Source organism: Labeo rohita, chromosome 12 (assembly GCF_022985175.1).
Source record: "Labeo rohita strain BAU-BD-2019 chromosome 12, IGBB_LRoh.1.0, whole genome shotgun sequence".
Lineage (NCBI taxonomy): Eukaryota > Metazoa > Chordata > Actinopteri > Cypriniformes > Cyprinidae > Labeo > Labeo rohita.
Window position 1 is genome coordinate 892,982 of NC_066880.1, and position 72,089 is coordinate 965,070.

General features: G+C 32.4%; 6 protein-coding genes across 9 annotated transcripts in view; 3 read left to right on the forward strand and 3 right to left on the reverse strand.

Annotated features, from left to right (window-relative positions):
• The window catches only part of sec31b (SEC31 homolog B, COPII coat complex component), a 27,867-nt gene extending 14,200 nt beyond the window's left edge, over positions 1–13,667 (forward strand). The window contains exons 18-27 of the mRNA XM_051124935.1: positions 1–110; positions 1,612–1,743; positions 2,429–2,606; positions 5,801–6,160; positions 6,247–6,285; positions 7,483–7,538; positions 8,550–8,675; positions 8,751–8,870; positions 10,398–10,469; positions 10,549–13,667. The exon at positions 1–110 is cut by the window's left edge and continues 64 nt beyond it. Of these exons, the coding sequence (XP_050980892.1) occupies positions 1–110; positions 1,612–1,743; positions 2,429–2,606; positions 5,801–6,160; positions 6,247–6,285; positions 7,483–7,538; positions 8,550–8,675; positions 8,751–8,870; positions 10,398–10,469; positions 10,549–10,728 (1,373 nt within the window). The 3' untranslated portion in view covers positions 10,729–13,667. The remainder of the gene's footprint in view (positions 111–1,611; positions 1,744–2,428; positions 2,607–5,800; positions 6,161–6,246; positions 6,286–7,482; positions 7,539–8,549; positions 8,676–8,750; positions 8,871–10,397; positions 10,470–10,548) is intronic.
• Positions 13,668–20,681: 7,014 nt separating this feature from the next.
• Positions 20,682–28,098, reverse strand: scd (stearoyl-CoA desaturase (delta-9-desaturase)). Its single transcript, XM_051124937.1, has 6 exons — positions 27,825–28,098; positions 27,451–27,682; positions 25,333–25,463; positions 24,009–24,214; positions 23,695–23,927; positions 20,682–22,216 (listed from the first exon to the last, which is right to left on the reverse strand). The coding sequence occupies exons 2-6, from the start codon at positions 27,659–27,661 to the stop codon at positions 22,017–22,019; spliced, it is 981 nt and encodes a 326-aa protein (XP_050980894.1). The 5' UTR covers positions 27,662–27,682; positions 27,825–28,098; the 3' UTR covers positions 20,682–22,016.
• Positions 28,099–32,250: 4,152 nt separating this feature from the next.
• On the forward strand, positions 32,251–47,374 carry dnajb12b (DnaJ heat shock protein family (Hsp40) member B12b). The gene is made up of 9 exons (XM_051124936.1): positions 32,251–32,487; positions 35,219–35,390; positions 36,920–37,065; positions 37,238–37,417; positions 38,115–38,188; positions 39,366–39,475; positions 42,184–42,356; positions 44,164–44,308; positions 45,764–47,374. Exons 1-8 carry the CDS (start codon positions 32,355–32,357, stop codon positions 44,283–44,285), a joined length of 1,110 nt encoding a protein of 369 aa, XP_050980893.1. The 5' UTR covers positions 32,251–32,354; the 3' UTR covers positions 44,286–44,308; positions 45,764–47,374.
• A 364-nt stretch (positions 47,375–47,738) lies between these two features.
• On the reverse strand, positions 47,739–50,052 carry ddit4 (DNA-damage-inducible transcript 4). Its single transcript, XM_051124938.1, has 3 exons — positions 49,884–50,052; positions 48,871–49,069; positions 47,739–48,780 (listed from the first exon to the last, which is right to left on the reverse strand). The coding sequence occupies exons 2-3, from the start codon at positions 49,049–49,051 to the stop codon at positions 48,293–48,295; spliced, it is 669 nt and encodes a 222-aa protein (XP_050980895.1). The 5' UTR covers positions 49,052–49,069; positions 49,884–50,052; the 3' UTR covers positions 47,739–48,292.
• A 9,680-nt stretch (positions 50,053–59,732) lies between these two features.
• On the reverse strand, positions 59,733–64,409 carry anapc16 (anaphase promoting complex subunit 16). The gene is made up of 4 exons (XM_051124654.1): positions 64,300–64,409; positions 62,497–62,645; positions 62,024–62,098; positions 59,733–60,124 (listed from the first exon to the last, which is right to left on the reverse strand). Exons 2-4 carry the CDS (start codon positions 62,636–62,638, stop codon positions 60,015–60,017), a joined length of 327 nt encoding a protein of 108 aa, XP_050980611.1. The 5' UTR covers positions 62,639–62,645; positions 64,300–64,409; the 3' UTR covers positions 59,733–60,014.
• Positions 64,410–64,730: 321 nt separating this feature from the next.
• Positions 64,731–72,089, forward strand: part of ascc1 (activating signal cointegrator 1 complex subunit 1) — a 13,391-nt gene continuing 6,032 nt past the window's right edge. The window contains exons 1-7 of one of the 4 annotated variants that reach the window (XM_051124651.1): positions 64,731–64,805; positions 66,004–66,131; positions 66,234–66,330; positions 68,241–68,338; positions 68,828–69,006; positions 70,516–70,649; positions 70,739–70,858. In XM_051124651.1, the coding sequence (XP_050980608.1) occupies positions 64,774–64,805; positions 66,004–66,131; positions 66,234–66,330; positions 68,241–68,338; positions 68,828–69,006; positions 70,516–70,649; positions 70,739–70,858 (788 nt within the window). In that variant the 5' untranslated portion in view covers positions 64,731–64,773. Of the gene's footprint in view, positions 64,806–66,003; positions 66,132–66,230; positions 66,331–68,240; positions 68,339–68,827; positions 69,007–70,515; positions 70,650–70,738; positions 70,859–72,089 lie in introns of all 4 variants that reach the window. The other 3 variants (XM_051124653.1, XM_051124652.1, XM_051124649.1) reach the window with 3 other exon arrangements.

Consider the following 72,089-nt stretch of genomic DNA (forward strand, 5'->3'; position numbering starts at 1 on the left):
GCGTTCAGAGCTCAGCGCTGACCGAGAGGCTCATCCAGTACTCCAGCATACTGGCGTCACAGGGCAGCTTGAGTTCAGCGCTCAACTACCTGCCCGACACCTCCGACCAGGTACACACACTAATACACACACACATGTGTACTTCACACGTGAACAACTCATGATTTCCAGCAGTCCAGCTTTCGTTTTTTTTTTGTTTTTTTTTTTGTTTGTTTTTTTGTTTTCAACAAAGTAAAATAAATAAAAAAAAATTAATTAAGACATAAATAAATAAATATATGTGTATATATGTATATATATGTATATGTGTGTATATATAGTATATTTTATAGTATACTTTTTTTTTTTTAATTATGTTTTATTGTTCTGTAAAATTATTATTATTATTAATTTTATTTTAAAATACAGTGCTGTTATTTTTATTTGAATTTTTGCTTTGAATTATAATAGAATGCTTATAATAAAATAAAAGTTAAATAATTAAATAAAATAACTATGAGTAAATACTAATTTTAATTGCAGTGTGCAATACTATTGTTATAGTAATATATTTCTTTACTTTTTTTATTGTTAGTAAAATAATTCAATAATAATAAAAAATAATAAGAATATTATTATTATTAAATACTATTTTTTTATTTTACAAATCAGTACTATTATTGCTACTTTAAAATAGAAATAATTAAAAAATATTTTAATTATTATTTAATACTATTTTATTGTATGGTGTAATACTTTTATTGCTATAGTAATACATTACTTTGAGTACATTTTAAAAAGCATAATATTTAAAACAGCGATAGTGATTATTATTATTATTATTAATTATTAATAAATACTCAATTTTTAATTTACAGAACAGTAGTATTATTGCTTTTATAATTTATTAATTATTATTTAATACTATTAAATTGTACGGTGTAATATTGTTTAGTGCATTTTAGTAAATGTTATAGTTTAATAAATTAAATGATAATTTAAAATGTGTAATATTTAAAACAGTAATAACGACTATTATTATTAAATACTCTTTTTTTTTTTTTTTTTTTTTTTTTTATTACAGAACAGTAATAGTATTGCCATTTTTTTTTTATTTCATAAAATAGAAATAATTACAAAATAATATTAGTTATTATTTAATATTGATTTATTGTACGGTGTAATTTTTTATTTCTATAGTATTAATTACTCTATTTTATAGTTATAAATTTGTATATAAATTTTATAGTTTAATGAATTAAATAATTTTAAAACATATTTAAAGCAGTAATAGTGATTATTATTATTAAATACTCAATTTTTATTTTACAGAACAGAAGTAGTATTGCTATTTAAATTTTTTAATTTCATAAAATAGAAATAATTACAAAATAATATGAATTATTATTTAATACTAATTTATTGTACGGTGTATTTTTTTTTTTATTGCTATAGTAATATATTTGAGTATGAGTAAATGTTATAGTTTAATAAATAAAATAATAACTTAAAAAGCATAATATAAAAATATAACTTAAAACAGTAATAGTTATTATTATTATTATTATTATTCAGAAATATAAACATTGGTAGTAAGCATGTTCTGTACGTGTGTGTTTGTGTGAATTTTAGGCTGGTGTTCGGATGTTGAGAGAGCGACTGTCACATGCCAAGGGTGACATCCTGCAGAGACCGCAGCCGTCTGCGCCAGCAGGAGGCGCTAAAGCACCGGCAAGCACACACACTCCCGCAGCACACACACAGGTGATCTGCTTTTATGATGATGATGTGCATGCTGTATGCTGATGATCAGCAGAGATTATTTGCGTTCTGATGGCCTTGATAAAACTGCACCTCTTTTTATTGGATGTTGTGAAAGTCGAGGCGGCATACAGTGTGCGTCTGCTGTTTGCACAGGAATAGGAGTGTGTGTGGTCTTTAGGGAGTTTTGTTGGAGCAGAACAAGATTATAGTTTGATTGTGAATGATTAATCAATGATGGTATTCCAAAGATACAAATTTGTCTTTGTAATTTCTTAACTAGTGTTACTTTAGTATAATTTACATTCTATTATAGTATTAATTCATATTTTGGATTAGCTTTTTGTTTTTATATCTTCAGTTTTTGTGCTTGTTATTTTATGACAAAAAAAGACTAATAGAAATCCTTTTTAAAAATTAAATTAAAATATCAAATAATGATTCAATAAAAATATAAAATATTTAAAATAATAAAAAAAAAACCTATTTAGCTTTATTTTTAATTTAGTTTATTTTTTATTTGTAAATCAAAGTTTTTTTTTTTTTTTTGGTTTCTTTTTTAAGTTTTAGTTATTTTAGCACATCTGAAACTTATTTTTCCAGTTACATCATGACATATTGGATGAGGTTAACCAGTAATCCAGTAGTTATTTTAGGCATGTGTTGATGTGTTGTAATGTGTGTTCAGGGGCCGTGCGCGTCCACGGCTCATCCTCAGATGCCCCAGCCCGTGCAGCAGCCGATGCCCCGTCTCTTCACTCCTCAACCGCGGCCGGAGTCTGCTGCTCCTCTTCCTCCTCCTGTTTCCGGAGCATCGCGTCCAGGCCTGAGACCCGCCTACCCACAACACCCCGCCACAGCTTCCGGTACCTGTCAATCAAAATACACACCAATCATTTCAATACTGATCAACACACTACTGTATAGAGCTCAAAGACGTTGTCCACATCAAAAGAAATTTATGTCCATAGAAAGCACATTAAATGTAAGTGAAGTGTCTACTTTTAAGGTTTGAAATAAGCTTTTGGAGAATCAAATTTGGTTGAAACTGTCATTCAGTGTAACAATATTTATGTAAAAAGTCAAACAACGTGCTTATTCTGACTTGTACATATTAAAATGTATAAAAGAATAAGAGAGCATATTTTCAATTTTATTGTTTTAAATGAGTAAAAAGTTCTTACTGGCAAATGGGTAAAAAATATAGAATTACAACTATTACAGTATGTCAGAAATGGATTTTTGTAGTAAATATGCCTGACAAGATTGTTACACTGAATGACATTAAATTAGTAAATTAGGGAAAAAATGTATGAGATTTATTTTTTTGCTTAGAAAAACGAAAACAAACATGCAAATAAATGAAACCGAAGATTTTAATTCTTTTTCGGAAAAACAACAGTAATTTAAAGCAGCATTACACTTATTGTTTTCATGCTTAAACCCTTCTTCGTCTTTGACCTGTAAACATTTGGGGTCGGTAAGATTCTTAAAAGAAGTCTTTTCTGCTCACCAAAGCTGTGTTTATTTGATCAAAAATGCAGTACAAAATTCTGATATATTTGTACAATTTCAAACAGCTGTTTTCGATGTGAATATAGGTTAAAATTAAATTTATTGCCATGACCAAAGATGTATTTTTGCCACGCTACTCCAGATTTTTACAGGCCCAGGAGAATGAATGAACAAACACACAGTTGATGCTCTACCAAAGCATTCTCATCTTTATTCATTTTAAGATATAGTGATATTTATACAAACGGCATCATCCCGGATGTCTCACACATCCAATCAGAGTATTCAAGAAATATATCAGGGTGCTTAAAGTACTGCTCCGCTCCGATTGATTCAGAATCGTGACTCGATTGTTCATTTTAAGCGATTCACTAGCAAAAGCCAGATTCAATTAAAAGAGCCATTCATTTAGAATTTCAATATTGCTTGTAATGATTTTAAAAAGCACATATAGTGAAATGGAGCTTTGCGTCGCAAAATGATTCACTGATTCACACTCGGATTGTGTATCACAAATCATTTGTTCCAGATCGGGACTTCAAATCGTTAATTATTTGATTTAGAGCAGAACAGGATGAATCATTTGATTCATTTCGCGAATTGAATAATTCAAATAAAATGATTCACCCATACGCAAAATGTTGACGTAAACCAAATGATTAGCAATCCAGTGCTACGAGTCCTGATCTGAAATGAATCATTATTCACGAATCATTATTCAGATCGGGACTTCAAAATGTGTATCGCAAATCATTTGATTTAGAGCGAAATGGGTTTGTGGATCATTTCTTGATTGAATAATTCAAATCAAATGATTCACAATAGGCGAAGTTCCGATCTAAGTCAAATGATTCGCGATCCTGCACTCCAAGTCCTGATTTGAAATGACGATTCACGAATCATTATTCAGATCAGGACTTTGGAGCGTGAATCACGAATCGTTTGATTTAGATCAGAACCTCGGAGCAGTTTTGTGAATCTTTTGTTTTAGTTAGGAGCACGAATCACGAATCATTTAATTGAGATCAGGGCTTCAGTGTGCGTGTGGTGAATCTTTTGTTTCAGGTCAGGATTTCGGAGCCGTTTTGTGAATCTTTTTCAGATTTTTTTTCTTAAACAGTAGAAAACATTATCTCATATGGATAGGAAAGAAATATAATTGTTTATCATAAGGTGTAAGATGTATTTTGCAGTTTGTCTAGCTGTCTAGATGTGTTGGGGCCAGGTTTAAGAGCTAGTTTCCAGCTTTCAAAGTAAAATTTTTTGGATTCATCAGCACAGTGAATTTTTAGCTTTAAAGAAAAAAATTGCTGGCTTACTTTTAAGAAGTCTTAACCTTTTATGCAAAGAACAGTGAAGTTCAGTTCATCTGTTTGAGAGAGAAAAGGCCCGAGAGTGAAGCCTTGAAATAATATTAACACACAAAATATAATTAAAAAATATATATATATATATATATATATATATATATATATATATATATATATATATATATATATATATATATATATATATATATATATATTTATATATATATATAAATTTTAAGTTGCAATATACACTGCCGCTCAAAAGTTTGGGATCAGTAAGACTTATAATGTTTTTTTAAATGCTCATCAAGGCTGCATTTATTTGATCAAACATACAGAAAAAACAGTAATATTGCAAAATGTTATTACAATATAAAATAATGGTTTTTATTTTAATGTACTTTAAAGTATAATTTATTCCTGTGATGCAAAGCTGAATTTTCCTCAGCTCTTACTCCAGTCTTAAGTGTCACATGATCCTTCAGAAATCATTCTAATATACTGATTTATTATTAGAATGATCAATGTTGTTTTTTTTCAGGATTCTTTGATCAATAAAAGTTAAAAAGAACAGCATTTATTTAAAATAGAAAGGTTTTCTAACAATAAACACTGCTGTTTAAAAGTTTGGGGTTAGTAAATTTTCTCCTTTTTTTTTTTTTTTTTTTAAAGTAATTAATACTTTTATACACCAAAGATGTGTTACATTAATAAAAAGTGATAGCATAGATTTACTTAGTTAGAAAATATTTATATTTTGAATAAATGCTGTTCTTTTTAACTTGTTATTCATCAAAGAATCCTGAAAAAAGTATCACATGTTCCAAAAAAAAAATTTGGCAGCACAACTGTTGATAATTCTAATAATAAATCAGCATATTAGAATGATTTCTGAAGGATCATGTGACACTTAAGACTGGAGTAACAGCTGAGGAAAATTCAGCTTTTCATCACAGGAATAAATTACATTTTAAAGTACATTAAAATAAAAAAATATTATTTTATATTGTAATAACATTTTGCAATATTACTGTTTTTTCTGTATTTTTGATCAAATAAATGCAGCCTTGATGAGCATAAGAGACGACTTTAAAAAACATTACAAGTCTTACTGATCCCAAACTTTTGAGTGGCAGTGTATATATATATATAAATATAATAATAATAATGCCTGTAATCAACCGTATTTAATGTACACATTTCAACCGTCTGCCTGTGATGTTTTGCTCCTGCAGGTTTTCCTCCATCTCAGCCGTTTGCTCAGTCCGGTCCCCTTGGAGGTCCGGTGGGTTTCATGTCTGGCCCATCGATGCCCTCCTCCAGCCTGGCGGGTCCCTCAGTGCCACCCTGCTCTCCACCGGGTCCCATGATGCCTGGCGGCGTCCCCATGATGCCTGCTCCTCCCACCCCGGGATTCTTGTCTCCCACGTCTCTGCCGGGCGGCCCGTTGCCCTTGTTTCCAGGCGCTCCTCACGCACAAGTGCCTCCTCCCGGCGGGGCGTATCCTCCTCTCGGAGCCGGGTATCCTCAGGGCGGCCCTGGAGCGCCAGCGGCAATGAGTTTCAGTGGCACCAATGTCCCGCCTCCACCGACAGGTACATACAGAGACGTCTGGAGGAAGCGCTGAAGACAGCCGTGTCTCATATGTGTATTTCTATTGATCCTGCTGTTTGATTTCCAGGATATTTCCCATGGCTGATGTGCCTCACAGAAGAGGAAGGTGACAGGGAGAGAGATGTGTGTGTGTGTGTGTGTGTGTGTGTTTATACTGTTAAATGCAGAGATATTGTGTGTGTGTGTGTGTGTGTGTGTTTAAGAGGGACAGCAGCAGTCCAAACTCGGCTCTTCTAATATTTAATGCTGACTGATTATAAATAATTTGCATATTCGCACACTGATCATGTGCTTCCTGTGTGATCTCTCTGAGCTTCATGCACACTAGTGTTTGTTTGACTTCTCAGTGCTGACTTTAAGTTTGCTGTGTGAGTCTTACGTTATATGATGATATAAACAGACTAAGAAATGTCTACAACTATGTTCAAAAGTTTGGGGTTGGTAAGATTTTTTTAAAGACAACTCTTCTGCTCATAGAAGCTGCATTTATTTGATCAAAAATACAATAAAATAAAAATTATGTGGCAGTTTTATAAAATAAATATTTTTAAAACAAATATTTTAATATAAAACAATTCTAAATCTAAAAAAAAAAGTATTTTTATTTTTAAAAATAAAAAATAAAATGTTATTACTATTTCAAACAGCTGTTTTCCATGTAAATATGTTAAAATGTAGTTGATTGCTGAATTTTCAGCATCAATACTCCAGTCTTAAATTTAAAAATATATATAAATAAATGTTTTTATAAAATACAAATTGTTAAATATTATTCTTATTTAAAATAGCTCGTTTCTGTGTGCATCTATGTGAAAATGTAATTTATTTCTGTGATGCACAGCTGAATTTTCAGCATCATTACTCCAGTCTTTAGTGTCACATGATCTTCAGAAATCATTGTAATATACTGATTTGCTGCTCAACAAACATCTGATTATTATAAGTGTTGAAAACAGTTGTGCCGCACAATATTTTTCATCATACGTTTTTTTTTCAGGATTCACAGTTGAATAGAAAATTCAAAAGAACAGCATTTATTTGCAATGTAAGCGTTGCTGGATCTTACTGACCCCTAAACCTTTGAATGCTAGTGTAAGCCAGACAGAAAGAGAAGCTACAGAGACACTTCAGTCGCTCTCAAAAAAGTCTGTAAAGATGCAATGGCATTCAGACATTTATAAGTGTGTCCTGAGCGTCTAGATATGTTTTAGTGCTGCTTTATTGATGCATGCATTTATATTTAAATGTAAATGTATGTTTTGTTGACTGATCCGCTGTAATTGTGTGAATATTCTCTCTTTAGTTCAGGACGGGTGGAACGACCCTCCGGCTGTACGTGCAGGACAACGCAAAAAAAAGGTATTTATAGTTTGCATAATGATGTTAGTAATAATAATGCCTTTAACAGCAAACAATATGACCTGTTTTCCACTGCCATGATGCTGCTTCTCTATCTGGCTCCATTCTGCACTTTAATTCAAAGCATTTAAAATATACAGTTAATGCATTCCCTGGGAATCAAACTCATGATTTTGGTGTTGCAAGCACCGTGATCTACTGTCTGAGTTTCAGTAAGAAATAAGATGAGTACAAATTTCTCAATATATTGCACACAGTTGCATAAATCATGTCAAATGTCATAACACAATTCAATGATTGCATAAAATCCCTGAATTAAAGCACTTTGAATGTTGCAGTATGTTCCCTAAAGTATAAAACAATAATGTTTCCAGTAAAATGATTTACAAATATCGCATGCATTTGCATGAAATATTATGAATTTTCATTATATTAAAATACTGCTGATTCTGTGATTGCATAAAATCCCTCAAATAAATGACTTTCATTATTAACATTTATGAAATATATATTTTTTCTTGTTGTTTTAAAATAAACAACTGCTGTTTATTGTATGAAATTTTGTGATTGCATGAAATCCTTGAATTTTATTTTTTATATAATGTGCATGCATTTGCATGTTGTTGTTTTTATTTTTATTTTTTTTGGTGATGTGATGTGTTAAAATAACTGCTGTTTGTCTTATTTTAATTCAAGGTTTTTAGACAATCAAAGGATTTTTAATGTTATGTTCGCAAAAACGTAAAACAATAAATGTTTCCATTAAAATTATTTACACATATTGCATGCATGACTTCTCCATGTTATATTTTTGCTGCTGTTTGTAATATCAATTCCTGTGATTGCAAATAAATAAATAAATATTATAAATAAAAACTAAAAAACGGACAGGTTATGCGTTACATCATTATTGGGCTCTCAGGTGGAAACATGGTCTGAGTAAATGGTCAACAAAACTGCTTGGAGTGTCATTGAACCGAATGATGTTTGTGTGTGTTTGTGTGTGTTCAGCTGCCAGAGAACTACACTCCCCCTGCTCCGATCACGGCGCCAGTGATGGGTTTCCCGGCGGAGGCTCCCGTTCCTCAGGATCGGGTCCAGGTGCCGCCCGGCGCCCCTCAGGAGCCCAGCGTACAGGTCAGAGGTCATCATGGCAGAGCCCATCAGATGTGCTTGTGTTTGCATGATAATAACAGTGTAAGTGTGTTGTAGTCCTTACAGCAGCTTCCTGCCGAGCGCGTGGAGCAGAAGGAAATCCCAGCCGAACACATGATCCTCAAGACCACCTTCGGCAGCCTGGTGCAGCGCTGTCAGCTGGCCGCCGCGGACCCGGTAACACACACACACACGAGACATATTGCATGCAAACTTGCCGAGAGCTTTCTCAATCTGGCAAACTTTAATCTGACTGGTTGGCTTTGTGTAACCGTCTGGAATTGTTGCACAAATTCAAATTCATGTCTGTCCAGAGAGACGGGGCGTTTACAAAGTACAGTCTAGCGCTCTAGTCAGTTAGGTTAATTGGATCATAGGCTGCATCGTGCTTTTGCCAGCGTCGGAGTTGCCAGGTCCAAGAAAAATGTCCAGCACAAAGCCCTCGCAAAACCTGCACAAAAGCAATGAAAACTTCCCATCCAATCACAAAGAGAGATTTGCATAACGCGTATCAAAATGAACAGTTTAAGCTGTTTTCAAATCTTATTTGGGTGATTTTTATTTTAACTTGTTGTTTAATTAGTATGTGCATATATAATTATCTAATCTGCAGTTTCACAACCTTTTCTTTGGTACCTTTAATTGTTCTTTTATTCTTTGATTTTAATTTTCAGCACTTTGCATGATAAATGTTTGTTTTGTGAGCTATAGATATGAATAACATTGTCACAGGTGTTTCTTTAATTCGTTTTTTAAAAAAAAAAAGTTTTTTAGTAGATAGATCTAGAATTCTGAATTGAAATAAATTGCAACAATTATATTTACTTAGATGAATTTGGTGGAATCAGGTTGTTTTAGTTTCGTATTTATTATTCAGTTTTTAAAAAATGATTTCAATATTAAATAAAAAAAAAACATTAATACCTATTTATTACTGTTATTTGAAAAAAATAATAGTTATCACCTTACCCAGTTGATTGATTGCATTGATACCTACAAACATTTTTGTATTCTAGTACAAAAATTTAAACACTGGATAAAGTCAGTTTTTGACATATTAGAGTCCTTTTTTTTTTTTTTTTTTTTTTGCAGAGGGAAGTTTGGGTATCTCATTTTTGTCACTTCATGATTCAGAAAATACAGAAAACTATATATTTTCATAATTTTTGGAGAAATAAAATGTATATAATCAAGTAAATTCTATGCAATCCCTCTGTAAAAACATTCAGGATATAGACAGGAACCAAAAAAAAATGGAAAGTTTATGACTCAGTGTATGAGAAAAAAACTCATTTTTAAAAACGCCTTTAAAAATATGTATTGTAATTGAAATCTATTGACACAGATAGAAAAAGTGCTATAAAAGAAACACCTAACAGTGCCTTTTGGATGTTTTCTTTCCACTAGTCCCAAAATCTCACACTTGACAGGTGCATGAAAACGTGCCTGCGGTGTCTCCCCTTAAAACAAAATGAAGGATATGTATGAAACCACGTTTGGGAGAGTTTCATAACTGTTGCAAAAAAATCAGGACTTTGGTTTTACACGTGTGCAACCAATCTGCGTCTGAAAAAGTTGAATACTCTGTGCCAGTGTAAATAAAGCCGCAAGCTGTCTCTTCCTGTGAAAGTTTGCAGATTTCTGACCAGAATAAGTTGTGAATTAAACAGGACTTTTTAATTTCATGTATAAACTTTCTTGCAGCAAACGAAGCGCAAACTGGACGATGCCTCCAAACGTCTGGAGAGTCTGTACGACAAACTGCGAGACCAAGCGGTGAGTTGAAGACGTTTATTCCCGTCTCTTTAGTCTCTAAGATGCCAGATTAACCTTTCGTGTGCTTCCCGCCCCTCAGCTCTCTCCCAGCATCCTCGGCGGCCTCCACGAGATCAGCCGCTGCGTGGGAGCCCGTAACTATCAGCAGGGTCTGGAGGTTCACACGCAGGTGGTGACCAGCAGCAACTTCAGCGAGATCTCTGCCTTCATGCCCGTCCTCAAAGTGCTCATGACCATCGCCAACAAACTGGCCGTGTGACTCCAAACGCGCCCGCGGCAGATCCGCTTCACGGTTGTGTTTTGATCTGTCGCTGAACTGTGCTTTAAGAATGAACGCAGCGTTAATATCCCACCTCTTTCCACTGCTGGTGTTCTCCTCGTGTGTTTGGGAATTTCCTTCCATGCAGTAGGCCTTATTCATCCTAAAAACAAGCTGAACGAATTTTTGTATGGGATTATTCATAAAAACATTATTGCATAAACTGTGTTAAATCGAATGCAACGGTTTACCCAGAAATAGGCCTTAAAACAAGCAGAACCGAGTTGTGCAATGCATTTGTAAAATCATTTTTACATTGTTACATTCAATTCAGTGTGATCTGCATAACTGTTTAAAAGAATTAATGCATAAATAGCATTGAATTGAATGCAACATGTTTGCCTAAAAATACAAAAACAAGCAGAACTAATTTGTGTAAATTACTGCATTCAGTTCAGTTATGCACTTTTTGTGTAATCGTTTGCAAAGTTGTGTAAGTTGCATTGCGTTTCATTGAATGCACTGAAAAAAGGCCTTAAAACAAGCAGAATGAATTTGTGTAAATTGTTGCATTCAAGAATCTAACAACAGGCATTTGTCATTAAACAAAATTGTTTGTAAAAAAACAAACATTGTTTTGTAAATTGCATTGAATTGAATGCAACGGTTTACCAAGAAATAGGCCTTAAAACAAACAGAACCGTTTTGTGCAATGCATTTGTAAAATTGTTACATAAATTGTTGCATTCAGTTCAGTGCGAGAATGACTTTGTGCATAATTGTTTGTAAAAGAATAAATGCATAAATTGCATTGAATTGAATGCATGTGTTTACCTAAAAATACAAAAGCAAGTAGAAACAATTTGTGTAAATTATTGCATTCAGTTCAGTTATGCACTTGTGCATAATTGTTTGCAAACTTGTTTAAATTGCTTTGTGTTGCATTGAATGCACAGGTTTGCCTGAAAAGGCCTTAAAACAAGCAGAATGAATTTGTGTAAATTGTTGCATTCAATTCTGTGTGAAAATTTAAGAACAAGCCTTTAGTTAAACACAAATGCTAAATTGTTAATAAAAAAAAAGCATTCTTTTGTAAATTGCATTGAATTGAATGCAACATTTTACCCAGAAATGGACCTTAAAACAAGCAGATCCAGTTTGTGCAATGCATTTGTAAAATCATTGTTACATAAATTGTTGCATTCAGTTCAATGTGAGAATCTGCGTAAGCAGAATAACTTTGTGCATATTTGTTTGTAAAAGAATTAATGCATAAATTGCCTTGAATTGACTGCATCTGTATACCTAAAATTACAAAAATTATTGCATTTAGTTCAGTTATTGTTTGCAAAGTTGTGTAAATTGCATTGCATTGAATGCACAAGTTTGCCTGAAAAGGCCTTAAAACAAGCAGAATGAATTTGTGTAAATTGTTGCATTTAATTCATTGTGAAAATGTAAGAACAAGCCTTTGTCATCAAACACAAAATTGTTTGTAAACAAAAAGCATTCTTTTGTAAATTGCATAGAATTGAATGCAACGGTTTACCCAGAAACAGGCCTTAAAACAAGCAGAACTGATTTGTGCAATGCATTTGTAAAATCATTGTTACATAAGTTGTTGCATTCAATTCAATGTGAAAATCTGCGTAAGCAGAAGGACTCTGTGCATAATTGTTCATAAAAGAATTAATGCATAAATTGCATTGAATTGAATGCATCTGTTTGCCTGAAAATACAAAAACAAGCAGAACGAATTTGTGTAAACTGTTGCATTTAATTCAGTTTGGGAATGTAAGAACAGGCCTTTGTCATTAAACACAAAAAAACATTATTTTCTAAATTGCACTGAACTGAATGCAACAGTTTGCTTTAAAACAAATTCATGTAAATTATCACGTTTTTTTTTTTGGTGAAACAAGCAGAATGATTTTCTGTGCATAGTTGTTTGTAAAACCATTTTTGCATAAACTGCATTGAATTGAATGCAAACGTTTGTCTTAAAACAAGCAGAATCAATTTGTGTAAATAATCTGTAAAATCATTTTTGCATAAATTGTTGCATTTAATTCAAAGTGAGAATGTAAGAACGGGATTTGCACAGATTTGTGTTTCCTGAATGAGGTTTTTTTTTTTATATATATATATATATTGCGAGAGCAGAAAACTGTAGTTTATTGGTCGTGTTGATTGTTAGTGGACAAGGTTCATTATTGACTGACTGTTGAATTCCATGTTTTTGAGTGGATTTGGTGAAGGCTTGTTTTCTATTGCACTTGCTCATAGAGAGGTTGATGCTTGAACTGCGTTGCGGTTTCTCCTCCAAACACTCCTGTAGAAAAACCAGAGCTTCATTAGATGTTAATCAAACCATTGCAACAAAGATGAATGGCACTGAATTCTGTAAGACTTTGGACTGAAGAGAGTGTGAATCTCATAAAACCTGACAAGAAAGTGTCCAGGGTCTTATTTCACCCAAAAATCAAAGAATAAAAAGAAAAACAAGCCTGTTTTTGTTTTGCATGATGATATTTTGACAACTAAGCATAATGAAACAACAAATTCTCATTGTGCATCAGTGTTTTTGTAATTGCCTTTACTCTTAATTGATGATCAGTAAAACTTTTTTTAAAAAATGAGACTTCTAAAAAATAATCTTATTTATTTAAAATGAAATTTTTGAGGTGAAATACAACCTAAACATGTTTTTGAGTTTTTGTGAGATTCTTCTTTCTTCAGTGCTTTAACAGCAAAGAAACTGAATGTAACTGAACAGTTAAGCTGATAAAAGTTCCCACCTTTTTATGAATATGTCCTCGTCACGGTTGTGCCGTTGTTTGTCCGTGTTCATCATGAAACCCATTCATACTGAGAGTCGTGAGTGAAAACTTCCATGCTTGAAAACACTTGAAGAAAAATACACACACCTTTCATAAATGCTCAATGTGTCACAGCCTTTTCTTTTAATGTGCAACTTTCTGACTTTATTAAGGGCATATTAAGGAACATATCAAGCTTTTAAAGAATTACAAGAACATAATTCTTCAGAATAATACTTGGTTATTTAACAGATGAAGTTCTAAACTTCCAACACACCTGTTTTTAATTTTAATGAGCCTCAAAACCTTGATCTGACGCAGGTGTGAAGGAACATTGAAGATTTTGAAGGTAAAAATTCACATTTTTCACACATAAATCAACAAAACATGAAAGTTAAATTCAGTTTTGATTTTCCTGTTTGATTATCCTGTAGAGGGCGAGAAAGCAACATTTTATAATTCATAACATCCCTCGTTTATTTTTCCTCTTTATCCTTACTGAAATTGCAATTTTATCATGTGAGCTGTAAACCAAACCATCTTATTATTCAAAAAAATAATAAAATACTATTGTTATTAATATTGATATATTTTTTAAATATTGAATGTTTATATATTCATGTAATATTTATTACCAAAAATACTAATGCATGAAATTCAGTAGTAGAATTTTATGGATAAACTGCATTTTAATTTATAACTCTATAAATCAAATCGATATCTATTTTTGCGGATTTCCCCGCTGGGATTTATCACGGGTGACACACCGGATGAGTTTCCACATGAAATGAGTGTGAATGAATGTGACTGTGTGTGAAACCGCAGCCGTTCCGTGTCTCATTTCAGCACTGCTGTATAATTTCATCAGTGTATTTGAGGCGCTCCCTGATTGGCCCGGAGGGGTCATACGGCGCTGCTGATTGGCTCACGCTGATCTGCTGTTGAAATTCCCGGGATGTTGTGAACTCTTGTAACCTTCGCCGTGATGACGTAACATAGCGATGACCGAGAATAACACGGTGCTGCGGTTCTGGGTTTGTGTGTCACACTGTATTGACACGAGGCCAAACGGCACTGAAATGCCTCTTGATTAGTAATTGCATTAATTGCTGTAGCCTTTATCATCATCATAACGTTTTTGTTGTTTATTGTCCCCACTTACATATTTGAAATATCTGTGAAATATTTGAATACATTTATTCGTCTGTATAAAACGAAGCCGTTTTATTGCTTTTATTGCTTCTGCAGTGACTGCTGATTCAGCACAGATGCATCACAAACCCAACCTGCTGTAGAAAGAATGACAGACAAGCACAGACATGAACTTCATCATAATGACCTGTTGAAAATGAAGCACTGTAATCTGCAGTCATTTAATAGCAGGAATCGCATATAAAGGCTTTGAACTCGTAGATTTAGGAGAGAGAACTCTACCTTTAAAAGGAAATTTAAAATCACATGATAACACAAACAGTTCCGTAACTAGATGAGCAAAGTCTGAGAACAAACTTTAAGGCTACGTTCACACTTGGCGTCTTTTTTCAAACTGCCAGCGTCTGTTTTACATTATAATTCTATGGAGTAAACCGTCTTTTCAAAAAAGTCATGAGCGCTTTTTTTAAACACCACCGCCGGCGTCTTCTTCTGCAGCTCAGAGCGTCTTTTCAAGTTGAAAAAAGTTTAACTTTTCTGAAAAGAACGCCCTACGTCAAGCGCCTTTTCGACAGCTGACCAATGACAAGCGAGTAGCGAGACCTGTCGTTTCCATAACAACAAGAACAGCAAGAAAAATGGAAATGATAGACTTTTATTTTATTGTTGTTTTTCCAGTCTCGGCTCGCAGATCCTTCCCGATCCCGATCCCGATCCCGTCCCCCTCCCCCCGGTGTTTTATAGTAATAATAATAATAAAACACCAGCGCAAGAGCGAGCTTCCCCTTTTCTCGAGATTCATATGATTGCAGCTGTTGTTATAGCAACAAAAGACGCCCTCGGCTGCAACGCTGCCAGCTTCTTTTTTTTTACTAAAAAAGCGCCGTTGTCAACTGTGAACAAGTGTGAACATAGCCTAAGTTGGCTTGAGAAAGCCTAGCCTGAAAGTTTGAAGCAGTTTTAAAAGTATGAAAGCAGCTAGCATGATTTAACACATTGCTTACATGATTTAACATGTTGTTAACATGTTTTAGCATGGTTAACTTGTTGCTTGTAATTTTGTAGGCTGATTACAATATTGTTAGCATGATTAGCATGTTGTTAGCATAATTTGCAAGTTTCCAGAATGTTGCTAGCATGATTAACAAGTTACTAGCATGTTTCTAGCCTGATTAGCATGTTTCGCGCATTATTAGCATGCTACTAGCATGTTGTTAGCATGTTTCTAGTATGATTAGCATGTTGCTAGCATTTTTCTATCATGATTAGCATGTTACTAGCATGTTGCTAGTATGTTGCCAGCATGATTAACAAGTTACTAGCATGCTGTTAACATGTTTCTAACATGATTAGCTAGCTGCTAGCATGATTAACAAGTTACTAGCATTTTGTTAGCATGATTAGCATGTAACTAGCACGTTGTAACATGATTACCAAGTTACTAGCTTGTTAGCATGATTAGCATCTTACTAGCATGTTGCTAGCATGATTAGCATTTTTTACAAGCATGTTGTTAACATGATTAACAAGTTACTAGCATGTTGTTAGCATGATTAGCATGTTACTAGCATGTTGCTAGCATGATTAGCATGTTGTTAGCATGTTTCTAACATGATTAGCTAGCTGCTAGCATGATTAGCAAGTTACTAGCATTTTGTTAGCATGATTAGCATGTTACTAGCATGTTGTTACCATGCTTCAAGTATGAGTAGCATGTAACTAGCACGTTGTAACATGATTACCAAGTTACTAGCATGTTGTTAGCATGATTAACATCTTACTAGCATGTTGCTAGCATGATTAGCAAGTTACTAGCATGTTGCTAGCATGATTAGCATTTTTTACAAGCATGTTGTTAGCATGATTAACAAGTTACTAGCATGTTTCTAACATGATTAGCATGTTACTAACATGTTGTTAGCATGTTTCTAGTATGATTAGCATGTAACTAGCATGTTGCTAGCATGATTACTAAGTTACTAGCATGTTGTTAGCATGATTAGCATGTTAGTAGCATGTTTCTAACATGATTAGCATGTTGTTAACATGATTAGGATGTTGCTAGCATGATTTAGATAGCTAGATAGATTAGAAATATTAGAGTGGAAGCTTAAATGAGTCTAAATGGATTAGAAATAGTACACAGAAGGGAAGCTTGATTGAGCCTCAAGGGATTCTGGGAGTTTAGATTTGAATTTTGTCAGTTGGAGTTTGAAGAGTGTTGCTCATTTAAACATTCCGTCAATGTAAATCTATGGGATTATCATTTAATAGCAGGAATAGCATATAAAGACTTTGAACTGGTAGATTTAAGAGAGAGAACTCTACCTTTAAAAGGAAATTTAAAATCACATAACACAAACAGTTCCGTAGTTATAATCAACAAATGTTAGTAACCGCGAAAGTTCGAGCACAATTTTAATTTGTTGGCGCGAATCGATTCCCAATCCAAATCACGTGAACATGATCCTAGAAAGAGTCTTTTCCTAATACGAATCTTGTAAACGTGAAGATATACATTTTGTTAAAAAAGCGATTAAACCGGTTCATTAAAACGAACATGTTCGCGAAAATGAATCGGAGTTGATTCGAACTTGATTCCAAGCTTGATTCTAAAGGTTTGTCAGTTGTTTACACTTATATATATGTATATATATATACTTATATATATATATATCAGTGGCGATTTCTTTAAGACTGCAAGGGAAGCTCAGCTTCCCCTATAATGTCACAAAATTAATGGTCAAATTATGTACTATTGTATTAACATTTTATTGACTAAAAATGCGTTAGAAAACGTTCATCTCAAAGACGAGTTCGTTCAGAATCAGTTAGATATAGCAGGTCGGCTGACTTGATTTTCTTCTCATACATTCCCGTAGCGTCACAGTGCATTTCCCCGTTGAAGCCCAGCGTCCATTGACTTCAATGCGGCTGCTTTGAACGTTTTTTTTCAGTGCTTTGAAACTAGACGGTCATTGGATAAACGCTGCGATTATGTCCCGCCCACGGACGCTCAGCGTCTCTGGGGGTGAATGAGGAGCAAATGAGGAGTGGGCTGGCCTGGACTCCGAGCTTCTGCGTGATGATTGGAGGGTCTGTCGAAAGATTGCATCTCCTTTTGACTGACAGCGATTTTGTACTATAAGGAATCGCTGAAGCTATTCGCGCTCAGTCCCATCGCGGATTTCTCAAGTTGAGTCGAAATAAAAACTGCTGCAACCTATTTCTTTATATTTGCTTGGCGAAATTGCTTGATTTTCATCATACATATCACACAATTATACACCACATTCCTTGTTTCACTTTTACAGAGTTTAATATTTTTTTTAGATCGTTCATTCATTCATTCATGTTAATATTTAATGTAGTAATCAGTATATATATATAGATTACTACATTAAATATTAACATGGAGGATGACTATAAATTAATATATATATATATATATATAGTAATCTTGAAAAATTTTAACATAACATAATGAAACCTTATATTTCTATTAAAATACTTTATAAATAAATAAATCTCCATAATAACCTTATTTAAATTGCAAAATATTTATACTATATAGTAGCATCTGACTAAAAGAAAAATACATCCTATTTTGCATAATAAAACTAAAGCTTTTTTTTTTTACGATTGTTTGCATTGTGACTTACTTATGACAATAAGGCACATTCTTGTGAATAAATAAATAGACAATTTTATGATGTAGGCCGAAAATGAGCTTCCCCCTATTTGACAGACCAGTAGCCGCCACTGATATATATATATATATATATATTAATGTCTATATAATTGATATCCTAATACGAAGCTTGTAAATATGAAGATTGAACCGGTTCATTAAAACGGACGAACATGATCGCGGAAATGAGTTGATTCCCCTTGATTCCAACCTGTGGAATCGATTCTTTTTGGCGGTCATCTGCAAGGTAACCATAGCAACCGCAGACCTCTCGAGCGTTTCCCGTTAGGATTCTCAACGGACGACACATCGTCGACAAAACCTGAAAGCGGGCCTTGTAAGTTAAAGGTTTGTCAGTTTTAAGTTTACGTATTATAAACACATCTAGTCAGTGTTTTGTTTAGTAAGTGTTTAAATATAACTGACATTTGTCTAGCTAGGGGCTATAAAAGACCAATCGAGTTGGCCGCTCCATACAAAGTTAAGCAAATTGCGCGGTAAAACAGTACTATTTAAATTACTTAGTACCACCATTTGGATAAAAATACTGTTATAAAACTTATTACTCTAGTACTACAGTATTTCAGACTTTCAGATGAAAGTTGTTCATTTTTGAGGTTTAAACAAGCTCAAACATATTTAGCCATGTTTTCCCTCAGAAATCTGTAGGTTTTAAGAATGGCACTTTTTCTATTTCCTAAGAAGTGACATCATTAACTGAAAGGAAATGAACACAACTTGATTAATTCTGTTATGTTTTGTAGTGTTAGCTGGTTTGCTTAACTCATTCTATCCTGTTTTATCAAATGACATTACCAGTCAAAAGTTTTTGAACAGTAAGATTTTTAATGTTTTTAAAGAAGTCTCTTCTGCTCACCAAGCCTGCATTTATTTGGTTCAAAGTATAGCAAAAACAGTCCTTTAAAAATATTTTTTTACTGCTTTTTAACTGCTTTCTATTTGGATATATTTTAAAATGTAATTTATTTTTGTGATTTCAAAGCTGACTTTTTAGCATCATTACTCCAGTCACATGATCCTTCCGAAATCGTTCTAATATTCTGATTTGCTGCTCAAGATACATTTCTGATTATTATCAACGTTGAAAACAGTTGTGCTGCACAATATTTTTGTGGAAAATGTCATACATTTTACTTTTCAGGATTCACAGATGAGTAGAAAATATGAAAGAACAACATTTATAAATTTAGAATAGATTTAGAAATTGGAATCTTTTGTAACATTATAAATGTCTCTGCTGTCACTTTTGATCCACAAAAAAAAAAAAATTTGTACTAACTCCAAATCAAAGTCTAAATATTTCAAGAATAAAGTCGAAATACTGTGGCAATAAAATCGAAATACTGCGAGAATAAAGTTGAAATATTACGAGAATGAACTCAGAATACTACGAGAATAAAGTCAGAATACTTCAAGAGTAAAGTCGGAATACTGCGAGAGTAAAGTGGAAATACCACGGGAATAAAGTCAGAATACTTCGAGAGTAAAGTGGGAATACTGCAAGAGTAAAGTGGGAATACAGCGAGAATAAAGTGGGAATACCACGGGAATAAAGTGGGAACACTTCGAGAATAAAGTCGGAATACCGCAGGAATAAAGTCGGAATACTTCGAGAGTAAAGTGGGAATACAGTGAGAATAAAGTGGGAATACCACGGGAATAAAGTCGGAATACTTCGAGAGTAAAGTGGGAATACTGCAAGAATAAAGTGGGAATACAGCGAGAATAAAGTGGGAACACTTCGAGAATAAAGTCGGAATACCGCGAGAAGAAAGTCAGAATACCTTGAGAATAAAGTCAGTACTACGAGAATAAAGTCGAAATACTACTAGAATAATGTCTCTACTGTCACTTTTGATCCATTTAATGCATCTTTGATAAATAAAAATAGAAAATACTTACTAACCCCAAACTTTTTGAAACACAGACAGTGTTCACTAAATCACTTTAGAAAGCAAATCGAACAGGTTTGGAACAATATGAAAAAAAATTATTAATGTTGAAAAAAGCTGAAGTAAAATTTTTTCAGGTTTCTTTGATGAATAGAAAGTTCAGAAGAACAGAACATTATATATGTCTTTATAATCACTTTTGATCAATTTAAAGCATCCTTGCTCAATAAAAGTATTAATTTCTATAATTTCTATATATATAAATTAATAATTATATATATATATATATATATATATATATATATATATATATATACACACACACATCAAGTTTAAATTGGCAGAGCAGTATGAAATGAAGTGCAATACTCAGACGTGTGTCAGAAAGTGTCAAAGCTCTTTGCTTGAGACTTTATTTCCAATAATTATGAAACAAGAGTCTATTGACTATTACAGGCTGTTATCGCAAACAGGAACATCACATTAGTTTTAAGAGCCGAAGCCTTCTTCCAAACAGCATGAGAAATATCACAACCGCATTTTGGCATCTTGAGTCACAAGTGTCAGAGCGAAAATAAGGCGATCTGTCCTGTGTGAGAAGAACGGGCGTCGGCATACAGTATGAAGTCCTCAAAGAACTACAATCCAAATGGCTTTAAAGTCACCAAACAACTGAATCACAAGCAACTTGTCAAACAAAATCCAAAAAAAAAAAAAAAATGGAAAAAATAGCACTGAAAAATTAGAAAATACATTATGTTTGATTAAACATACAACTAGAGCAAAACCCCCTTTCGGCTCGCATGCAACACGATGGTTTTTGGCATCGTATTTGGCACCTATTTCAATTACTGTAAATCGGCAGATATGCCCGTCTGTATTATGTTGTGATAGAAAAGGGAGTTCTGTATTAATACAGCATGCTAACACTAACATTAAAGCAGGACTCCATAAGACTATTAATTACAATACAAACTCAAACTATACATTTTTACAGTACTAATAATCAAGAATCAAGACACGCTGTCATTCTCACGTAAACCGAACCGTTCAATCCGGCAGCAGACGTCCTCTGTAGTTGTCAGCGACTGAAATGATTATTAATTACGAGTCAATGTTACTCAACGCATTTGTGTTAGACACTAAATTAGTCTCAATCCGCAGTAGCAAAAAGACTCATCGTATTTGTGCCATGGTCAAAAATGCTCAAAAAATATGATCGAGAATCATACGGATTTCAACTTTTCAAGCATTTCTCCAAATGAGCAATTTGTGCAAGTATGGCAATACAACAGTTTGGCAATATTAAATTATGAACTACAACCGCATCTGGTCTATTCCAGATACTGTAAGGTGCAACTTAAATTTAATTTCTACCAAAGTGCACAGCTAGATTTGGTAAGGCGTGCGCAAAAAAGGGTCAGGGGAGGGTGACGGGGTCGCCGGGCGCCGCGTTTGGCTCCTAAACTGGCGGGTCAGCGACAAAAATATCTACAGCCGCTGTCGAGAAGAGGAAGCCGGAAAGAAAATCTGAATAAGCGCTACACAAACAGGTCGGATCCCCGTATTAAAGCGTCATGGGGAAAGAAAACATTTCTCGTCTGACATGAAGTTAGAGCGGAAGCTTCGACGGCGTCGAAACTCCCCGTCACTGGAAGGACCGATTGTCCTTCTGTGTTCAGGTCGGAAGTTCGTTAGGATGAGCGGCGGCCGTTAGCCGCTCCTGTGGCTGCTGTCTCCGGTGCGCTGAGCTCGAGCGAGCACGACCTCTCTGGACACGCGCTTGGGCTCTCTGGCCAGACCCAGGAAACACATCAAGTCAATGAAACAGGTGGTCAGATTGATTTTGCAGCCGAACTCGCTGGTGGCGTAGTCAAAGGGAAACGTGTGGTGGTAGTTATGGAAGCCTTCGCCTGAGAAAACAAACCAGGAGATGATTAGTCAAAATGGAAATTAATCCTCAATCCACATTTTAAGAGAAGCCTGAAGGGTGTTTTTATTCTGTTATACAAAATATAAGAAATTAGATTGTCTATTGTGATTTTTAATACATGTGTTGATATGTAATCATTTAAACATTTCTTACGCATGTAAAAAAATATTTTGCATGAAACAGAATTATGTAATAATAGTTCTACATCAATGGAAAGCTTAATTATTCAGCTTTTAGATGATGTGTAAATCTCAGTTAAAAAAAAAAAGAAAAAAAAAAGACCCTTATGACTGGTTTTGTGGTCCAGGGTCACATATGCGTGTATGAGAGAGAGAAATTAAATATACTTATATTTCATTACTTTTCTAACAAAAAATAAGCATTTAGATTTATTTCGTTTATTTTTCCAGTAAAATTTCCCTACAAAATGACAATTATTATTGTATATCGGTATATAATAATTTTTAATACATCAAAAATGTATTCTAAATACAACAGAAAACTAAATTCTAGTATCTGGAAAAAAAAAAAAAAAAAAGTAAGATTAAGAAAAATCAGAAATTATATGTATAAAGTGTGTGTGTGTGTGTGTGTGTGTATATATATATATATAATTAATAATAATAAATAATATAAATACTACTACTACTACTACTACTAATAACAATAAAATATTAATAATTATTATTTTTATACACCAAAAATATAATATAACAGAGAACTTCTAGTATTTGGCAAAAAAAAAAGTTTCTATCAAGTCAATTTAGAAATTATATATAATAAATTATAGAAATTATATAATTTATAAATACATTTTTATATAATTATAATTGCATTTTTTAATATATAATTATTAATGCATTTCTTTTATATTAAAAATATATTAACAATATATTTTTGATATATAAGAATTTGCAGATCAAAAAAGGCAATTATAAATTAATGCATAATTATATATATAATAATTATATAATATAATATTATATATATATAAATAATGAGTTTATTTGCAAAAACAGATTTTTTTCTTTTTTCTAAAATCATGTTGTCATGTTTTTATTGTGTTAGCTAGTTAGTGTTTGGTTTATATCAAAATAACCCAACTGCAATTTGATTGAAATTAATTGGAATGCACAACCAAAATCATGATTTTTGACATTTTTTGACAATTTAACATTTCTAATATATATATATATATAAAAATGAAGCATTTATTTGTGTTTTCTTATGGTTTCCACTGTATATTTTTATGACAATTAAGCACATTTTCCTCCAAAAATATAAGCTTTATCTCTTTGAACTTTTTGTGAACTCAACTGGCAGCAGTCCATTAGTAGTTAAAGTTAAACTAAACTAAACTATAAAAAGAATGACCGCAGGTTGCGCTGACACTGTAAACGCCTCATTTGACCCTCACAGAAAGCAGCTCTCTGGTCTCACGCGGTGTATCAGACGTACCTATAGCGCTGAAGGCCACAAATCTGTTCTCTCGGGGGTTGATGCTGCTGTCGTAGGGCCGGTTTCCCCACATGTGTGCGGCGCTGTTCACCAGCCAGGTGGCGTTGAGCACAAGCGCGTATCTGAGAAGGCAAGGGACGAAATACGCCACCCACAGCGACTCGCCCCACACGTACCACGGCACGAACGTCGGCACGAAGAAGCACATCAGCAGCACGGACGGCTTGTAGTATCTGAGACAGTTCAATCAAACTTAGTTTATTCCAGCCAATCAACAGCAGTCTGACTGATATCTAAAGTGATTTCAGACTCACCTCCTTTGAAACATGACCACCTTATCGGCCTTCAGGTCATCGAGCTCTAGCTTGCGTCCCTTTTCGATGACGTCCGGATGTTTGCGGACCAGCAGCCAGCCGACGTGAGAGAAGAAAAACCCTCGCACGGCGTTATGAGGGTCGGCGTCCGTCTCGGAGTATTTGTGGTGAACGCGGTGATCGCGCGCCCATTCGTAGATGTCGTTCTACAGCAGAGAGAGCAGATGGAGTGTGTCACACTTACACGACTAACAAAAATCTATTGCAATTCAGTTTAATTCTATACACGCTACATCTTTATTAATTTATTTTCATTACATAATTAACAAATGACAGTTTCACTAGCAGTCAAAAGTTTGGATCACTGTTATTATAGAAGCTAAATGTACAAAAATATTATAGAATTTAAATATTTAAAAAAAAAAAAAAACTTTTGCTACTTTAAAATAAATAAAACATTAAGTAAGTTGAAATTACAATACGAAAAAGAATATTTTTAGCTAGTTACCAAGGAAAAAAAAATAGCATTTTTGTTAGTTTAAGTTACTAAAATAACAGAGTAAACAAATAAATAAAAATGTATAAATATAGACATATTTAAAAAACAAAAATTAATAAAAATTACAAAAACATTTTGTATTAATATAAAAAATCAAATTCAAATAACAATTATAACAGTATATATCAATAGTATATGATAAATAAACTTCATAGGAGGAATTTATAAAAAAAAAAAAACTGATTGAATTTTTTATTTACTCTTCATTAATTTATTTTCATATTATAGAAGCTAAATGTGCAAAAATATTATATAATTTAAATATTAAAAAAAATAAAACATTTTTGTTACTTTAAAATATTAAGTAAGTTGAAACTACACTACAAAAAAATATTTTTAGCTAGTTAAGGAAACATTTCATATTTTCGCTAGTTTAAGTTACTAAAATAAACTTAATAAACAAATATATAAAACTGAATAATTACAGACATATTAAAAAAAAAAAAAAAAAAAAAAAATGACAAAAACATTTTGTATTAAATAAAAATTATATCAAGTTCAAACTATAACAATTATAATAGTATATCTTGATGTAAAAGGTTGTGCTGAAATGCTTGGAATTCAAATGTTTTTGTAAAAAAGAAATTCAAACGTTGTTTGCGTCATGTTTTGGTCTCTACATCATTCCCAAACTTACACCCGTGCAATTTCAGTCCAAACTCTTGACTGCTAGTCTTTCAACTCTATACCGACGTATGCAATCATGACAAATAAACCAAACTGTCTTGCAGTTGGCGAGGTCCGAATTGGGGACGAGTTTGTTACCTGGAAGGCCATGGAGTTGCCGAAGGCGAGAAAAATCCGGAGAGGTAAAGACGCTTTGTAAGATCGGTGACTCCACAGCCTGTGAACGCCAGCGGTGATGCCCAGAGCGCTGAACACGAAACACGTGAAAACTGCAAAAAACACACGCCATCTGTTATAAACTGTTGAAAATTACTTCAAACACACAAAACACAACTTCGTTTTCAATCTTCAATTTTAATACACAATCAGTTCAATACAACTGAATTTAATGCATCCTTTAACTTGTTTTTTTGAAACATTTTTGAGCAAAAATGATTTTTAAAAATCTCATGCATCTGATCACTAGGAGCACTGGTACTAATACTGATGCTCTCAATCAGAATAAAATGTTTCATATTTAGGCATGTAAAGCAGTTGCAAATATAAGCTAAATGTCAAAAGTGGTATTTTTTTTGCCATACTGAGGTTGGGTAACCAACATCAGGTAGTGTTATATTTGCACTGAAAATTCACTATTAGCCAATAAGATTTTTAAGGGGAGACACTGCAGGCAAAACAGTTTTTTCATGCGCCCGTTTCAGAAAACATCTCTTAAGCATTTCTTTTTACAGCATTTTATCCATCTGTGTCAATAGATTTCAATTACAATATATATTTTTAAAGGCCGTTTTCTCAAAATGAGTTTATTCTCCTACACAGAGACATAAATCTCCACTTCAGTAGCACTTACAAAGCAAACTTTACATTTTTGTTCCCGTCTATATCCTGAAGGCTTTTACAGAGGCATTTGTTCATATATAATTAGCTTGATTATATACATTTGATTCCCCCCAAAATTGTGAAAATATTGTTTTCTGTCCGTTCTAAGTGACAAAAATAACTCTAATATGTCAAAAAAAATTAATTTTAAAACCAACCTCATCCAGTGATCAGATTTTTGTAATGCAAATAAGTGCATATTTCAATAAATAATGCATCATTTGCATATCTAAACCTAACATTTTAGAAAGCTTGTAATACGAAAAAAAAGTCAGTCTTCATCAAAATGAATTAAGACAGTGAAATGCAAACTCAGAATATGATGCAAACCTGCAATTATTAAGTGTTAAATAACACAAATATTCTTTATGTATTTAATCTAGTTTTATTAACCAATGACCTTTGATGATCCATTTCAACCATACTAATAAAAAATGACTTTAGATAAATTACATTTGTGCTTCATTGCTTTTTTTTTTATTATTGTTCAAGAGTATTGAACAGTGTTCTACTGTACAGACGTGAATTTAATTTTACTTCAGCCTAAGGTTGATTAATTTTACTTTGGTGTGAAAGGGCTTTTACATTTGATGAAAATAGAAGTTTTTATTTTAAAAACAAACAAGCAAGCCCTGCCCAGATTTTAAAAGTAACGCAAATGTAACACAAAAGTAGCATAATGCATTAAAAAGTAACGTAATTAGATACTTTTTTAGGAAGTAACTTTAAAAGAAACTTTCCCTACTGGGTAAATAAGGTGAAAACTATTAGTCCATTTTTTTTGCCCCATTCACCTGCAGTGTCTCACCTTAAAATCAATAGAGAGTGAGTGAACGTGTCATTTACTTGAGCATGACTAATTTGTGTACATTAGAGCACTGGACCACAAAACCAGTCATAAGGATCAAAGTTTTGAAACTGAGATTTATACATCATATGAAAGCTGAATAAATACGCTTTTTATTGATGTATGGTTTGTTAGGGTAGGAAAATTCTTAGCAATATTATTAATCAAAAACTAAGTTTTAATACATTTACAGTATGAAATTTACAAAATAGCTTCATGGATGATCTTTACTTAATATCCTAATGATTTTCGGCATAAAAGAAAAATCTATAATTTTCAGCCAAACAGTGAATTTTTGACTATTATTACAAATATACCCTTGCTACTTAATGGGTTTTGTGGCCCAGGGTCACATTACAATAACACAAAGCTATTGCAGGCCTTTAAAAGTCTTTGTATCGAATGATCTCATCTTCATTGTTTGGAAAAGTGCAGCGGGAATATTATGCTAAACATCTCCTTTTGCTTTCTGCGCCACTATGACATAATTTTCATAGGGGTTTGATAATCAAACGTTGCTTGATACTTACACCAGACCCATGTGAGCACACGTGCAGATGGAAACAGGTAGAGTCCATAGAGAGCTCCGATGTGCAGTAAACTCATGAGGATGACATTTCTCCACACTATGATGGTGGGAGGTTTGGGCCCTTCTTTTTCTTTATACGTGTGATCAAACATGTCCTCCACTGTGTCGGGCTCTGGGTGCCAGATTGGAGATTTGATTTCCCTGTCAGGCATGATGACTTAGCTTGATGAGCACTGCCAACAAAAACACAAACGCTTCTGTTGTTATAACGCACAAAAACAAACGCGGATGCAGCAGAAAGCGAGAATTAACTGGGTCACATCCGCGCGCCGCGCCGCGGATTGTTCGGAAGCAACAGTGTAACACTCACCGAACTGAACTGATGCGGCTGATGACAATGTAGCGCACGTAAAACACGCGGAATGAACGAAGCCGGTTCAGTAAAGCCGCCTCTGAGCAGGAAAATCAAAAGCGAGAAGCTCCAACAGCTGCTGTTGATGCGCTGCACCGTCGCAGATACCTAAAATACTGCGCGCTGATTGGTCGGAGAGTTTGATACCACCTTAAAGCGAGCGCTCTGATTGGCTGACGTTCATCTGATGTTCCAGTTCTCGTTATGCTCTCACCAGCATCCCCGTACAACCAAACCTCACCGGAGCCGGTTCATTTATACGGTAGACTCGCTCACCCCACCGGCGAGGAGTTTCTCCGATGCAGCCAATCATCGAGAGCTCCTGCTGTCTCTGCCAGGCCACTGTTTCATCATTTCACGCCTCATTATTGTCAAATGTGATTTGTTATTGGATTATCACTATATATTGGTGCTAAATTATGCTAAATATTAATATACTGGTAGCAGGATTGGAAATAGACAGTTACATCAAGGGTTTCCTTGCTTTACAGAGTCAGAAATCAACTCTAAGGGGCTTTATTTAATGTATTGTATTATATATATATTGTCCATTAATTTAAAAAAATCTGAGGGCATGTCAAATAAATGAATTAATTAAAATTAAAATAAATTCTCTGGGCAACCATGGATGTTAGCAAACAAATTAAAAGAAGTTTTATTTAATCAAAAACGTCATTTTAGTGAATCGATTTGTTTATCACTGTTTACAAAAATGAACTGGTTCAGAATTAATTTACTGATTTATTTTGAATCAAAATATATATTTATGTATATATATAGTTTCCTTTTTTTTAAAATTAATATATTAGACATAATTTTAATACTTTTTTAACTATTAGTTTGACTGAAGGACAAATAAATACATAAATTTTCTTAATTTTAGTGAATCGATTTGTCACTTTTCACAACAATATATATATATATATATATATATATAAAATTAAAATTATATATATATAATGATATATATAAGTATATATAATTATATATATATATATATATATATATATATAAATAAATCTGTAAATCAATTATTTTAATATCAGATAAATTTAATGCATATATATATATATATATATATATATATATATATAATTTCAAATTTTTATAATTAAAATTATATATATATATATAATGATATATATAATTATATATAATTTTACATATATATATATATATATATATATAAATCAGTAAATCAATTTTTTTAATATCAAATACATTTTATATATATATATAATTAAAAAATTTTACACACACATATATATATAATTAAAATTATATATATAATGATATATATAAGTATATATAATTTTATATATGTATATATAATCAGAAAATCAATTCTGAATATATATATATTATTGATTTACTGATTTTGTATATATATATATTATATAATATATCAGATTAATATATCAGATATATCATTAAAATAATTTTTTTAACTATTAGTTTGACTGAAGAATAAATGTTTTAAATTATGTGAATTAGCCTTGGTGAGCAGAAAAGACTTCTTTCAATAACATGGAAGAAAGAGCAACTAATGTTTATAAATTATATTATATATTGGTTAAAAAAAAGGAAGAAAAGCTTGTGCATTTATCAAACAGTACCTACAATTAAAGAGCCAACAATGTTAACAGTTAATACTGTTTTCTGATCACACAGTCTGTTCATCAACACAGAAATTACTCTGTGCTTATAAATTAGTCTGCAAGGCAACAGTATTTTATTAACTGTATAATTCTCGATCAGTGTAACAGAAATCAGTCTCTGCAGTCTCAGATTTTCTCACTAGTTTGTGAGAAATTCCTCAGCTGTCTGAAGACTGTATTTCAGCTATGATTATTAAACTGTATTATTATTTTTGTGCTTTAAGATACATCCTCTTGTTTCTGAAGTCATAATTTGTAATTGTAAGATCTTTGAATGTGTGTGGGCAGTTAAAAGTGAATTTCCACACATCGCAATACATTACCTCATGATCAACTGATACAAAGAACATAGTGGTGATTCCACAAGATTCTATACAGATAATGATATTGATATTGACGTGGCATGATGTTGAGTGATATCATTCAGACCTTTGCTCTCATTTCAACATCACAAGCTGGAAACACACTGACCCACGCAGCTTATTATTAATAACATTAAAAAACAGGCTTTTCTGCTTAATGTATTTATGGAAACTGTGATGAAGTGGTTTGGGGTAAGTACAGATAAAAAATGGAAAGAAATCAATACTTTTATTGATCAAGGATGCATTAAAATGATCAAAAGTGACAGTGAATACATGTATAATGTTGCAAAAAATTTCTATTTCAAGTAAATCGTGTTCTTTTGAACTTTGTATTCATCTGTGAATTCTAAAAAACAAAATGTTCAGTTTCCACAAAAATATTATGCAGCACAACTGTTTTCAACACTGATTATAATAAAAAATGTTTCTGAGCAGCAAATCAGCATATTAGAATGATTTCTGAAGGATCATGTGACACTGAAGACTGATTATATTCAGCTTTGATCACAGAAATAAAAATTTTAACAGATATTCTTGAGCTGTTTAAAAGCAAATCATTTTTACTGTATTTTTTATCAAATAAATGCAGCAATCATCATATTATAATGATTTCTGATGGATCATGTGACACTAAAGACTGGAGTAATGATGCTGAAAATTCAGCTTTGATCACAGAAATAAATTAGATTTGAACAGATATTCACATAGAAAACAGCTATTTTAAATAACAATAATATTTCACAATTTTAAAACTATTTTTGATCAAATAAATGCAGCTTTGGTGAGCAGACAAGACTTTTTTCAATAACCTTAAAATGTTAAATATTCCAAACGCTTGGCCACCAGTTCATATCTAAACGTTTTTATATGCAGGCTGTCATAAAGTGTTCCAGAGTGTTGGTGAAATGTAAGAGAGAGCAGCTAATGTTTATAAATTGTATTATATATTACTAAAACAAAAAAAGCTTGAGCATGTATCAAACACTCAGAAATCAGTGTTTTAGAAGATTTTTAGACTTACAATTAAGGATTTAGTAATGTTAATGGATAATAATGGTGTTTTGTGATCACACACACATTTCACCAGCATGTACATGCAACAGGTTCGTGTTTTATTCAAAGATGCCCTTCAGAAGCATCTTTGCGTCCTGTCTATGGAAATGGCAATAGTTGAACTATAGCGCCATCTACTGTGCATTTCTATAAAGACAAAGATAATCAATAGCCTGACACTAGTAATTTTAAGATCAAACTTTGTGATTTAAATGCCTCTAAACGTGCATTCAAACGTATGATTGCAAGATCATACATGATGACACATTATTATTAGATTGGCCAATGCATATTGATTCTTACTTGCTATAAAGATCAAATTAATATTACTCACCAATAATTCCATTTAACCAGGAAAGGAAATGATATACAGTTATATATAGATTTAATATATGATTTCTGAAATGCATGATATTTTTCTGCATTAATGCAATATAAATGCCACCGTTATTCCGCGTATTGCATGTTGATTTTGGACACGTCATCATTCCTCGCCTGGTGAGACTGTTATCCATAGAAATAGAAAAAGATGGTAGAATGGGGGTTGGTTCGAAACATTAAATATAAGATGGGAGGGGTTAATGGCCCAAATTCTCTCTCTAATTGGTCAGAAACAATAATTGCCATGATTCTTAACATTTACCGCCAAACAGACATATATAAATAATAATTAATATATAATTAAATAATTTTAAATACAATAAAATTGAAAAAAATTAGAAAAAATATATCATATTATTTAATATTTTCGTAATATATTTACATGTCAGAAACAGCAATTGCGGTATGTTTGCATGTTGTCTCTAATTGGCCAGGAACAATAATTGATTGTTGTTGATTCTTAACATTTACCAGCAAATAGACATATATAAATAGATAATATGAGGGGGGAAGCCAATAATAAAAAAAAATAAAAAGGAAAATAATTTAGAATAATACTTATATTTTCGTAATATATTTACATGGCAGAAACAGCAATTGCGGTATATTTGCATGCTGTTCTGTTATTATTTAGGTGTAAAAATGAATCCGGACCGCTGCTGGATAACCTGTTACTTTTCTCAGCGTTGATCGGACTGAGCCAATCGCAGCCGTGTCCGATGCACTCGATTCCCAAAGCGATGCTAGAGTAGATTTAAAGTTGTACGTAAGGTATACATTATTTTAGTGAATGCATTTAAATAATTAATCTTTTAAGCGCAAGCGTGTCACCAACAAAGCAAAACACCCAGTGAGATTTGAATGGGTTTCAATAGAGAGATGCGCTTTGTGGGCCAGCGAGCGCCACCTGGAGGAAACCCCACGACGCGGCGTCTCATAGGAACCGGTTGTTATTATTAGCCGACAGCATTCGCAGCTCAATGGTGCGCTCTCCGTGTGTTTATTAAATCATCTGGCGTTTCTAAGTAGTTCAGTGATGGAAGTGAACAGGGACGAAGCGGAGCGATGCATCGACATCGCGCTCGGAGCGCTGGAGAACGCGCAGCCGGAGAAAGCGCGCAGGTTCCTGGAGAAAGCGCAGCGGCTCTTCCCGACACAGAAAGCGCAGGGTGAGCACACGGAACCCGGGCTAATCCAGGCCTGATCGCCTCGGTTAACCTGCTAAAGCACTCAGCGCACAGCAGCCGCGATATTGACGCGTATTTGTCGCTCAGTGAATTGTGTATTCATTGGAAAACGCGTAATTTTGCGGCGTTCATTGAAATCTCTAGATATCGTTCTGCTGTAACAGAGATGTGCTCGTTTGTTAGTGTTTATCGTAGTGTGTATCGTTTCAGAGCGGCTGCTCTGATGGTGGTGATGATGTAACTATTGCATATACAGGTCAGATTCAGATGTTAATCTGGATGTGTCTCAAATCCCACTGAGCTGCCTTGTTAGACAGCATATTAGGGCATGACGTTCACGTGCTGAAACGATGATGTCCAGAAATGCTGCCTGGGTCAGCATCTCACCTCCTCACTAACCCTGCAATCGAGATATTAAAGAGATCTCACTGTGTTTAATGTGAAAATTAAAATAACAACGGCTCTAACAAAAACTGTCTTAAAATGCTTTGAAATTATTTTGTCTGCAAATCGGTTTCGAAAGTGACCGATACCGATAACCATAAAAATGCTTAATATCAGCACTGATAATCGGTTGACCCCTACCTTGTTATTTTAATTTTAACATTAAACACAATTAAACACAAATGAGATCGCTTTAATATCTTGAGTTTAGGGTTATTATTAGGAGTCGACTGATTATCGGTGTCATTATTAAACATTTTTATGGTTATCGGTCATTTTCATTTGGATAAAATAATTTAAAAGCATTTAAAGAGTTTTTGTCAGAGCCGTTGTTATTTTAATTTTGACATTAAACACAAATGAGATCTCTTTAATATCTCGAATGCAGGGTGATTATTGGGGTCGACTGATTATCAGCACCATTATTAATTATTTTGTATGGTTATCGGTATCGGTTATTCTCAAAACCAATTTGCTGATAAAATAATTTAAAAGCATTTAAAGAAAGATTTTTTTGTCAGAGCTATTGTTATTTTAAGTTTGACATTTAAACACAATTAAACACAAATGAGATTACTATAATATCTTGAGTTTAGGGTTATTATTAGGAGTCGGCCAATTATCGGCGCCATTATTAAACATTTTTATGGTTATCGGTCATTTTCATTTAGATAAAATAATTTAAAAGCATTTAAAGACAGTTTTTGTCAGAGCCGTTGTTATTTTAATTTTGACATTAAACACAATTAAACACAAATGAAATCTGTTTAATATCTTGAATTTAGGGTTATTATTAGAAGTCGACCGATTATCAGCGGCATTATTTTTATGGTTATCGGTATCGGTCATTTTCATTCAGATAAAATAATTTAAAAGCATTTAAAGATAGTTTTTATCAGAGCTGTTGTTATTTTAATTTTGACATTAAACATAAATAAATAAACACAATTAAACACAAATGAGATCTCTTTAATATCTCGAATGCAGGGTGATTATTGGGGTCGACTGATTATCAGCACCATTATTAATTATTTTGTATGGTCATTGGTATTGGCTATTTTCAAAACCAATTAGCTGATAAAATAATTTAAAAGCATTTAAAGAGTTTTTGTCAGAGCCGTTGTTATTTTAATTTTGACATTAAACATAAATGAATAAACACACAAAACACATTATTAGGAGTCGACTGATTATCAGCCTGGCCAATTATTGGTGTCGTTATTAAGCATTTTTATGGTTATCAGTATCGGTTATATTCAAAACCAGTTTGTCCATAAAAATATTTAAAAACATTTGAAGAAAGTTTTTGTCAGAGCCCTTGTTATTCTTGATTTTTACATTAATTTCCTTTTTTTTTTTTTTTTTACAGCAGATACGTATATTGGTTCAAAATATCGGTTATCGGTACTTGATCTCTAATAATCGGTATCGGCATCAGCCCTCGGTCGACCCCTACTCAGTAATGCTGCATATTTATGTGATGACCATTGATGTTTTCCATGTAGGGAACTCATTAGGTTATGAGACACAGCTGATATCTTAACATGGAGAAGGAGAGGAGAAGTTCACCCAAAAATGAAAATGTGCTCTCCGAGATTAGGATGAGTTTGTTTCTTTATTAGATTGTGAGAAATGTGTCATTCCATCACTTACTCACCAATGGATGTGAATGGGTGCCGTCAGAATGAGAGTCCAAACAGCTGATAAAAAAATCACAATAATCCACAAGTAATCAACACCACTCCAGTCCATCAGTTAACGTCTTGAGAAGACAAAAGCTGCGTTTGTAAGAAACAATTTCATCTTTAAGATTTTTTTAATCCATAATAACACTTCCTCCTGTTGTCTCTCACAGCTGTTTTGGCTTGTAAACAGTGCTTGATTAGTGCAGATTTCTTTCCTGATTCAAACCAGACCACTTTTTCACTGGATGAAGTGTTATTATGGATTATGGACTTTTATTTTAGTTCAGAATGTCTTAATGATGGATTTGTTTTAGCTTTTGTCGTCTCAAGATGTGAACTGATGGACTGGAGTGGTGTGGATTACTTGTGGATTATTGTGATGTTTTTATCAGCTGTTTGGATTCTCATTCTGACGGCACCCATTCACATCCATTGGTGAGCAAGTGATGCAATGACATATTTCTACAAATCTGATGAACAAACAAACTCATCCTAATCTCGGATGACCTGAAGGTCAACAAATTTAAAGATGCATGTTTCCACAAATGAAGTTGTGTTGATTTGTTTTATGGGTTGATTGTCAGAGCTGCTGGCGTCTCTGGAGCAGAATGGCGATGCGTCGTCTCAGAGCAGCACCGCAGGAGCCGCTGATGGCACAGAAGCACGTCAGCGCAGGTCTGGGGTCAGCAGTAACGGCGCGGCACCTGCCGACTCCAGTAAATCCTACACACCCGAGCAGGCCGAGGCCGTCAGAAGGTGTGTACCGTGTTTTCACATTACCAGTGTCTCACAGATTCTGTTTGATGGCAAAACATGTAGACTCATGCAGTTGACTAAACAACCTCCTACAAGTCAGTCCTTAAAGGAATCGTGTTCTGTGTTCGTAATGTTTTATTTTTACCCTGCTTTTCTGGTTAAGTCCATTTAAAGTGACAAAACCACATTACAAATTTACTAAACGTAAACAAAAAATGAAAGCTGAAAATATAAAAATAAAAGCTAATTTAAACTAATTTGAACTATTAGTCGAGGTTTCTTGAACCGAAAGCATAAAATATTATAAATTATTTTATAATGTTCTTTTGTTGTTTATATACATTTAATTTTTTTAGCATTTCTATTTAGTTTTTTTTAAATTTCAGCGTAAGTTTTAATAAATTTGTTACATGCTTTTGTCATATTTATTATGTATTTATATTTAGCTGCTTTTTTATTTCAATGTTAGTACTTTTAATGCTTCAGCTTATACATATTACTCCATAAGATCCAAAGTAGTGTTATTTTTGATTTTTAATTTGTAATGTGGTTTTGTATTTTTTTGCTTTTTTTCCTATTTTGCTGTATTTTTTTTATTTTTGTTTTAGTTCATTTTATAATATCTAAATCAATGGTATTTTGTATTTTTATAAACTAATATAGTATTTATTGATAGCTTTTATTTTTAGATTTTTAGATTTCATTTTTTTTTTTTTTATGTTTAGTGATTTTGTAATGTTTTTTTTTTTTTTTTTTCCTTTTTTTCCTTTTAGTTAATTTAGTACTTAAAAATACATTTCATAATATCTAAATCAATGTTATTTTGTATTTTTAAATGAGCTTTTAATTTTATATTTTCAGATGTATTTTTTTTGTTTACATTCAGTAACTGTGACGTGGGTTTGTTATTTTTGCTTTTTTCCTATTTCGCTGTATTTTTTTATTTTTGTTTTAGTTCATTTTATAATCTAGATCAATGTTATTTATGTATTTTTATATACTATTATAGTATTTATTGATAGTTTAAATGAGCTTTTATTTTTATATTTTCAGATTTTTTTTTTTATTCTTTTGTGTACATTGTAATGTGGCTTTGTCATTTTTGCTTTTTTCTTATTTACCTGTATTTTTTGTTCCTGTTTTAATTAATTTAGTACTTCAGCTTAAACATTAATTTCATAATATCTAAATCAATGTTATTTTGTATTTTTATATACTATTATAGTATTTATTCATTTTTTGAATCAGCTTTTTAAATGTTCAAATTTTATTTTAATGTTAGGTTTTTTTTTTAAATATAATTTTGCAGTGTACTTTTTTATTTTGATTACCTTTTATTTTTAAATATTTCATTTTAGCTTTATTTCAGTTTTAATTTTAGCACTCAATGTTTTTTTTTAACCTAATCCTTATATTTTACTTTATTTCAGCTTTATTTCATTTGACAGAAAGAATTTTAAATACTTTTAGTTTTAAATCAAATGCCTCTTCCTGTTCTTAAGAAGTTCCTTGTGTTTTTGGTTTGTCAGAATAAAGCAATGCAAGAACTACTACGAGATTCTTGGCGTGCAGAAAGATGCTTCTGAAGACGACCTTAAGAAAGCCTACAGAAAACTGGCATTAAAGTTTCACCCTGATAAGAATCACGCTCCAGGAGCCACGGAGGCGTTTAAAGGTACGGCCGACCGTCATACGCCTGCTTTGATTACAGCGCAGTGTATCTGCAGTAAAATCAGCATGTGCTCGTTTTCCATTAACATCTATAAAGTGAATGATTTATTAGAAAATGTACTAAAGAAGCAGAAAGTGTCCTGTATTTGTTGCGTAACTGTGGTTATTTTCTGCAGCCATAGGAAACGCATATGCAGTGCTGTCAAATGTGGAAAAGAGACGGCAGTACGATCAGTTCGGAGAGGAGCGCAGCGGCACGGGTCGCCGGTCCAGCCAGGCCAACGACACACACTTCGAGGCCGATATTTCACCTGAAGATCTCTTCAACATGTTCTTCGGAGGAGGCTTTCCTTCTAGTGAGTCTGAGCATGTGTTTGTGAGGCTGAAGGGTATCTTGGGTGATAAAAGCAGGAGGAGTCCAAAATTAGCCCTTTGTTTTTTTTATTGGCCATAAAACTGTTTTGTGCATTCAGAAGTTCTCCCAAAATCAAATGAAAAATAAAGTGTTTTTTTTTTTTTTTTAATTTCATTACTATGGAAGCTTGTTTCCACCAAGGAATAAAAAATAAAAAAGGTAATTTGATTTTTTTTTTGTTTTTTCTTCCTCTCAGAATTCTGATGTTTTTGTTCCTGTAATTCTGTTTACATATCAGAATTCTGTCTTTTTTAATGTAATTCTGAGAATTGCAAGATATAAACTATAAAGAGAGCAATTTTTTTTTTTTTTTTTAATTTTTTTTTGTGTGGCAGAAACAAGTTTCCATACTGCAATACACTTCAATACAATGTTTTTATTTTTCCGTGATACACAATTTATTTATTTTATAATTTTCTATAAGCAAAAATATTATTTTATATTTTTATCTTTTGATTTTGGGATGAAATATGACCCGTGCTTGCACTTTATGATTGTTATAAGCGTCAAAGAACAACATAAAGGTAATGGTGAACTATCAGTCAGTGTATTTCAGAGCTCTTATTGAACAGACGTCACACACACAATCTCATGAGTTCTTGACGCTCTGAATAAAGACATGGATGTGTTTCTTTCAGGTAATGTTCACATGTACAGTAACGGACGGATGCGCTTTAATCAGAATCACGGCGAGAGAGGAGAGCACAGAGGGGTGAGGAACATCTCCAGACCCATGATCTCTGTTCATTTGAGTTTTAAAGTTTCTATTGGGATAGTTGTGAAAGAATAACTCCAGTTTAGATCAGTGTTTGGGGTAAATTTTTCATTGTTTTCAATAGCTTATTAGTTTTTTTGTGGGTCACTTCAACAGTCCTGTGTAGTGACAAATATACTTTGTTTTTATATTATGTAAGAATTAGAAAGTACTTTTTATTACATACACACATACACAATTTATATATATATATATATATATATATATATATATATATATATATATATATATATATATATATATATATATATATATATATATATAATAATTTTATATAAAATTATATAATGTATATAATTTTTAAAAATAAATAAAATTGTTTGAATTTATAATATTTAATAATTTTATATTAATATAAAATGTATAATATGTATAATAATTATATATTATATAATATATATAATACAATTATATATAAATAAAATTAACTTATACATTTACATTTATTCATAATACTTTTTTAAAATAAATAACATTTAGATAAAGTTAAAATTTCTAGTATTTCTAATGTGTGTGTATGTATATGTATATAAAAATGCAAAATTATGTATAATAAAACTATTCTATATATAAATATAAAATAAATAAATATATATAATTTACAATAATAATTAGCAAAATATATATATAATAAATGTTTGAAATAAATAAAATTGTGTACATTTCTTTTTTTATATATATATATATATATATATAACTAAGATTATAGTTTTCATAAAATTCTATCAAATATATTCTATATGTAAATATAAAATAATTAAAGAAATATATATAATTTAAAATTGCAAAATATATATAATAAATGTTTGAAATAAAATTTTCTTACGTGTGTGTATATATATATATATATATATATATATATAAGAAATGTAATTAATTTTATAAGACTGTATAAGATTATAGTATTTATTAAGTTCTATTAAATTAATTTTCATTACGAAATTCACTTAAAGTAGTATGGTTTCAAAAGTTGCAACAGTTTCCTATGCTGTTGACTGCAGATGTATTTTGTGAATGAAACAGCAGAGGGCAGCGAAGTTCATGAGTAAATCAGACTGTGCTGGAGATTTGCAGAGTTATGACGACTGATTAATATAATATTGTGTGTGTTTAGGGAGGTCTTGCTCTCCTCATGCAGTTGATGCCCATCCTCATCCTCGTCATCGTATCAGCGCTCAGTCAGATGATGGTCACCAACCCGCCGTATAGTCTCAGCTTCAGACCGTGAGTCTCTCTCTCTCTCTCTCTCTCTCATCTTATCATATCTCTCCTTATCGGTATCTCTCTGTTTATCCGTATCTCTCTCTCTCCGTCACTCTCTTTTTTATCTGCTTTCACACTTTAAACAGCATGTTGCTCTTCCAGTAGTCACATTTTGCACATTCAGATATCTTAAGCACACAAACGCTCACATTATCAGAAGATCAATAGACTTACATAAAGTTCTACAACAGGTACATGGAGAGCATTTAAACTTCATTATCTACACAGGCATGATTTTATTTATGTAGCTGATTTTAAACACAAAGCTTTTTATGCTTTACATAAAAAATGATTAAAAAAAGATCAATAAGTGATTAATTAAATTTAAAAAATTAAAATAAAATTAATTAAAAAGCCACTCATTCTGCTAATTAAATGTTTATGCTTTTTTTTTTTTTTTTTTAATTTTTTATATTTATGTGATCTAAAACTCATAAAATTATAAGAAATGCATTTATTTATACATGTGTTAAATAAATAATATGTTCGGATTATATTCGGTGGGATTTTAATGAAAATTTGATGTTTAAAAATGATTAAAAATATACATTTTTCAGGTTGTGGACTGAATGTAGACCACAAATGAGTGACACTGAGCAAAAGCTGTCTGTTGCATGTTCCAAAGAACGTCTGGTGCTTGAAGGAAATCTGACCTTTTGTCACATGATCAATGTCACTTACATCAGACAAGTGACCTAGAAATTTGAAATGCTGCTTCATTTGTTGCCAGAACTTTATTTCTTATGCCTGTATGTACGTGTAACCAAGTGCAAGTGCTCTTCCACACTATTCAAATAATAGTTCACGTTCAAATAATTATTAGATTCGTAAAGCAAGAAAGCATCAGTACTTTCGCTGGTCAGCTGTATTGATCGCTGATGCTGCGGTCCTGCACGTGTCGATCCTGCGCGGAGACGTCGGTCCATGCCGGGTCACCGTGAGCCCATCGATCAATAGCAGTTCTTATGCTGTAATGAGCTGGTTCTTACCGGTTGGGTCACAGGTCGAGTTCTGGACCCTGATCGGTTTCTGTCCTGCGATTGCGGAGAAGCATTTGCAAACTAATTTTGCAACTTTTTATTTATTTATTTATTTTTTTAATCAAAATGATAGTTTTCATTAGCTGAAAACTGACTCAGAAAATTATTTAAAATTAATCAAATGTATTTAATAATTAATACTCAAATAAAAAATAGTTGTATATATACAGTTGTATATATTGTGAACATGTCACTTTTAAATTATTATTATTATTATTATTAAAATATTTTTTAAATATCAATATTTAAGCAGTTGCTGTAATAAAAACATTTAATTATCATGTAATAAAAATGTAACAAAAACTATTTAATAATGAAAATTAATCACATTTATTTAATAAATAACACTCAAAAAATAATTGTATTTATACAGTTGTATATATTGTGTATATATCAACATTTAAACAGTTGCTGTAATAAAAACTTGTAATTTAATCTAATTTATTTAATAAATAACACTCAAATAAAATAATTGTGTATATATACAGTTGTATATATTGTATATGTCACATTTTATATTATTATTATTATTTAAATATTAATTTGTTTTTGAAATATCAACATTTAAACAGTTGCTGTAATAAAACTTTTAATAATCATGTAATAAAATATGTAATAAACTATTTAATAATCAAAATCTAAATTAATGAAGTCTATTTAATAATTAACACTCAAATAACAATTTTATATATATATATAGTTGTATATATTGTGTAACTTTCATTTAATAAAATTATTATTATTATTAAAATATTAATTTGTTCTTGAAATATATACATTTAAACAATTGCTGTAATAAAAACTTTAATGACAGATTTATTCAGAATAACATGAATGAATATTAATGTTATATAATGCATAAATTTATCACAATGCTCCTAGTAATTAAATAAATAATTTTTTTAACTGACTAATGAGTTTATGGACATTGCATGGCTTTCAATTAAATTTATTTTATGTTACATTTTTGTTTGAATGAAAACGCTGAAGCTGCACGGCAGATGCATTCTGTCGATCACGTGAGATCTCGTCTGATTGGTCGAAAGAGACCGGAGGTTTGCAAACTATGTTTGAACTCCTAACCTTTGACTCTGAATGATCTTCACGCAGAGCAATCATCTGAAGTCTGAGTGGATGGTCGCTCAGCTGCGTCTTCACACTTCGTGTGCATGAAACCTGTGACCTCTGACCCTCACCGCTGTCTTTATACAATACTCGGACTTCCTGCTGTTCGCTAAGCAGAGTTATTATAGCTAACTGAAACTAAAACCATAAAAACGTTCCCATTTCATTTAAAAAAAACAAAAAAAATATATATAAGAGGGTTTCGAAAATATTGAAAATTACTAAAACAGAAAATTTAAAAACTGTTTAGGCATTAAAAGAATAAAAAAAATTGGACCACAAAATTACTAAAAGCTTTACTGAAATTAAAATTAACACAGAAACTAAAAAATATAATCCAGAATATTAACAAAAACCATAATAGTATATCAGAGGTAGTAACATATTGAGTATATATTGTACACTGAGTATTCAAGTTCTGCGTGTGCTTGTTTTCGCTCTCTGTGTTTTACTTTCTTATCATGTCCTTCTGAAAATATCACATTTCGCGTGTGCGTCTCACAGGTCGGCGGGTCACACACACAAGCGCGTGACGGAGAATCTGGGCGTGACGTATTACGTGAACGAACGTTTCACTCAGGACTACAGTGGCATGAGTCTGAAACAGGTGGAGAGCAGCGTGGAGGACGACTACATCTCCAACCTCAGGAACAACTGCTGGAAAGAGAAACAACAGAGTACGTCACACACACACACACACTCCCTGTAAAGATTCAAAAATTAGGGGAAAAAGCACCATAGAAGTGTCCTGACAGACTCACGCACTGTATACCAAGTCTTCTGAAGTCATATTATCTCTCCTGTGAAGTCATTATCCGCTCAGGTCCACTTTAGATCTCCAAAAAATAAGTAAATGCATTTTATACACTACCACTCAAAAGTTTTTGAACAGTAAGTTTTTTTTTTTTTCTTCTGCTCACCAAGCCTGCATTTATTTGATCCACAGTACAGCACAAACAGTAAAATTGTGAAATATTTTTACTATTTAAAATAACTGTTTTTTATTTGAATATATTTGAATATGTAATTTATTTCTGTGATCAAAGCTGAATTTTCAGCATCGTTACTCCAGTCTTCAGTGTCACATGATCCTTCAGAAATCATTCTAATATGCTGAGTTTCTGCTCAACAAACATTTCTGATTATTATCAATGTTGAAAACAGTTGTGCCGCCCAATATTTTTGTAGATGTCTCATACATTTTATGAGAAAGTATAAAAGAACAACATTTATTAGAAATTGGAATCTTTTGTAACATTATAAATGTCTCTACTGTCACTTTTGACAGTATTTCAAAAGTGACACAATACAAATTTCTTCCTAAATTTTTTGTATTTTTTTTAATAAGCCCAAACCAAAGTCTAAATATTTCAAATATAAAGTCTAAATACTATGAGAATAAAATTAAAATACTACAGCAATAAAGTCGAAATACTGTGAGGAAAAAAGTCGGAATACTGTGGGAATAAAGTTGGAATACTGTGGGAATAAAGTCTGAATACTGTGGGAATAAAGTCGGAATACTGCGGCAATAAAGTCGGAATACTGCGGCGAATAAAGTCGGAGTACTGCGGGAATAAAGTCGGAATACTGCGGGAATAAAGTCGGAATACTGCGGGAATAAAGTCGGAATACTGCGGGAATAAAGTCGGAGTACTGCGGGGAATAAAGTCGGAATACTGCGGGAATAAAGTCGGAATACTGCGGGAATAAAGTCGGAATACTGCGGGAATAAAGTCGGAATACTGCGGGAATAAAGTCGGAATACTGCGGGAATAAAGTCGGAGTACTGCAGGGAATAAAGTCGGAATACTGCGGGGAATAAAGTTGGAATACTACAAAAATAAAGTCAGAATACTTTGAGAATAAAGTTGAAATACTATGAGAATAATCTCTCTACTGTCACTTTTGATCCATTTAATGCATCTTTGATAAATAAAAATACTAATTTCTTCCTAAAAAAAATACTGTGTTCACTAATACTGTGTAAAACAGTGTTCCCTTAAACATTTTAGAAAGCACATCATACAGGTTTGGAACAATATGAGGGTGAATAAATGATGACAGAACTCTCATTTTTGGGTGTACTGTCCATTTAAGAACTTGTAGTAATTGAATAATCATAATTGAGTGTGTTGAGGTGATTCCAGATGGTGAATGTGTGCTGCTGCTGTCTTAATGACTCACATGTCTGAACTCTTCTCTGTTTACGAAAGAGCTGATTCGTTCTCTGAGAGCCGGTCAGAACCGGCTGCACATGCTCATTTCCTTTAACGTCATTCATCTCACGCTCGGTGAATCAGCTAGAGTTCTTGAGATATTCGGGGGAAGTTCACAGCTGTTTCACTAAATGAATCACTCGTGTTTACAGAACAAACAGTGTTTCATCAGCTGAGTCGACTTTTTAAGTATCTTTGCAAATTCTGTCATGATTTGTTCATTTATGTGCTCATGTATATATGTTTGTGTGTGTGTGTGTTTCAGAGGAGGGTCTGCTGTACCGGGCGCGGTATTTTGGGGACAGTGATCTGTACCAGCGGGCTCAGCGGATGGGAACCCCGAGCTGCTCTCGGCTGTCTGAGGTTCAGGCGTCTTTACACGGATAGATGATCCGTCACCGCACTACCTGGTAAACACTGCATCTGTCCACACCTTCATCTTAATCTTGGTATTAGTAGAGTCAAACTCTACTGTTTAAGCTACAGAGACACTAATAAACATCCTCAACCTTGACGAACATGAGGTAGATTATCAGGGAAGATTTCTCATTTTCTGTATCTTCGGATAGTTTGTGGTGTCTCAGTTTAATGTGCACAGTCAGATTGGTAGATTGACGTCATGAGGAGTAAAAAAATGCCTTTATATCATTTAAAAAAAAAGTGTTTTGTCTGTTTGAGCGGCCCGACACAACAAAAACACAATTTGTTTACATTTTATTTGGAATAGAGCAGAGAAATGGAAAAAATAAGTTTAAAAATCCAGTCTATGTCCTCCATACAGAAAACATATTATATATAATAATAATATCAGCTAAATTAAAATGAAATAAAAATTACATTAAGTAATAAATATAGAAACAATAAGTTGTATATATATATATATATAAAAAAAAAAAAAAAATATATATATATATATATATATATATATATATATAAATTACTTTTATAATACAATTAATAATAAATAAAATTTTAATTAATTCATTATGTTGTATTAATCAAATTAATTTTATAATTGTATACAAAATATATAATTAATTTATAATAAAATTAATAATAAATACATTTTTATTTAATTTATTATGATTTAAAATTTCAAATTAATTTATTGTTTTTTATGTAAATTAATTTTTAGTATGTTTTTTAGAATTCGATTAATTTTAAAATTTTATGTATACATATTAATTACAGAATATTATTTTTTTAAATGATTTTTTTTTATGTTTTTTATTTAATAAAATTAATTGTATACTTTTGGAAAAAAAAAAAAAAATAAAAATAAAATATAAAATATATATATATATATATATATATATATATATATATATATATATATATATAATTAATAATAAATAATTGAATATTTATATTATTACCTATTATTTATTATTAATTTAAAATGAATTAAATGAATTTATTTATTTTATTTTAATTTTAATAAATTTTGTTTTTTTATAAAATTAATAAAATTAATTGTATGATTTTATAAAAAAAATCAAAGTTTTATATATATATATATATATATATATATATATATATATATATATATTTTTTTTTTGTTATGTATTACGTATTACTCATATGCATATATATGTATATATATAACACATATATAACACTTAGTACTTGGTAAATTCCCGAAGGAGAGAATGAATGAGAAAAATTCTTCCCAAACCACTGCTTGAAAAGTGGGTCGGTGTTTGTGCCGCAGGACTTTTCAGCTCTCGCAATTCAGCTTGAAGCAAAAGTCTGGTTTTTGAGCGTCTTGCTTGGTGTTTTCTGCATTGTGAAATTATTTATTAATAAGTTATTTATATTCCTTCCAAGAAATATAAATGTTATATCTATATTTATTTTCCGCACAGGTTCCAAAAACAATCTCTCCAGTCTGGAATATGGAAGAACGCCATACGGATTGTAAATACATTTGTTCAAACAACAGGGCTGAGCATTTGCAACAACTACTGAACTTGATTAGAAAGACTTACTGAGGGCTGAATCTGCGTTTGTGTGTGTGTCTGTGCGAATGCATGCTAAGGACCATGTACGTGAGCAAGTGTGAGTGTGTGTGCGTGTGTATGCATGCTAAGGATCGTATGAGTGTGTGTGTGTGTGTGTGTGTGTGTGTGTGTGAAATCGGAGCTGGTGTTTTGGACTCCTGCGGATGAAGGACGTTTCCTCGCAGTCTGAATGTTCTGGCCTGGATTAAAGTTCATGGTGTCGTTTCTCTAAATTCAGCCTCATTTTCAGCTCTGGCAGGAATCAACAATCTGGTTTTGCATTTTGAAACGGACTGGAGATGGGATGACAATGTCTGCATATATTTATTTGAGTTTGTTTAGATGGAGATCATGTCTTTTTAATGATTTATATTTGTATGTTTGAGATTTATCTATGCAGGGATCTTACTGATGAATTACGGCGTACGCGTTCGACTTTATCGATAACTGTCCTGCGTGTTAGGAGTAACTTCGGCTGCTGTACACAGGTGATATTTATTGAAGGATCGAATAGGAATATTTATTTCATATGAAGTTTTATTTTCTACATGACTTAGTGGAACTATTTCATCGCTGGCAGAGACTACGCTGCAATTATTTCACTCTGAATACAAATAAAGATTGTACGTGCCACTGTCTGCCGTGGGTGTGTGAGTGTTGCACGTAACAGTGTTTCAGACTCAGGATGTCAGTCGATGCCAGAGTGAGCTGAATCATGTGTTTCAGCACGTTCATAGTCACCCGTCTGAAAAAAAGGAAAAGCAGCGTGTGGAATGCTAATAAAAACAGCTGGGAAAAAGTCATGCGCTTTGCTTAAACCAATACTTCACCCAAAAATGAACTAGAATGACTATAATAGTTTCTTTATCAGATTTGGAGAAATGTATCATTGCATCACCAAAGGATCCTCTGCAGTGAATGGGTGCCGTCAAAAGAAGACAAAAGCTGAAACAAATTCATTTTAAGCTAAAATACGAGTCCATGCACGCTTAAAAACGTCTTAGTGATGGATTTGTTTCTACTTTTGTCTTCTCAAGATGTTAACTGATGGATTGGAGTGGTGTGGATTACTTGTGATGTTTTATCAGCTCTCATTCTGATGGCACCCATCCACTGCTGAACAAGCGATGCAATTAAAATGCATTATAAGGTTGCATTCCTTGTTGCATCCAAGTTAGTTGTTTGTCATTTGTTCCAATGCATTATGCTTTCTAAAGCTAAAAATGAATAGATGTTTTATAATAACTGTGGTTACAGACCATGCAGTGCATCATAAGATGCATTACAAAGCATAATTTATGTATTAAGAATACTTTTAGAATGCAACATAATGACATTTTTTTAAAAGCACCACAGATTGTTTTTGAATAGCGCACAAATGTATCAAAACGAAAGTACTTGGCAGGAAATCAGATCATTTTTATAGAAAGATTTATAATAGAAAAAAAAAAAAGTCTTGGCAAGAACTGTGCAACATGCAACTGCAATGAAAATGCTATTAAGTACAGTATTTCTAGAGAATGCATGATTAATGAGAACTGATTAATGCATTACAAGTGGCTTTAGATGAAAGCATGTTGAAAAAGTATGTATATACACATGTATAAATGCATTAAAAAAAAAAACATGTATAATTTACAGTTGTGGCCCAATGCAATTAATTTAAAAAAAAAAAAAAAAAAAAAAAAAATTTACAGTTGTAGTCATTATGGCCTATAAATAAAATTTAAAAAAAAAAAAAAAAAAAAATTTTACAGTTGTGGCCATTGTGGCCTAATGCATTTAATGAAATTTAACAAAATAAAAGAAATAAATTAGATAAATAATAGCAAAGACACCATTTCTTCAAAAAGATAATTTATTTTCTGCATTTCGTTCATGTACAAAAGAAACAGAACACGTTGCATTTGAATATCAAATAAATAAGATGCAAGGATATGCATATGATTGTTTAAAAAACAAAAAAGAAAAATTAAAATTAAAAGCACCTCTTCCATTTGATCTAAGGGAACAATAACTGCATCCAGACACATCGTTGCACTTCTTTGAACAAATCGGCACTTGAATAACAGAAAAACCATCACATTTGCTACATGGAAAAATAGCTGCCACATCTGGTTTCCATGAACCTGAGGTAAACATTTCAACAGCAGCCCGAAAACTCCTGCTTCACTAGAACGTCAGCAAAAGTGCAACATAATAAACATACCATACTGTATTACAAAATCTTTTTTTAGATACCCCACATGTGCATTACAAATGCCCAGCGGGTTGGTACTTCACTGCTTTCAACAGTCATACAATTCAGGCCTCAAGAGACCAAACAGCTTCATTTAAAAAAAAAACCTAGTAAAAATCCATAACATGGACAGTCAGTTTGTGAGCATGTCAGGCTCAGCATTCTTCTATCAAAAGCTCCTCAGAGCTGTACAGTTTTCTTTTAATAACTCGAAATCCAGTGCTCAGTTTAAGTGCATGTCTAACAACCGGAGAAGCAGGCGACCTGCCAGTGAAAAGCCCCTGGATTTTCGGCCAAAAGCCCCTGGAGTCCAGCCTCAGCACGAGCGTGAGCTGGAACGTCGGCACCAGGTACGGGTCGACGGCGATCTGTCCCACGGCCTCGCAGCTGCCGTCCTGCTCCACGCACAGGTCGATGAGGGCGCCGCGGAGGCCGCAGGGCTCGCTGACCGACAGATGCACCAGCTCGTGGCCGATGTGCTCCAGGAGTTTCTCGGGAATGAGCAGTTTGGAACAGTGCAGGACGCCGTCTTTGGCGTCGGTCAGGTTAAGTGCGATGAGCTGCACCACTTCTTTGCACAACGCCTCTTCGGTCGGGTCAAAAAACAAGTCCGATTCGGACAAATCGGGAAGGGATATGGAACCTGTGGAAGACAAATGCAAACATGCATTAGACTCAAGAACTTAAGTATGCATGACCAAGTTGCATGAGAATGTGCAAGAACTGCGTTTACCTGCATCTGATGCATCGTCTGTGCTGCTGTGATTGTCTGAATCAGAGTCCAGGCTTTGGCTGCTGTGCAGTTTCTGCATCAGTTTGCTCCAGGACAAGCGTTTGGATGGAGCGTCAGATGTCGGTGTTGATGGGAGACTTGAGTCGTCAGATGAAAGGCTGGTAATCAGCTGGTCCTGCATTGTTGCGTCTTAAAATGACTGTAAAAGAGAAGATATTTGTTTTTATTACTCATGCACGAAACACAAAAGCAACTGGTACATTGCAGAAAAATGTATTTTTGGCCTTTCCAGTAGTTTTTTTTATAATAGAGATGCATTTATTAGCAAAATTTGCTTATTACTCATGCACAAGACAAAATCAACTGGTGCATTGCAGAATTTTTTTTTTTTTTTTTTTTTTTTTTTTTTTTTAATATATAAATAGAGATGCATTTATTAGCTAAATTAGTTTATATTACTCATGCACAAACACAAAAGCACCTGGTGCATTGAATAAAATTGTATTTTAGGCCTTTCCAGTAAAAACAGAAATGCATTTATTAGCAAAATTACTTAAGATAGTTTTGCATTCTGAAAAAGTGCTAAGATTAAGTGCTTAAAACAAGAAAAAAAAAAAAAAAAAATTACTTTGAATTAAGTTTATTTTTCTGTCCTCATTGACTTATAAACGTTGATATTTTTCTGAAAACAATATGCAGTTTCATTTTAAAAAGTGTTTAGATAATTGCACTGGAAAACAAGAACACCAAGCAAGACCTCTGCAGTGTAAACAAGTCAACAAAGAACAAATCACCTTGTCATTTAAATTAAGTTTAAAACGAAAGTGCATGCATCAGGCAGTTATTTGACTGGTTTTACATTGCTGATATTATGCATACTGCAGCAAATAGTGAGGATTAAACTGCAGTATACTTTTGTCCTGCATTGTACTCCAAGGTTTGAATGAAACAACAATGAAGACAATAAAAACAACGCTGTTCACGCATCACAAATCATCAAATATGACACTTACCGGTATTCTACGCTGTAAATCTTCAGATGTGATGAACTGTCGGTTATTCCCGCAGATGAAATACTCCGTAACAAAGACTGACGACCAACAAAGCCTTGTACGAAGTGGAATAAGTGCAGCAGCTGTTAGTATCCGCAGTGTGTCCTGCAAAACACTGACGCAACCCTTTCAGCGCCTGCTTATATACCCGCTGCCGCTGGCCACGCCTCCCGCGAGTTTTCAGCCAATGGACGTTTATGTCACGTCTTTCGCGTCCCAAGTTCGCCTGGTAACACGAAGCAGCGCTGATCAATGGGAGCGCGCCTGCAGGCCCTGCTATTGTGTGCGGTGGAGGAGGGCGCAGTTCTCACATCACCTATTGTCTTTAACTCAGGACATGCAGTGGCGAATCTCACGTCTGCTCATTTGTTTGCGGTTTGATTGGGCGATTTAGCGATTTGCATCACGAATCGAAACAGGATTGTGAAATACTGACTCTGGCTGAGCTTTCATTGACTACGTGCAACAAGAGGCTCACAATGACTGATGACTTTACTAAATAAACACTGCGAGCTGCTTGCAGTGAAATGCTTCTTACCCAGTAATTCATGCCTGGTGGATTTAATATGGCTTGTTGGCATGGAATGTGGCTACTTTATTGTGAACGACTTCTGTTTTTTGTACTATTGTTGTTATCAAACTTTTATAGCTTCACATTTGTACTTTTAAACATTTGTCAACTATTTCAAATGGTGAAAAACTTACATATACCAACAATAGTTTTATGGGTTAGATAAAGTAGAAATAAGACTTGTAAAAATATATAAAGTCTTGATAACACACGTGAACACTCTTTAAAACTAAACCAAACTCAAAGCACCAAAAGTTCACTTTAAAGAGTCTGAATTTTTGGGAGTTTTCACATTTGTACTTTTGAGGGTGGAAAACTTTTCCACGTGGAAACATCTAAAACACTAAAACCACTGGTTTTACACAAAGCAAATATAATTCAATGTCTCTGAATCAACTTAAACTACATTTTGTGGGTTAAATATATATATATGTTTGTACTTTTAAAAACATATTTGTCACGTTATGGTGTTGTTCAAAGACCTAAAAATACCAAGAAAACTAAGTTTTATGGGTTAGATAGAGTTTACAAGACCTAAAACGTAGACTTTTCCTTATATTTTACTCTAAAACATTGATTTAAAAGTCTTAATAACACTTAAACACTCTTTACAACTTTGATAGTGGAAAACTTTACTAAATGGTGACTAATTATACTAAAAACTAAAAATGGAAACAATTTGTTTATCCAAATAAAAAATAATTTAATGTCTCTGAATCAACTTAAACACATTGTGCCAAGAAAACTACATTTTGTGGGTTAAATATATATATATTTGTACTTTTAAAAACATATTTGTCACGTTATGGTGTTGTTCAAAGACCTAAAAATACCAAGAAAACTAAGTTTTATGGGTTAGATGGAGTTTACAGGACCTAAAACATAGACTTTTCCTTATATTTTACTCTAAAACATTGATTTAAAAGTCTTAATAACACTTAAACACTCTTTACAACTTTGATAGTGGAAAACTTTACTAAATGGTGACTAATTATACTAAAAAACAAAATGGGAACCTAAAAATGGAAACGTCTAAAACAACTTGTTTATTCAAATAAAAAAAAATGTAATGTCTCTGAATCAACTTAAACACATTGTCCAAGAAAACAACATTTTATGGGTTATATATATATATATATATATTTGACATTTGTACTTTCAAAAACATTTGTCAAGTTGCCAAACTATTTCAGATGTTGAAAAACAAAACAGTGCCATCTAGCTTAACTGGTGTTATTGAAAAACCTAAAATACCAACAAAACTAAGTTTTTAATGGGTTAGATAAAGTAGAAATACATTACAAGACCTAAAACGTAGACTTTTCCTTATATTTGTCTCTAAAATATTGATTTAAAATCACTTAAACACTCTTTAAAACTTTAATGGTGGAAAACTTTACTAAATGCTGACTAGTTATACTATTAAACTAAATGGCAAAGAACTGGTTTTATTCAAATCACAAATAATTTAATGTCTCTGAATCAGCTTAAACACATTGTACTAAGAAAACTACATTTTATGGGTTAAATATATATTAATTAAAAAACTCTATGGACACACTGAGTCTGTTTTCACATTTTATTAACCAAACTAAAAGTACTAAAAGGGGTGTAAATTTTACATGAAACCCTTCAAAAAATAACCGAGTTAACAGACTTCGGTATGTTAGGAAGCTCCAACAAAGTTAAAAACTAGTTTTCACTGGAAATAAAGCAAGATTTTATTTGATTAAGGCTTTGTTTTTCATCTTAAGTGTCTGCATTTGGTCAGTGAAGTGTGAAGCGCTGCAGTCGGGGGAGGTTCAGGAAGGGTTAAAAGTGTCCTAGTTTAGAACGAAGGCCTGTTGCTGGTCAGCAGGGACCGTCCCACATGGACAGGCGCATTCCAGTTCTCTGTTTGCTAGTCGAGGGTGTGTTTTCCCTCAAATCCTGCTGCAACTTTTGCATATAATGCATTTGAATGAGTTTAGCCGCATGAATACACAAACATTAATGGGCCTCAGAATGAGTTTTTCTGTGTTAAATCGTTGTTAGACAATAGCACACGGTTAAATACGGGTTTAATTTGCTGAAAAAGGAAATATGCGGTGCTTCTAGAAAGGCCTGCTGTTTTTTCACACCTCAGCAAAACTGGGCTTGAGGACAACTGCTGAAGATCTGACCTTTGCCAAATGTGCCTTAAAGATGCTTAGTGAATGGAAAACTACCCCAGTCCTGAGGAAGCATGCAATTTTAGCACGTATTATTACAGTGGGGGATTTCGCTGAGCATTAAATTAGTCATTCAGTAAATACATGATTTATACATGATTTATTATTTATTTGCCTTATTTAACCAGGAAAGCAATTTAGATTCTTATTTACAGAATTTTTCACAATTCTGACTTCACGTCTCTCTATTCTGACTTTATATTTCGCGATTTAGACTTTACATCTTGAGATTCTGATTTTACATCTTGCAATTTTGACTTTGTGACTTGCAAATCTGACTTTACATCTCACAATTCGGACTTTATGTCTCACAGTTCGGAATTTGTCTCACAGATCGGACTTTGTCTTGCAATTCTAAATTTCCGTTTCAAAATTCTGACTTTGTCTCACAATTCAGACTTAATGTCTCACAATTTGGACTTTATGTCTCACAATTCTGAATTTATGTCTCACAGTTCGGACTTTGTTTCACAATTCAGACTTTGTCTTGCAATTCTAACATTAAGTCTCACAATTCTGACTTTATGTCTCACAATTTGGACTTTGTATCTCACAATTTGGACTTTGTCTCTCACAATTATGACTTCATGTCTCGCAATTCTGAATTTATGTCTCACAATTCAGACTTTGTCTTGCAATTCTAACATTAAGTCTCACAATTCTGACTTTATGTCTCACAATTTGGACTTTATGTCTCACAATTATAACTTCATGTCTCGCAATTCTGAATTTATATCTCACAATTCAGACTTTGTCTTGCAATTCTAACATTAAGTCTGACAATTCTGACTTCACGTCTCACAATTCAGACTTTATGTCTCACAATTCTGACTTTACATTTCACAATTCGGACTTTATTTCTCACAATTATGACTTTATGTCTTACAATTCTGACTTTGTCTCACAATTCGGACTTTGTTATGGAATTCTAACATTAAGTCTCACAATTCTGACTTTATGTCTCACAATTATAACTTTACGTCTCACAATTATGACTTTACGTCTCACAATTCAGACTTTGTCTCACAATTCAGACTTTGTTATGGAATTCTAACATTAAGTCTCACAATTCTGACTTTATGTCTCACAATTCAGACTTTACATCTCACAATTCTGACTTTACATTTCACAATTCTGACTTTATTTCTCACAATTATAACTTTATTTCTCACAATTATGACTTTATGTCTCATAGTTCTGACTTTACGTCTCACAATTCTGACTTTGTCTCACAATTCGAACTTAATGTCTCACAATTTGGACTTTATGTCTCACAATTCTGAATTTATGTCTCACAGTTCGGACTTTGTCTCACAATTCGGACTTTGTCTTGCAATTCTAACATTAAGTCTCACAATTCTGACTTTACGTCTCACAATTCTGACTTTATGTCTCACAATTTGGACTTTGTATCTCACAATTTGGACTTTATGTCTCACAATTATGACTTCATGTCTCGCAATTCTGAACTTATGTCTCACAATTCAGACTTTGTCTTGCAATTCTAACATTAAGTCTCACAATTCTGACTTTACGTCTCACAATTCAGACTTTATGTCTCACAATTCTCACTTTACATTTCACAATTCGGACTTTATTTCTCACAATTATGACTTTATGTCTTACAATTCTGACTTTGTCTCACAATTCGGACTTTGTTATGGAATTCTAACATTAAGTCTCACAATTCTGACTTTATGTCTCACAATTCTGACTTTACATTTCACAATTCGGACTTTATTTCTCACAATTATAACTTTATTTCTCACAATTATGACTTTATGTCTCACAATTATGACTTTACGTCTCACAATTATGACTTTACGTCTCACAATTCAGACTTTGTTATGGAATTCTAACATTAAGTCTCACAATTCTGACTTTATGTCTCACAATTCTGACTTTACATTTCACAATTCGGACTTTATTTCTCACAATTATAACTTTATTTCTCACAATTATGACTTTATGTCTCACAATTATGACTTTACGTCTCACAATTATGACTTTACGTCTCACAATTCTGACTTTATGTCTCACAATTCTGACTTTACGTCTCACAATTCAGACTTTATGTCTCACAATTATGACTTTACGTCTCACAATTCAGACTTTATGTCTCACAGTTATGACTTTACGTCTCACAATTCAGACTTTGTCTCACAATTATGACTTCATGTCTCACAATTCTAACTTTACGTCTCACAATTCAGACTTTATGTCTTCCAGTTCTGACTTTACGTCTCACAATTCAGACTTTGTCTCACAATTATGACTTCATGTCTCACAATTCTAACTTTACGTCTCACAATTTGGACTTTATGTCTCACAATTCTGAATTTATGTCTCACAATTCAGACTTTGTCTTGCAATTCTAACTTTTAGTCTCACAATTCTCAAAAGTCTCATAATTTTGACTTAGCATCTTGTAATTCTTATTTTGTCTTGCATTACTGTCTTTATGTCTCAAAACTCTGACTTTATGTCTCGCAGTTCGGACTTTACACCTTGTAATTCTCATTTTGTCTTGCAATTCTGACTTTATGGCTTGAAATTCTGACTTTAGGTCTCACAATTCTGTTTTTGTCTTTCAATTCGGACTTTATGTCTCACAATTTGGACTTTACGTCTCACAATTTGGACTTTAGCTCTCACAATTCTGCTTTTGTCTCACAATTCGTACTTTATGTCTGACAATTTGGACTTTACATCCCACAATTTGGACTTTGTGTCTCACAGTTCTGATTTTGTCACACAATTCAGACTTTATGTCTCAGAATTTAGACTTTATGTCTTACAATTCTAACTTTACGACTCACAATTCAGACTTTGTCTCACAACTCTGACTTTACGTTTCACAATTATGACTTTGTCGCACAGTTGTGACTTTACGGTTTACAATTCTGACTTTACATCTTACAATTTAGACTTTATGTCTCATAATTTTGACTTAACGTCTCGTAATTCTCACTTTGTCTTGCATTTCTGTCTTTGCGTCTCAAAACTCGGACTCTATGTCTCGCAGTTTGGACTTCTACCCCTCGTAATTCTCATTTTGTCTTGCAATTCTGACTTTATGGCTTGGAATTCTGACTTTACATCTCACAATTCGGACTTCGTCTTGCATTTCTGTCTGTATGTCTCACAATTCAGACTTTATAGCTCATAATTCTGACTTAAAGTCTCGTAATTCTCACTTTGTCTTGCATTTATGTTGTTACGTCTCAAAATTCTGATTTTATAGGCTTCTATAGGTTTATTTATTTCCGTGTAGCACACACACACAAACACACACACAAGTACTGTCATAATCTGTGTTTGTTCAATCATTATTGCTCATACGCAGGATTATAGAGATGTACTCATAATTGTGGCTACTTTGGCAAAAATACTTCTCAGTATTTTTCTATAACTAGGCTGCGAGTTTAATCCTAAACGATGGTGAACTGGAGGGTGACTAAAATTGCAACACCAGGTTGCTTTGGATCAAAAACATGTTGAGTAAAACTCATTTACAGCCGTATAATGATCCTTACGACTTCTTCGAAATGCTGCAATAATAGCTGGAAGGTTTCCGGGGTTAAAACTTAAAGCTGTTAGTCCATTTGAATGAAAGCCTTTGACCACCTTAACTGTGAGTAATAAACCGTTTCTTCAGGACAACACATCAAGCAAACCAAAGCAAATAAAGTTTCGAAATCTCAAGAAATCTATTACATGAAGCTTTCTCTCAGAGCCTCACTGAAGTTTCACTAGCTGGGCTTTTCTTTAAGTTCATGCACACATTCCTACGCATATAGTGCACTGGAGGTTTGTTGGGCGGAAGCCAAACTTCACAGATGTACTTTAGCAGAGGAGGACAAACAGTTCCCTCCGAATGTAGGAGGAACCGCAAAAACACAAAGACACGTGCTCCCCGTCCAGGAACAAAACATACCGTCCTACTTCATTTACATCTCAGACGATCATATATTTTATGGCCATAAAGCAAATGACTCAAGTGCTGGCATGAATTCAACAACAGAACTGCTTTTGTACATCTAAAAACATGTTTGTGCAATATGCAAATCTAAATACAGAAATGAGAAACTGTAAAAATAAGCTTATTTGAAAGACCATAAAGATTTTCTTTTAAAACCCATTTATTATTACCATAATGCCAAAAGTATTTTTCTTTACTGTAATTAAAATAATGATATAAAATTGTATTAATATACATACTAAATTATAATAAATACTATTATATAATATTAAATACTATATTATTCAAAATAGCTATTTATACACACGTCACTGTTTTTGCTTTACTGCCTTTATTTTATACTTTAAAACAATGTATTCAATTAAGAATAAGAATTCCGTTTAAAAATATATTTTTTTTAATGAAAAATGACAATAAATGTCAAAATCAATTAAAAATCCATTAAAACATTTAAAATGTATTTAATGAAAAGTGTTTGTTTCATTGCTAAACATTTTAGTGCTCATGCATTTTCCAATTTTCCTCCAGTTTTCATATTTTCTTCATGCAAAATATAAGTTCTTCTTTCATTCTTTTGTTTTTTGCTGTGATATACATGTTATTCATGAGCTCGACCTTCGTTCCGGCATTAGGACCCAGCGGTCTACAGCTATAGAGTTAGAAACGCCTTTTGTTGAATACAGCAGTGGACAATCAACATCTCAGCTAGAACAGAACGTTCAGTACTTTCATTCAGAAACATCTCTGCTGCCTGCTTTGATAAAGGCTGATAAACATCTACTGATGTTCAGTGGCTCATCGAGCATCTGAAGGAACTCAAAGCAGTGTTTACACAAGGCTCACATTGCATTGCTTTCTCTTTCCCACTCAAGTTTTAACATGAACTTTAACTTGTGTTCTTATAATTCCACATACAAGCTGTAAAGCTCATTTTAGGTGGTAATGGGAGAGCTTTGTGCTTGTTTTTGTGTAGGAGCTTCAGCTCAAGGACAAAGACTGAGGCTCTTATTTTTTATCTCCACACAGCTGCCGTTCGTTCGTCCATCCGCCGGTCGGTTCGTCCTCCCCCACTCTGTTCCTGCAGGACCGTGTGCCACACGACTCCCACGTCTGTCTCTGAAACAAACCCTCAGCCTTTGTTTTAGTGAAGCAGATCTTCTCTTATACATGACTAATGAATAACTAGAGAAAAAACTAATGAGAACACACAGTGACTCAAGTCACTGAAAACATTTTTTGTACAAGTAAAAATGACACACTTTTGCTCTTTGCAAATGCCTCACGCTTTGAATAACAAAATGCATGAACAAACACATGGTTTGAACTTTCTGGGAGATTTTAACCTGACGGGTGGTCAGAGGAATAATTAAGAAAAACAGACATTAGCTGAATAGGAAAGGTGTTTCAGAAGCAAAGCAAGCTGTTTTTTATATTTGTTTTTAGTTTTTAAGGGTTTTTCTTGCTTTGAAACTGTTGAAACATCCTTAAAAAGACCAGATGTATTCATGCATTCATCAAAATAAATAAATAATGTAAGATTTATGTATTTGAATTGCGTATTTTCACCTATTTAATTACAGTTTTAACATAAAAACTTAATGCAATGCATATTTGTCAGTCATACATGAATAAAACATAAGATTAAAAAAAGGTTTATATATTTATAATCAATCAATCCAATTTATTCAGTCTCAAACATTTGAACTCACTGAATAATGCTTGTTTCACAGCTAGTCATAAATTTAACCATGTTTATACTTTTTAACTTAATGCATTTTTCAAGCAATTTCAAGTTATGATAGTTATTAATAAACTATACCATGAGTTTTCTTTTTTTTTTTTTTTTTTTTTTTGAATGCGGAAATCTGACCTATTTTATTATGTATAGCTGATAAATATGCATCACATTAAGGTCATTGGTTTATTTTATTTCAAATGCATGGGAATTTTATATGCTATTTAAATACAGTTTAGGTCAAAAGTTTGCAAACACCTTGCAGAATCTGCAGAATAAGAGGGATCATACAAATGCATGTTGTTGTTTATTTAGTACTGACCTGAATAAGATGTTTCACATAAAAGATGTTTACAAAGAGAAAATAATTGTTGAATTTATAAAAATGGCCCCGTTTAAAAGTTTACATATGCTTGATTCTTAACACTGTGTTGTTACATGAATGATCCACAGCTGTGTTTTTGTTTAGTGGTAGTTGTTCATGAGTCCCTTGTTTGTTCTGAACAGTTAAACTGCTGCTGTTCTTCAGAAAAATCCTTCAGGTCTTACAAAGTCTTTGGTTTTTCAGCATTTTTGTGTATTTGAACCCTGAGGGACTCATATTCAACTATTACAGAAGGTTCAAACAATCACTGATGCTCCAGAAAGAAAAAGGGTGCATTAAGAGCCGGGGGGTGAAAACTTTTGGAATTTGAAGATCAGGGTAAATGTAACTTATGTTGTCTTCTGGGAAACATGTAAGTATCTTCTGTAGCCTCTGAAGGACAGTACTAAATTAAAAAACATGATATTTAGGCAAAATAAGAACGTTTTCAAAAGTTTTCACCCCCCGGCTTTTAATGTATGTTTTTTCCTCCTGAAGCATCGGTGAGCATTTAAAACTTCTGCAATAGTTGTATATGAGTACATCAGTGTAAAAATATGAATCTCAATATCATACAGTTGTTGGAAAGGATTCAAATACTCAAAAAGAAATTGTGGGACCTGAAGGATTTTTCTGAAGAACAGCAGGACAAACAAGGGACTCACGAACAACTATTATTAAACAAAAAAACACAGCTGTGGATCATTCAGGTAATCACACAGTATTAGGATTTAAGCATTTTCTCTTGATAATATGTGATAGTCTTTTATGTGAAATATCTAATTCAGGTCACAACTAAATAAAACATAACATGCATTTTCTAGGATCTGCCTTATTTTGCTAAAATGCTTATTTGCTAAAACATTTTGCAGATTCTGCAAGGTGTATGTAAACTTTTGAACTTATTGACCTCAATGCACACTAAGACCATTCATTCAACATTATGAATTGTGCTTAAAAGGCTTTTATTGAACATGTATTCATAGTTCATACATGTAAAAATCAACACTGTGAAAACATGGGTTTATTTTAAAGTATTCCTAAGGCTGTATCCAAAAAAACACAATGCATATTTACACACACATGATCAAACCAGTGCAAAACAACACACACCTACAGTACATGTAACATTCATTTCAGCTCATTGAAGATGGGAAACAAAAGGCTTATGAATATGTTTACAAGCAGAGAAACAGATCCGTCTCTTCTGGAAGTGATGTATGAATGCAGTCATGAGGTTGTGAATCCCAGGAGCTGCTCGATGGGTTTATATTTCCACTCGTCCGCCTCCAACTGCTCCACCAGTCCTGCCAGACGCTCCATCCGTGACACCTGTTGATCTGAGATCAGAGACAATCCATCAGTGAAACTTAAATTCTTGTTTGAACTCTTTAAAGGAACAGTTCACCCAGATGTTGAGGAGTTTGTTTTTTCATCAGATTTGTAGAAATGTGTCATTCCATCACTTGCTCACCAATGGATGTGAATGGGTGCCGTCAGAATGAGAGTCCAAACAGCTGATAAAAACATCATAATAATCCACACCACTCCAGTCCACCAGTTCACATCTTGAGAAGACAAAAGCTGAAACAAATCCATCATTAAGATGTTTTTAACTAAAATCTGAGGCCATAATTCATAATAATCTTTTTTCAGTGAAAAAGTCCATCTCCTGTTGTCTTGTTATCTCATAGTAGAGCTGTTTTGGACTGATTTGGCTTGTAAACTGTGCTTGATTTTTGCAGATTTCTCTCCTGACTCAGACCAAACCACTTTTTCACTGGAGGAAGCCTTATTATGGATTATGGACTCGTATTTTAGTTACAAACGTCTTAATGATGGATTTGTTTCAGCTTTTGTCTTCTCAAGATGTTAACTGATGGACTGGAGTGGTGTGGATTACTTGTGGATTATTGTGATGTTTTTATTGGCTGTTTGGACTCTCATTCTGACGGCACCCATTCATATCCATCGGTGAGACAGTGATGAAATGACACATTTCTACAAATCTAATGAACAAACAAACTCATCTTAATCTTGTATCACCAATAATCTGAAAAGATGATATTTAATAGCAAAAGAAATGCGTCATTCTATCACTTGCCCACCAATGGATGTGAATGGGTGCCGTCAGAATGAGAGTCCAAACAGCTGATAAAAACATCATAATAATCCACACCACTCCAGTCCACCAGTTCACATCTTGAGAAGACAAAAGCTGAAACAAATCCATCATTAAGATGTTTTTAACTCAAATACGAGGCCATAATTCATAATAATCTTTTTTCAGTGAAAAAGTCCATCTCCTGTTGTCTTATTATCTCATATTAGAGCTGTTTTGGACTGATTTGGCTTGTAAACGGAGCTTGATCTTTGCAGATTTCTCTCCTGATTCAAACCAAACCACTTTTTCACTGGAGGAAGTGTTACGGATTATGGACTCAATGTATTTTAGTTACAAACGTCTTGATGGATTTGTTTCAGCTTTTGTCTTCTCAAGATGTGAACTGATGGACTGGAGTGGTGTGGATTATTTGTGGATTATTGCGATGTTTTTATCGGCTGTTTGGACTCTCATTCTGACGGCACCCATTCATATCCATTGGTGAGACAGTGATGAAATGACACATTTCTACAAATCTAATGAACAAACAAACTCATCTTAATCTTGTATCACTAATGATCTGAAAAGATGATATTTAATAGCAAAAGAAATGTATCATTCTATCACTTGCCCACCAATGGATGTGAATGGGTGCCGTCAGAATGAGAGTCCAAACAGCTGATAAAAACATCACAATAATCCACACCACTCCAGTCCATCAGTTAACATCTTGAGAAGACCAAAGCTGAAACAAATTCATCAAGACATTTTTAACTAAACTATGAGTCCATAATTCATAATAATCATAATCTTCTGTTGTCTCACATCAAAATCCAGCCAAAAACTTGTAAATGGTACTTGATCTGTGCAGATTTCTCTCCTGATTCAGACCAGACCATGGATTATGGACTCAATGTATTTTAATTAAAAATGTCTTAATGATGGATTTGTTTCAGCTTTTGTCTTCTCAAGATGTGAACTGATGGACTGGAGTGGTGTGGATTACTTGTGGATTATTGTAATGTTTTTATCAGCTGTTTGGACTCTCATTCTGACGGCACCCATTCACATTCATTGGTGAGCAAGGGAGCACATTTTCATTTTTGTAAATTTAAGAGAGTGTTTTGTAATTTACCATGTTTAACCTGCTTCAGTGTGGATGCAACTTGATAGCTGAACACAGACTCACATAAAAATCTATCAGATCCATCTGTGGAAAAAGGCAAATGCATGCATGAGGTAGATCAGCATTGTGGGTAACAAACATGCAAACACACACAAACAGGCTGCAGGTCACAGACTCATGCTGTTCTGAGCAACTGCTCCTTTTGTTTTCGGCCTCTGCTGAGCTCATTAACTAACAGCTCATTTTCCAGACGGGAATTACCCCTCGTAACTGCCCCGTCCTGCATGGGGCCGGTGGGCAAATGACCCAGAAAGGATTTCAAAAACACAAAGAGGCAGCAGTGAAGGACCTAAAATGGGAAAATCTTTCCATAACAGTTTATATAACAGGTTTATGTGGCAAGGAGACGTGCCATTTTTGAGCTTCGGAGGGACAAAAATGCATTCAGCGGTGCTGAACAAAGAGGGTAATGGTGCACACACCCTCCATCATCTCTCCGGCTCCTTTCGGGTAGGTGTATAGTACTTTTCTGGGCGGGATGAGCTCTGAAGCGCTGAAACCGGATCCCGTCACCGAACTTCCACTGACTCCTCCGGCCGAGGAGGAGGATGAAGATGCTGCCATTCACAATCTGCAAATCACACAAAAACTATGTTATGAACATGATAACATGCCAGTGAATACAGTCCAGTTGATGCACAGAAGGAGTTTGTGAAATAAACAACACTATTTACGTTTATACAAGACTGACTGACAAGATTGATCACCTATAACAATTCAAACTAACCCACTGTTTGGGCAAAACCTGCTTTTCTTAAACACATGTTTTGTTCTGTTGACTAAACAGCTACTAACTAGAGAAAAAAAGTTATAAATACGTATTTAAGTTGTCTTGAGAAAGCAACTTACTGATCTACTATTTAAGATTATCATTATTCTTCTTCTGAGCCAAATTTGTCTCCTCCTAGAGCTTTCAGGCTAGAACCACCAAACTCGGTCCAGACCTTCAGACTGGTCTGACTCGGTGTGCTGTATCTTTTCAGACTGATCCGGCTTACGGTTTTCGTAAACCAGACTATCAAAACCACCAAAAATCCCATAGACTTACATTGACGGAATGTTCAAATGAGCAACACTCTTCAACACTTCCCAGAATTCCTTGAGGCTCAATCAAGCTTCCCTTCTATGTACTATTTCTAATCCATTTACACTCATTTAAGCTTCCACTCGAATATTTCTAATATTTCTAATCTATCTAAATCATGCTAGCAACATGCTAATCATGCTAGCTACATGCTAGTAACTTGCTAATCATGCTAGTAACATGCTATTCATGATAGAAAAATGCTAGCAATATGCTAATCATGTTAGAAACATGGTAACATGTTATTAATATGTTAATCATGCTAACAACTTGTTAGTAACTTGGTAATCATGCTAGCAACGTGCTAATCATGCTAGCTACATGCTAGTAACATGCTAATCATGCTAGCAACGTGCTAGTTACATGCTAATCATTCTGGAAACATGCTAGTAACATGCTAATCATGCTAGCAACATGCTAGTAACTTGCTAATCATGGTAGCAGCATACTAATGTTAGAAACATGCTAATAACATGCTAGTAACTTGCTAATCATGCTAGAAACATGTTAACAACAAGCTAGTAACATGTTAGCCATGTTAAAACATGCTATCAACATGCTAATCAAGCTAGAAACATGTTAATAACTTGTTAATCATGCTAACAACATTCTAGTAACTTGCAAATCATGCTAACAACATTGTAATCAGCCTATAAAAATACAAGCAACACGCAAATAATGCTAAAACATGTTAACACCATGTTAAATCATGTAAGCAATGTGTTAAATCATGCTAGCTGCTTCAGTACTTTTACTGCTTCAAACTTTCAGGCTAGGCTTTCTCAAGACAACTTAAAGTTTGTTCTCAAACAAATCTAGTTAAAAATACAGTTTTGCACTGGTAAAAATGTAAACACGACACTTTAGGTCTTTGAATGATAAAACAGCCTATAGAAAAACACTATACACAGAGAACAATCAAAGAGACACAGAATAAAACGTTTCATTACATTCACTCTTACTTACACATTCAACTTAAATCAAAAACACAACAAACAAATGCTATTGACAATTTAGCGACACTCGTAGTAGCGACACATTACACATCGTGAGCCATTAACAACATTTTACACTTAATAACCTTTTCAATATCAACATATATGAGAATGAATCAAAATAAAGTTAAATATGTGTTTAATACTTGTAATATTTGTTGTAAACCTGCGTCACCCAAAACCGCCGCTGCTGTTTCTTCAGTGCGTTTGTTTACGTCAGTTTGACGCTGAACGGACGTCGGTGCGCCACCTAAAGTCTCGGCGTAATGAGGCGAACGTGATGTGAGATCTATTTATTTATTTTTATTTGATTGTTTAATTTATTATGTTATTGGACATTGGACATTATTATTAGTGTAATGTTAAAATATTCAAATCTGAATGAAAAACGTGTACTAAATACGCTAATCGAGACGTATCTTGACAATGAAAAGTTAAACGTGCAATGAAATTCACTTTTTTACAATTTAGATGCTTGTTATGTATTTAAATATTATATATGAAATATATTTCATTATAATATGTTAAGAAATACAATTAAAAAAATTCTCTCAGTAGAGGACTTTTAAGCGTGACGCTGAAAGCGGAAGTGAGCGCGAAGTGACTTTCGTCTTCCGTCTATGGTTCCATGCAAACAAACAACATCTCAGAGGTAGAAAGATTAATTATTTCATATTTAATGTTCGTGTATTCTAGCGAGAATATGTTCTGTGTTGTTGTTCTTTGGTTCTGAGTTGTTTGACTTTCGTTTTGTGGTTTATTCGTGTTGTAGCAAAGTTCATTCAGCGTCTGCAGAAACACATGCACACAAATATGACAAAATATGATAAATATTTTTGTTTATAAGACATGTAAACACCTTTAAAGTAAATTGCTGTATTTTCTTGAAGATTTCATGAACAGACTCTATTGTTTTTACTGATTAGTCTAAATAAAAATCAAAATTGTTTCTGTAATCTGATGTTCTTGTTCAATTAATTTTAAATGTATTTAAATCTCTTGTTAAATTGTAGGTTTTAGTGGATTTCAGTAATATTTATTAAAATGTAGCCGCAAACGAATGAATTATTATTTTTATTATTATTATTATTATGTTTTTTACTTTTTTTTTTTTTTTTTTTTTTTTTTTTACAAAAATTAAATAAATAAATAAATAAATAAATAAAAATAAAAATGACTGTTTGACATCTGACTCATGCCTATATTAGTGAGGTAAAATCATGCATTACATATAAATCTTTGGTAAAATCTAAAATAAAATAATACAAATATTAATAATAATAATAATAATAATAATAAATATAAATTATTATATATATATATATATTATATTATATTATATTATATTATATTATATTATATTATATTATTATTAATATTAATATTTGTATTATTTTATTATATGTCTATATATATATATATATATATATATATATATATATATATTATTATTATTATTATTATTATTATTATTATTATTATTATTATTATTATTTTACCAAAGATTTATATATGTAATGCATGATTTTTCCTCACTAATATAGGCATGAGTCAGATGTCAAACAGTCATTTTTATTTTTATTTATTTATTTTTTTTTTTTTTTTTTTTTTTTTGCTTTAAAGCCAGTGTTTCATTGACAATTTTCCTTGTGTCAACATCCATTAAGTCAATTCATTTTTAAAAATTAACCAGTTAATGTAACTTTCTCTTTACTGACTTTAATGTGAATTCTGCAATATTTTAACCAACAATATTATGCTCCAGTGCTTTTACGCTTATTTATGCCACATTAAACTCCACTCTAAGCGTGTAAATGAACTGTGACGACTCCTTTCTCTTCCTCTTCCAGTAGTTTATACATGATGGAGGTCTTACGTCCGGTTCTCGTTAACATCAACGGAAGAATTTACAGAAAAAATCAAGTTCAGGAGGAAAGTTATGAAGAAGAGGAGGATGATTATCCATATTCTGCAGCAGGTTTGTTCATTTTAAATTGAGTATCAGTCAATTCCACTGCTGTGTATTTATACGTGTCTTTAGTTTGACGTCATATAATGTGATTGTGTTGTTCCACAGCAGCTGAGCAGTGTCTGGACGAGCCGTGTGACGCATACAACATCGAGCAGACGGACAAAGGCTTCCGCTGTGCCATAGACGTGCCCAGTGTCCTTTATAAGTTAGTATGTGTTCTAGATCACTCTCAGGCTTATCGAAACTTTATTTCTTGCAATTTTTCTTCTTGCAAGTCAGAATTGCATTTTTTGGAATTGCATGTTTATAACACAATTCTCAATTGAAGTTTATGTTTCATGATTTTGAGTTTTGACATTTTGCAGTTCTGACTTTATTTCTCACAATTCTGAATTTATATCCCACAATTTTGCATTAAACTCTTGCAAGTTTGCTCAGAGTTTGTCATGCGCAATTCTGACTTTATTTCTCACGATTCTGATTTTATATCAAACTATTTTGAGTTCACATCTCAAGAGTTCTGACTTTCTCAGAATTGTGAATTTATAGCATTAAATTCTTAATTTATTTCTCGCAATTCTGAGTTCATATCCCACAATTTTTGAGTTAAGATCTCACAATTGAGGTTTTTTTTTTAGTTTATAATTTATAATTCAGAGTTTATAACATACAGTTCAGTTTTTTTTTTTTTGTCAATTGTGAATTTATATCCCACAATTTTGCATTACACTATTGCAGATTTGACTTTTTTTTTTTTTTGTTTTTTTTACCCACAGTTGTTTTAATGCACAATTCTGTTTTTATTTTTTTACAATTCAGTTCATATCATGCAATTTTGAGTTAACAACTCAGTTTTTATTCCATCATTTTTGAGTTAACGTCTTGCTAATCAGACTTTTTTTCGTCTGAATTGCAAGTTTATTTTGCACATTTCTGACTTTATTTCTCACAGTTCACAATGTTAAGTCAAACTATTTTGAGTTCACATCTCACAGTTCTGACTTTCTCAGAATTGTGAGTGTATAAATTATTAAATTAAATAAATTATGTCCCACAATTTTAGTTAAGATCTCACAAATCAAAATTGTTTCCTTGCAATTGCAAGTTGCACAATTCTAAATTTATTTCTAGCAATTCTGAATTTATATCCCACAATTTTGCTTAACTTTTTTACTCACAGTTGCAAATTTTTAATGCACAATTCTGTTTATATTTTTCCAAGTTCAGTTCATATCATGCAATTTTGAGTTAACATCCCTTCACTTACTCAGAATTTTGAGTTTGTAACAAACAATTCTGACTTTTTCTTGCAATTCTAAGTTTATATCCCACAGTTTTTATCTTGCAATTCTGACTTTCGCAGAGTTTTATTAACATTTTAGTTTTGTTTCCCAGAAATGTTAGTCTCTAACATGCAATTCTGCTTTATTTCTCGTAATTGGGTTTTTTGTCTAACTTTCACGTTTTTACTTCACAGAAACACACTTTTTTTTAGAATGTTACATGTATATTACATAAATATTTACATTTAAACTTGCAATTCTGACTGCATCGCAAAATGCATTCAATTCCTTCAAGAAATGTTTTGGCACATTCTGTTTCATGTTCATATTCATGCATAAAAACTCATATTACATTCACAAATATTTAAAAAAAGTCCGTTTTAAATCATTTTTTTCATTGTATGATGGATTGGTTCCAGACAGAAATATGAAATGTCAGCTTGTAAATTTAAATGTTGTTAAATTGTAGGTTTTGAGGATTTCAGAAATATTTGACACACAATTTATCAGCAAAAAAATTAATATATTTACTATAATACTACTAATACATTTAAAAAAAAAAAAAGTAAAATTAATAATATAATATAATATAATATAATTAAATATAATATATTATAATAAATATATACATTGTTTGTTTGTTTGTTTGTAGAGGTCTTGCATAAAAATCATGCATGATTTTACCTCACTTTATATTGATCAGTTGTCAAACAGTGTCATCCTTTGTATTCCATCTTTGTATTTTTAATTTGTATAAAATGCATAAATGTTTTTTGGATGCTTCTTGGTCATTTTCAGATCTGACCTCAGCTGTGTTCTTATGTTTTCTCAGGTATATTATCGGTAAAAAGGGAGAGACTCGCAAACGACTGGAATCGGAGACTAAAACTTCGATCAGCATCCCAAAACAAGGCGTGGAAGGGCAGATCGGTAAGAAACCCTCAGCCCTGAACTATCAAAGTCATTCATCCCAGAGCATTTGTGCCAATATAAATCATATCTCAAACTCTGAGAATGCATTAAAGCATCTGCTAAATCCATGAACTCTATTGAACTGAACAGCTTAGCTCTTGTATAGACACCAGTGAAACCTAGAATGGTGTTTGTGAGTTTTAAATGCTCAAACCCACATCATCTTGAGAAATAAGTCATCTTGTTTGTTGCTCGAGCATCTGAACACACTCACAGGCAGAAGTTTCGGTTTAGTGTTAAATGAATGTACGTGATGCCTTGTGCAAATATAAATGTTCCTGCATAAAAATAAAGGTGCTTCAGGGGTCAGAATGTTCTAGCAGCAGGATGTTCTGGTGGCAGAGTGTTCTTGTGTGCAGCGGTGAGTACTGTATGTTCTTCCTGTGGTTGTGCTGTGGTTTTATGGCAGTGCACGTCTCTGTGTGTGTGTGTGTGTGTGATGCTCAGTGATCACAGGTGTGCACAGGGCTGCCGTCGCCTCAGCTGTAACCCGCATTGAGGTTTTGATCGACAGCTTTCGGAGGAAGCAGCCGTTCACGCACTTCCTGTCGTTTGCACTAAATCATGCTCAGGTGCAACAGGGCTTCGTGCGCTTTCGAGAGCAGGTTCTGGAGCGCTGTGGACAGGTGAGAACACACAATCAGAGTCCACCACACTTACTTTATTAATGGTTAATGCAAGAATTTATAAAATATTATGTTAATATAATATAAGGTTTATTACATTATATTTTTAGTAAAAAAACATACATTTTGTATCACATTAAAATAATAATAATTAATAAGTTAATAATAACAAAAAAAAGGAAAAGAAAAAAGTTAATGTCTTATGGGACTAATATAATATTAGGTTCATTGTATTGTAAGATTTATAAAATAAAATTTAAAACTGGTCTTATTGTTGCCAGTAGTTAACCCATAAATATAATATAATATAATATAATATAATTATTATAAAAATGTTTATATTATATTATATTATATTATAATAGTTTTCACTTTTTCTTTTTAAATTCTTTTAAAAACTTTGTAATAGCTTAATTTATTTTATTTGATTATGTATTATATTGTAAGGTTAATAATTATTTAATACCGTTAAATACTGTAATGTGATGACCTTCAATAAAATTATTATATTATAGTATATTATATTAAAATTCACAAAAATCACTTTTTAATTTTTTTAATAGCTTAATTTGTTTGATTATATTATTTATTATATTATAAGGTTAATAATTATTAAATGCTGGTAAATACTGTAATGTAATTGCATTAACTATTATTATTATTTATTATTAATAATAATAATAATAATAATAATATGTTATATTAAAATTCACAAAATTCACTTTCTTTTTAATCTTTTTTTTTTAAAATATTTTTAATAGATTTTATTATTTTATTATATTATGTATTATATTATAATGCTAATAATTACTAAATACTGTTAAATATTGTCATGTAATATAATATACTTTTATTTAATTACATTATATTATATTAAAATTCACAAAATTCACTTTTTCCTTAATTTTTTGTTAGCAATGTAATATCTTAATTTATATTATGTTTTATATTTTAGGGTTAATAATTATTAAATACTGTTAAATACTTGAATGTAATGTCATTAAATAAAATATATTATATTATATTATAAAATTCACAAAATTTACTTTTCTTTATTTTTATTTTTACTACTTAAAAGGCTTAATTTATATTATGTTTCATATTTTAAGGTTAATAATGAATAAATACTGTTAAATACTCTAATGTAATGTCATTAAATAAAATAAAATAATATTATATTATATATTATATATTATATTATATTAAAATTCACAAAATTCACTTTTTCTTTTTAAGTTTTTAAATTTGTTTTAAACTTGTTAAATAGCTTAATTTATTTTATTATATCGTATTTTACATTATAATATTAATATAATACTAATATTAATACTATTAATATAATACCAATACCTGATAAACACAGTAATGTAATGTAATTAAATAAAATTATATTATATTATATTATATTATATTATATTATAAAAATTGTTCTTGGTCTTATTGTGAGTGATTTATATTTATGTGACTGTGGATGATGTCTTTGAATTGTTTGTAATGTGTGCTGTTCAGGACGCAGGCGTGGATGAGAGTATTTTTCAGAACCCAGCCAAACTACACCTGACCATCGGCACTCTGGCCCTGCTGAACGAACAGGAAGTGACGCGTGCAAACGAGCTCCTGCAGCAGTGTCAGGATGTTATCAGGTCATTACTGCGGCCCATAAAGCATCAGTGATAGTCAGCAGAGTAAATGCAATGATTTGTGTTCAGATCATGTTGATTTGTCTCTGCAGAGATATAACTGAAGCAAAGCCACTTCCTGTAGAGGTCAGAGGAATTGAATATATGAATGATGACCCGTCGATGGTGGACGTTCTTTATGCCAAAGTTGCTGTTCAGGATAAATCTGACAAGTAAGACACAATTCATTACCTGATGCAGTCTCATAGTTAACCCGAAAATGAAAATGGTCATCATTTATTCACTCTCTTGTCATTCCAAACATAATACAACTATAGAAGAACTGGATTATAGTGCGCTGTTATGATACTTTTATGTGTGTAACAAGATCTGACATATTAATGTAGTATAATGAGAAAAAGAATATCAATTTATGATTGTACTGTTATCTTACTATTATAGTATTTATGAATATTTTGATTTAGCTTTTATATTTTAAGTTTGAATTTTATTTTTAGTCATTTTATGTGCTTTGTCATTTTTATTACTTTTTTTTTTTTGTTTTTAAGTGCTTCTGTTTAGCTTTAGTTTTAGTGTTAGTTATTTTAGTACTTCAACTTAAATGTAAAACAAAATTTTTTATTTGCCTTGGCGACTAACTGAAAAAAAGTGCAAAATTTACTTAAAATAAAATGAAAGCTGACTAGAAATATAAAAATAATAAAAATGACAAAAGCACAAAACAAAATGACTAAAATACTTTTCATGAATTAAATAAAATTAATAAAATGTAACTTAGATGAAAAATGTGAACAAATGTAATGAACAATTTTATTTATATGTATTTTAATGTGAATCATAAATTTTATGAACAAATGTATTAAAATAGTTTTAATTTTAATACATTTCATTAAATAAAAAAAAGTAACTTAAAAAATGTGAAAATAAATTTAATTAAGAATTAATTTAATGTAATAACATTTTGTATAGGTTTATATATAAAAACGTACAACAAAAAATGTATAAAATTTATGTAGATTTTTATATATGTATGTGTATATATATATATATATATATATATATATATATATATATATATATATATATATATATATATATATATATATATATATATATATATATATATATATATATACTAAAAATAGTTGTATGTTTTTTATAAACCTATAAAAAATGTTATTAAATGAAATAAATAAAATGTAACCTAGATAAAAATGTGAACATAAATTAAATTAACTATATATATATATATAATGTATATGTCAACATAATTTTAATTATTTTTTTTTAAACAGTTGTATATTTTTAAGTAGTTTTAATATATACATTTATAACAAATAATTTCATTAAATGAAATAAAATGTAACATAGATGTAAAAAAAATTTAATTTTATATATAATATAAACTATTTAGAGTATATAAATATAACTATTTAACTAATT

Excerpts from the sequence above, each read along its gene's own strand:
- ddit4 (XM_051124938.1), bottom strand. The coding sequence starts at position 49,051 with ATGCAGGACCAGCTGATTACCAGCCTTTCATCTGACGACTCAAGTCTC. Across the intron at positions 48,781-48,870 it reads AGACGATGCATCAGATGCAG|GTTCCATATCCCTTCCCGAT; the intron begins GTAAACGCAGTT and ends TGTCTTCCACAG.
- scd (XM_051124937.1), bottom strand. The coding sequence starts at position 27,661 with ATGCCTGACAGGGAAATCAAATCTCCAATCTGGCACCCAGAGCCCGAC. Across the intron at positions 23,928-24,008 it reads GTGGTCATGTTTCAAAGGAG|ATACTACAAGCCGTCCGTGC; the intron begins GTGAGTCTGAAA and ends GAACTGTCTCAG. Across the intron at positions 22,217-23,694 it reads TGTGGCCTTCAGCGCTATAG|GCGAAGGCTTCCATAACTAC; the intron begins GTACGTCTGATA and ends TTGTTTTCTCAG.
- dnajb12b (XM_051124936.1), top strand. The coding sequence starts at position 32,355 with ATGGAAGTGAACAGGGACGAAGCGGAGCGATGCATCGACATCGCGCTC. Across the intron at positions 38,189-39,365 it reads AGAGAGGAGAGCACAGAGGG|GGAGGTCTTGCTCTCCTCAT; the intron begins GTGAGGAACATC and ends GTGTGTGTTTAG. Across the intron at positions 39,476-42,183 it reads TATAGTCTCAGCTTCAGACC|GTCGGCGGGTCACACACACA; the intron begins GTGAGTCTCTCT and ends TGCGTCTCACAG.
- anapc16 (XM_051124654.1), bottom strand. The coding sequence starts at position 62,638 with ATGGCAGCATCTTCATCCTCCTCCTCGGCCGGAGGAGTCAGTGGAAGT. Across the intron at positions 62,099-62,496 it reads AGCCGGAGAGATGATGGAGG|ATGGATCTGATAGATTTTTA; the intron begins GTGTGTGCACCA and ends CTTTTTCCACAG. Across the intron at positions 60,125-62,023 it reads ACTGAAGCAGGTTAAACATG|ATCAACAGGTGTCACGGATG; the intron begins GTAAATTACAAA and ends CTCTGATCTCAG.